General features: G+C 31.0%; 5 protein-coding genes across 5 annotated transcripts in view; 1 reads left to right on the top strand and 4 right to left on the bottom strand.

Annotated features, from left to right (window-relative positions):
- Positions 1 to 8988: 8988 nt before the first annotated feature.
- On the bottom strand, positions 8989 to 11184 carry LOC131650613 (uncharacterized). The gene is made up of 9 exons (XM_058920315.1): positions 11044 to 11184; positions 10687 to 10954; positions 10387 to 10605; positions 10181 to 10310; positions 9992 to 10079; positions 9704 to 9861; positions 9487 to 9607; positions 9278 to 9412; positions 8989 to 9012 (listed from the first exon to the last, which is right to left on the bottom strand). The coding sequence occupies exons 1-9, from the start codon at positions 11182 to 11184 to the stop codon at positions 8989 to 8991; spliced, it is 1284 nt and encodes a 427-aa protein (XP_058776298.1).
- A 1363-nt stretch (positions 11185 to 12547) lies between these two features.
- Positions 12548 to 16099, top strand: LOC131652923 (RHOMBOID-like protein 9, chloroplastic). The gene is made up of 7 exons (XM_058922922.1): positions 12548 to 12702; positions 12904 to 13186; positions 14131 to 14341; positions 14631 to 14796; positions 15107 to 15277; positions 15446 to 15600; positions 15704 to 16099. Exons 2-7 carry the CDS (start codon positions 12910 to 12912, stop codon positions 15972 to 15974), a joined length of 1251 nt encoding a protein of 416 aa, XP_058778905.1. The 5' UTR covers positions 12548 to 12702; positions 12904 to 12909; the 3' UTR covers positions 15975 to 16099.
- Positions 16100 to 38880: 22781 nt separating this feature from the next.
- LOC131650612 (uncharacterized) lies at positions 38881 to 53247 on the bottom strand. Its single transcript, XM_058920314.1, has 16 exons — positions 53045 to 53247; positions 51968 to 52065; positions 51795 to 51881; positions 51542 to 51707; positions 51162 to 51374; positions 46170 to 46396; positions 45851 to 46048; positions 45595 to 45685; positions 45069 to 45234; positions 44875 to 44985; positions 44684 to 44783; positions 40237 to 40267; positions 39601 to 39698; positions 39380 to 39466; positions 39118 to 39283; positions 38881 to 38961 (listed from the first exon to the last, which is right to left on the bottom strand). Exons 1-16 carry the CDS (start codon positions 53222 to 53224, stop codon positions 38881 to 38883), a joined length of 2100 nt encoding a protein of 699 aa, XP_058776297.1. The 5' UTR covers positions 53225 to 53247.
- A 2809-nt stretch (positions 53248 to 56056) lies between these two features.
- LOC131647392 (uncharacterized) lies at positions 56057 to 57004 on the bottom strand. Its single transcript, XM_058917290.1, has 3 exons — positions 56884 to 57004; positions 56622 to 56787; positions 56057 to 56457 (listed from the first exon to the last, which is right to left on the bottom strand). The coding sequence occupies exons 1-3, from the start codon at positions 56925 to 56927 to the stop codon at positions 56425 to 56427; spliced, it is 243 nt and encodes an 80-aa protein (XP_058773273.1). The 5' UTR covers positions 56928 to 57004; the 3' UTR covers positions 56057 to 56424.
- Positions 57005 to 71965: 14961 nt separating this feature from the next.
- The window catches only part of LOC131650611 (uncharacterized), a 14366-nt gene continuing 14242 nt past the window's right edge, over positions 71966 to 72089 (bottom strand). The window contains exon 16 of the mRNA XM_058920313.1: positions 71966 to 72046. Coding sequence (XP_058776296.1) covers positions 71966 to 72046 — 81 coding nt within the window. The remainder of the gene's footprint in view (positions 72047 to 72089) is intronic.

Here is a 72089-nt window from a genome sequence, read left to right as displayed (position 1 = left end):
TGCATTGTAAAATGTATAAAATAAGATATCAATAATGTAAAACTTTGAGCCATATAATTATTGTGTGTTTCATCTACTGATACAAAGATAGAAAAGAAGAATAAGCTTACCATCTAACAAAGTGATTGGAAAATCTCCTTGTATACAACATTTATAGTAATGGAGCACGAAACATTCTCTTTGTCGTGTATTAAGATTTTAAGACCACTTTTAGTAGTAACTCTTGAAATTGCAACATAAAGTTGTCCATGACTAAAAACAGGAGAAGGCAAATACAACCCAACACTATCAAGAGACTGACCTTGAGACTTATTAATTGTCATTGCGTAAGAGACAATGATCGGAAATTGTCTCCTAATCAACTTAAATGGCCACGGTGACTCAGAAGGTGACATAAACATTCGAGGAATGTAAAAAAGGTTACCTATGTTCTTGCCAGAAATAATTTTTGCCTGAATGACATGATTGGCCAATCTTGTAACAATCAATCTTGTTCCATTGCACAATCCATCTGATTGGTCCAAATTTCTCATAAGCATAATGGGAGTACCAACTTTCAATTTGATTCTATGATTTGGTAAACCTGATGTTCTTAGTTTGCTAAGAAATTCTGAAGTTAGCACTTCATAAGCTTCAGTATAACTCGTATCAGTTCTATCAATTGAATCGTAACTAAGATACTCTTTCTCTTCTCCTAAAATAATCAACAGAAACATACGAACATTAGTAAATTCAACATGATATTTGAGTTATTCTTTTTCCCATGCATCGAAAAAAGAATAAATAATCTTTACCTGGTATTAGGTCCAATACATAATGATTGATCTTATCCACAACTTCAATGGTTGAGGCAAGAATTGCTTTTCCTTGTAGATATGCAACATCTGGGAATACATTAACCAAATCGGGATATGTATTTTCAACAATAGCTTTGATAGGATCTTCATAATTGGTAATTAATAATTCTTGAGGAATCTCTATGTCAACCAATGCATCATTTGGTTCAGATATCTTACCATCACTAACATTTAAGACCCATTTTGAGAACTCCGCTAATTCCTTAGAACTTGTATTATCGCTTCCCTGCTGTAGTCTCATGTTTTTTGTTAATGTTAGAACCTGACAATAGTCCCAGATATAAGAGGAGCATATTGATGCATGAACAATATCAGAATGCCCTGCTCTCGGAACAACTGGAAGAATCTGTCTGAAGTCTCCTCCGAAAACAACAACTTTGGCGCCGAAGATTTTATTCCCAAGACCCTTCTTGGTCATGACATCTTTAAGTGTTCTATCAAATGCCTCAAAGCAATTTTTATGAGCCATAGGTGCTTCATCCCATATTATCACATTCGTTGCCTCGAATAACTGAGAATGTTCTGTGTTTTTGTCAATATAGCAAGTAGAGTTGTCGAGTGTTGGCACAGGAATTTTGAACTTTGAATGAGCAGTTCGTCCACCTGGAAATAATAATGAAGCTATACCGCTTGAAGCAACAACAAGTACAATTTTTTTCTTCGAACGAAGTGCACTTGATAGTGTCCTCCACATGAAAGTTTTATCGGTCCCTCCATAACCATGTAAAAAAAGACCCCTCCTCTTTGTTTCCCGACAGCTTCCATGATTTTTTCAAAGATTGAGCGTTGTTCATCTATCAATCATAATGTAAATTGTTATATTTCAAAAAATGTATACCCGTGTGACTGTCAAGTTATGCCACCAAATAGTACAAATATAAAATATCACCTGTAAGGGCACAAAAGAGATTGTTGAAGTGTTCTCGCTCAGTTTCAGCATTGTAATCATGTTCTTCGTAAATCAATCTGTTGCCAACGTGCCGTGTGACATAATCATCCGGGTAAGGCATGTCTTTGAATTCGTGCAAACTTCTTCGATTGGATTGCAACATATTCTCAATCTCAATGAGTATCAAGTTTTTCAACTCAGCTTCTGTTAACTGCATGTCTATAAAAATACACCAATTAAAACTTGATATGTGGTAGCATGGAAGTAAATTGATAAATGTATCAATTAACAATATATGCATGACAGCAGCATAGTAACTTATTCCATGTTACATTCATATTTATGATTCTACAGGAGATGTATAGGTCAGAATGAACATATATTTGAAGATTTCTTGTTGGTATAAATAGCAATTTGAGATATGCATTAATGCATGTTATACATACAACAAATTCCTTAACTATATATAACACTACAATGTACCTCTTATATTAGTTAACTATCTTTGTCTGTGCAGAATACCGTCGGACAACGTCTTCCAAGTTTTTTGCCAAACATGACGCGGTCTATTAATTGTATCGGATAGTAGCATAGTGACAAATAACTTTCTCAAAAAATGTCCCGAACCCCAATCTTTCGCCTCGTTAATGGCTGCAACATATTCCTTGTCATCATTAAGAAATGCCATTTAAAAACATGCATCCCTAAAACTGTCCCCAACAATTCCACCGACCTTTTTTATATCCTCGTAGCATGTTGGCCCTTTTGCAACAGTCAACATCATTCTTAGGTAATACAACTCACCGGTACTTGGAGGAACCCAAATAAGTCTTCCAATGGTATGCCCTCTCTTACGCGGTCTCCATCGTCGGTATCTTTTATCATAAACAAACTTAGTAAGGAAATTTGAGTATGCCAGATTTCTAGCCTCTGGATATGTTTTGTTTGCTTCCATCCAAGCGGTAAACATTGATTCCTTCACACTTGGTTTTTTAAGGACTCATCTATCAGTTCGTAATCGGTATAATAGACCGAATTTTCGCCCTAGAGATGAAAATACAATCTTTCTACTTCAGGAGACCTTCCATGAATGGGAAAAGAAAATATTCTCCAACATGCTTCGCTTGGTGAGACATATCTACAATCAAGATACTGCTTGATTTCATCGCCATTTTTAGTGGTCGAAGGACCGTCATTGTCTCCTTCTACGACAGCCGCGGTAATTCTGTCATACCCCTTGTTTATATATTTAAATAAGTACTTAACGGAAGTACCTTGATTACACCATTCCATATTGATGTGAGCTTGAAATTTCTTCAACAAATGTGGATTGTAAGGAACAACAAATCTGTTATCAAGAACAACGTTCTTTTTCATAACTATATTTGTAGTATCCCTCCTCCTGTACACAGGATATCCATCCTGATCAACTATAGTCTGAGACTGCCATTTTTTTGGAAAGAATTTAGAGTATTTTGCGTTTTTCAAGCAAGGTGACAACATGTTTGCCAAACCATACGACCGTGTATCATATGTGTCTTCACCGTGTATCTCTGCTGAAATGTTGTTGTTTATGTCATCGGGAGTGGGATACTTGCTTTGCGGATGCATGAATAGCAAAATATGAGCATGTGGTAAACCTCTCTTTTGGAACTCAATCGTGTATATATCTGCAAAAATTATAGTAATGAAAGCTTATGATTATATGAGATTTTAAATAGAAGTCATAAACAGAAAACATAGCTTGAGTTCATGAAGTTAATAATATGACTTACATGCAACCACTCTCCCTAAAACATGCTTCTTAGTCAAATCAAACAACAACTCATCCAACTTAATTTTAAAAACTCTTGATATAATGTCGGGACGATCATGGGGCTGCAACCTCATCTTGTGAAGTAGTCTTTTGACTTCGGGCCACATTGGATTGCATGTAAATGTGATAAAAAGGTCAGGAAAACCAATATGGCTACAAATAGCCATTCCATCAAAATACAATTGTTCCATGTATCTTTGAATTCCAACATAAGTTGATGGTAAAACAACTCTCTTACCCTTGTTTGCTCCTTGAGTGTTTTCTTCCTGTTCTGGACTGTTCAAATTGCAGTACTTTGAAACTCTTAGTTTTTTCTGGTGCTTGCGTACATAATTCAACCTTTGAGACTCCATCATAGTGAAACCATCAAACAAAAATTGCTGAAAAAGCCTCCTTGACATCAAAAGTGTGTGTGCTTCGATTGGTCTGGTTTGAATCCGAAACGTAGGCCATTCTCTGATGGTAAGCTTATTCTTCTTTTTATTTGCTTTTGTTTCCCTGTGTTGAATACCAATTCTAAAACCATCTTCGCCATATGGAAACAAAAGTGGATATTGTAAAGCAAGATAACTTGGATGAAACTCACTTATCCTTTTCAGCTTCCCACTCTGTCTCTCAAGTATAATATGTCTTTTAGAACCTGTATCAACATCACCAACGATAAGTGCCACAACTTCTGAAATTGACGGTTGATTATAAACTCTTTCGTACTTGGATCGATCAGCGATTAATTTCAATTTTAGACCAGGTACATGAGAATCCTTTTGTCGATCTGCTGCCATCCTAAAAGATTTAGCATGTGTGATGAAGTCATCCAGCATAAGTTTCAAATTTCTAACCATTTCTGGATGAACATTAGGATTATTACTGTAATATAATATAGAAAACAGTTAGTGTCCATGTGTTAGGATAAACTATAGAAGAAGGAAAAAACTGACTAATGTCATAAAGCAAAGTAAGAATTCAACCATGACCCTATCCCTTGCACTCTATGTTGAATCTCATTCTCAATGTCATAAATATAAAGCTGTGCAAATTTTGGTGATTGTCCATCCAAAGGGATCATGCTCCCAATTCTATGGAAAGTCTGGCCATGTATCCTAATGTTAGGTGGTCCTCCCGCCGATTGGAATCTATTGTCAAACTTCATTCCGGGTGACGTAAAGGCAAACATAATGTTGTACAATCTACAATACTGCTGATAATTTATACAGTCTGTATCATTGTTATCAAACAATAGATGCTTTAGTAACGGTGACGGTTCATTCAAAAAAAAGTTTGAAGTATAATATGTTACAGGTATCAAATCATATTAGTTATTTTGAAGTATAAAAAAAGTTTTATATATAATATATATATATATACTAGAATCTGGAAGATTTTGCGGCGTATAGTTTGATTCTATACTTTCTTCATCATCAAGAGTTGATGCCGTGTCATAGTCAGGATTTGCATTTATGAATTCACAATCACTATCAGATATTGATTCATCGGTTGTACCATCTTCAACGGTTTCATCTGTTTCGTTGTTAACATTTGTGTTGCGGTGAAAATTGCTTGTGGATGAAGACTTACCGCCATGATCAATATTTGAGAATTTATTGAATAGATTGGCTGCCATAGATTGAACAACACCAAAATTCAATTGTTTTCTGGATGAAACAAGTGATCCACTTTGATGTGTATTAACATTTTTGAAGACTTGATCAGGAAAGGAAGAAGTTGTACCACTCGAAGGTGTGTTTGTAATGAGGCTGACAGGAGAATTGAAAGCATTATACGAAGAAGTGTTGTTCCTAATGTTAGCATCGTGTCTGCTCCACCGTGATGTATTTGGTTGAATAATTGACTTTCTTCATTGATATGCTGTTGCAGCTACCAGGTTAGGGGACATAGTATCCATAGTACATGTTAAACTCGAGCTGCATGAACCAACTTTGGGTGTTGTTGTATTTGACTTCAGTTTATAAGCATAATGATGAATATCATGCTGAAACAGATTGACACCGATGATTTTACTTGTTGCTGATGACCTTAGAAGCTCTGTTGGATGTGCATTCAAATAGTGATTCCTTTGATTCATCACTGAAGAAGTGATGTTAGAGAGTGGTGTTCTGATGTTGTCAATGGATGGATGATTGTTCCTACTAAAACAAACTTCAAAATTCAATCATTTATCACCAAATCTACTTATTTTCAATCTTCTTTCATTAAGAATTTGTTTCCTCCTTCTTCGTGCCAATGCTGCAATTTTCTTACTATTACAATCATATGATTCCATAATAGCTATGTTACTGGTTTACTACATATACTTCATGTAAACAAAATAAAAGACAACATCAAAAGTATGAAAATGTGAAGAGATTTTTTTGCAGGCACAGGAAACTTTGGTACATATACTTAATGCATAAAGTCTATTATAAGATCAACCATTAGCTGAGTGATTTAGTATAGGTAAACATGTTTTTTCATATACTTAATTTGTTATTTTAACATTCAGCCAATTAAATTAGAGAGAATAGGGTAAGGAAGTGCATGCCTAGTCAATATACATGCACAATGGTATAGGATCTATTAGTAAAGTGCTTAGCCGTAATTATTATCTATCTAATTATGACAGTAAAGATGTTAAAGAAATGAGAAGGAATATTAAAGTTGATGGTTAACTGTGTGGTCAACATCATAACTCCATTTAATCAATTAATGGTTAAATTTTAAAACTGTTGGAAAACCACAAAGAAATAATAATCAATTATAACATTGAATACACTAAAATAGATTAACGAAAAAACAAAATAAATAAAAACAAATACACATTGGAAACCGTAAATGGAGTAAGTAGATGGGGTGAACAATGAATAGTAACAACTTCTGCTTGTAATGTGAAAGGGTAGACACGTTTTGCAAGGCCATACCTCTCAGATTTGGTTTCAGATTTTCTTCTTGTGTTATACTCAAAATCATATCACGTAACTTTTTTTTACTATTCTTTCCTGCATCCAAATATAAAACCAGTCATATAAACACACTCCTAACACCTTTGATTCAACATATCCCTGTGAACATGTCTTCTTCTTCATGGAGTGGCAGGTAAGGTAATGGAAAGAAATTACATACCTCTGTTTGTCTTTGTTGTAAGTTAATTTTCACGTTTTTTTAATAATCTGGAAACTGCCTAGGTACATGTCTTTGAACACAGGTTTTTGTCTCTTGACACTGAGGAAATCAATTGCATATTAGGCATGAAAGCTAATGACGATGAGGTCTCTGGGGGCAACACCAACACTGTATTGAAGGAAGTGAAAGTTGAGGAGTGGCTAATGCTCAAAGTCCAAACCTACTGATGTGGTGAATGAATCAGGGAAAACCTCTGGAGCAAACCATGATGCGCTGTTGAAGGATGTGAAGGTGGATCATGATGCTGGCCAGCCTTCTGAGGTGAATAACAATGATCAAGGGCTGTAGAAAGAGATATCATGGGAAAAAGAGATCACCAGGTCCTAAATTAGGGGTTATCAAGTTATGGTAAGATTTATGATTTCAATATTATTCTGTTTTGGACGATTAATGATGTCAACATTTGTAACCACAACCAAATTGTTATGCAACAATTCCCTCAGGAGGTTATAAAGAAAGCTCTAAGACCAGACATAACAGGATGCAGGCTTTTTGATCTTGAAGACTTGTCTTTTTATGAGTGTAAGATTTTGAAGTCAAATAGAAAATACGTGGAGATGTATCTTGGATATGGTTGGTATGCATTTGTAAAGGAAAAAAAGCTGAAGGTTGGAGATAACTTGGTATTCAACTATAATTCAGACCAGGAAATCTTGTATGTGAGGGTTGACGGGAAAGTCCAGCAGAACAACAATTAAATGATGTAGATGTATGTTTGTTTTAGTGTTTAATTTTATTTTAACTCTGGGTACCATCAAAACAATCCTTTTTTTGTTAATGTTGTTTTAGACATGTTGCTGATAACTTTTGTTTTATTGGCCATGTGATATTTTGATGTATGATTAAGTAACCTTCATAATGAAGGTAGTACTACATTATCTTTAATGTTTAAATTTGCATCTATGGTCTTGTTGTTTAATTTTCTGGTTAATTTAATCGCAATGTGTACATATTGTCTGTCCATTTTTGGTTGATGGCTTTAGTTATGAGGGCTTACTTATCAATTAAACCATGACAGTATTCAAGATCAGGTAATTTAGTTTCTATATACTGGATCTATTCATGGCAATGCCTTAATGTTCTTCAACTTCTAAATATATTTTTTACACAATGTCTGTCCATTTTTGATCAGTTGTATTAAACTATAAAATCATATGTTCATAATTTGCTTAATGGCTTAAGTTCTATGGGGTTGTCAAGAATAAACTGTCATATTTTTTGATTTAGAAACCTAATATGTCCCACACATTCCCAAGGGTCAGCCAATATCTACGTAATGATCATACTATAGTTTTCCAAAATCACAATGTTTTTAATATGTTTTTAGATGAGACCTAATCTCTTCATATCATTCAAAACCTTTACAATCAATTTGTAAGGTTTAACCTAAATCTGTCCTAAAAATTCAAAACTGTTTTATGATTCTATTGAAAACATTGCTTTACATTATTCTATTTTTATCAACATTTTCAATTAAACAGAATGTACAACAAACAATTTTGCAAGAAACATGTTATATAAAAACTACTATTGGCAACATTGATTTACCTTATACTATTTTTGTACCACCAACCTAAGTTGTCAAACATATTTCAATAATTTCAATTAAACAATGTCAGCATTCTAAATGACAGCTTCTGATTTTTCACAATTGGATGCTCATTTTAGTGTTACATGTCTGTTTTTTAGTTAGCATATAAACCATGAATGCCACAACCTAAATTGTGAAAGATATACAAATGCTTTCAATTCAACCATGACAATATTCAATATCAAACTTTCTGTTTTTCACAATTGGATGTTGATTTTAGTGTTACTTAGAATCTAAAGAATTTATCCAAAACATGTACACCATGAATAAGGGATAATGAAGCTTGTAATTTGCAGATAATATTGTATATTATATAAGCAATTCAATTTTGCAAGAAACATGTTATATAATAGATTAGAGTTGCAACTCAATTTCAGAACCAATTTGTCTATAGAAATAGATGACTTGAACTATCATGAAAATCTTAGTACCAGATAAAGATAACCAAACAGCATGTAACAACTTAAATAACTTAATTGTTTTGAGCATAAGGCAAGGTTACTTTTAAACTTAAATTTTTTGAAGCTAACTATTTCTCCTTTTTAATATCTTTGGCCAACTTGGTTGATGATTGTTGCACACTATCAACATCTTCCACTGCATCACTTAGAAGCCTCTTAGACGGAGTCAGTCCAGAATTTTCATTCTACGGGTCATTTTATGCAGATGCAGATATAGGTTCCTGCAATAAAAAAGGATAGCCAAGAATAAAATGATTAACTATGACACAGTTATTATGTGGATCATAAACAATGAAGTTTACTTTAGTCAATACTCGCAGAAATGCTTATCATATCATCTTGTGACAAAGGATCAGGGGCTTGAAGCTTGGAGGTCTGCTGAAAATAACAAACAGTCTTAGCACACGCTAAGAAAACTCTAAACGAATCAAAAGAAGATTACAAAGTTTACCTCTTCAAATTTGAAACTGTCCTTAATTTTCTTACGGGAATCTTCATCATCTTTGAAGCCAATGACAGAAGTCGTCTATTCTTGGGCTGAAATACAGCTCTAATTGCCAATTCCTTCTTCAATATTGAGTCAAGTTCGTAAGGGATTTCAAGTGGATCGTAATCACCAGACTGTAACAATATAAATAATTAGACACAATTAAAAAAACTTTATTCCAATATTGATTTATGCAACATTTACAAACCTGTATTAAATCCATTTTTATTTGAAGAGTAGACTTTCCAATTAACTTAACGCAGTCGGTGTCCCAAAAGACAAACTTCGTCTTGGATTTACCGTCAACAGCTGTTACATCAAGCTTATACCTAAAACATTAATGCCAATCAGAACAAAATATTAAACTTGTGTGTTACAATTATAAATAGTACCAAATAGAAATAGAAAATAGATATAAACTATACTGTGGCACAAGTTCTGAGCTGATATGTTCCTTATAACACTTCATCTTTCCATCCTTCACAGTCACACTCCTTGTGCATTCCACACAGCCATCATAAAACCAGCCCATCTGCCCAGCTTCAAATTTATCCAGAGTAGCAACGGTCACACAGGTTGTTTCCTACATAGTTGGCCAAATAAAAAAATGTTATATCATGCTCAGTTAATGACAAAAAAAGGTAACACTCAGACTTTCTTACATGTTACATATTTGTTATCTCAGAGAGACTCATTATTTCAGCTTTCCAAACAAATTTGTCATAGTCAGAATAAAATGAGTTTTGTGTTGCTTCAACTTGCACACTTGAAGAAGATAAGAAAGACAAATCAACACCGAGTCTGAAAAAATGTAAACACGATAATTCTTGCAAATCAGTTAAGATGAAAACCAATAAGCAATTCAGATTAAATCATAAAGAAATATAAGGAGGGTTTCATACCTTTCTTTTAGATTCTTAACTTCATCAATACGAATGTCATTAATCAATAACTTCGTTCCATTCCATGTGTTGGAAACACTAACAGGGAATCCTTCTGAATCACAAGACATTGAAGGAAAAGTTACAAGTGCTGTATACAAAAAAACTGCAGTTAGATGTATGTAATATATTATGCCAAACTACCAACAAACAAAATAGATTTATACCTTGAGCCTCTTTAACCCTTGAATTGATTAGGACAATGACAATGTTAGGGTCTTCCTTATTATTCTTATAATACTCATATAGCTGAACTGCAAGTTGTCTCCAAAGAGTACATTGTACAACTGTTTTGCTGGCATCTACAATTGAAAAAACAATCCTGTTCTTGCTGCTGTCACCGGTTACTTGGGTTTGAGAGATATCAGTGACTCCTCCAAGAATATCTAAAAAATACAAAAAGGGTTGGTTAATGTGATTTCTGGAATAAAATAAATCAGAACACATGAATTGCATAATGAACTTACCAACCAAAACATTTGATTGAAACTTTCCTTCAACTATGGAATCCAAACCAATAATGTTAAGGTAGTAAAGAGGGATGTCCGGAAAGTCTGCTTTCTTAACAGAAGTTGATCCACAGAAAACCAATTTGTATGAATGATTTGTCGATTTAAAAGCAAAATCATTCTTCCCAACTTTGAAATTTTGCATGATATAAGAGGTTCCTGATTCAAGTTCAGATTTGAATTTGGAAACCAAATAAGTAGGGACAATGGCTTGAATCAGATCACGCTGCAATCAGTCAACAGTCTATCATTAGTGTTTAATCACAATGAACATATTATATAGATTTAGTGGTGAAGCATATGACGCTGCAGTACCTTCGAATCAACCAAAACCATCTCTATGTGTTCTTTGTTTGAAGAACTTGTCACAGACCATAGATGCTTGCATCTAACTGCTATCTTCCACAAATCTTTGGACTCATTGATGTCTTTCACTTCTTCGATTGGGCGAGCCATGTTTCAGCTTCAAACACTGCAATAAGAGAAGTGAAATCAGATGACTAACAAAGAAAAAAACGAATGGGATGCACAGAATATGTAACAACAGATAGAGATGGAGCTGATGGAGACAAAGACGATGAAGCGGTATTGAGAGAACGACTTTAGATAGAGATGAAGCTAAACAGTAATAATACAACAGTTTTGTCTTGAAGATGGAGGGAGTTGAAAATCGCAGGATCTTCAAAAGCAGCAGATTTGAAATGGTTCTCCATTTTTTCATGTTTTATGCAGACTATGGAAGACAAAAGGTTTTATTGAAGAATGAAATGGCAGTAATTGATTTATGTTTTCAAAATAAGGTTTGTACACTCAAAGCCACCCTATTGTCTATTATTAATCTTTTTTTTTTTTTTTGCTTTATAGCACCGGTTTAGTCCGGTTCGGGGGCGAGTTCTAGCATCAAGTGGTTCCATCCCCCTCCCGATCGCAGTTGCGGGGGATCGAACCGTGGTTCTCCCTACCAAGTCCAGCGCCAATCACCACTGGACCAACTAACGATTGGTGTCTATTATTAATCTTTTATCATATAGGTTTTATATCTATAGTTTAGGGTTTATAATTATTAGATGGTTAGTTATTAATAGTACATGGTTATTTCAATACAAAACCTATAAATGTATGAACTATTTCATTTAAATTGTTAATTACACCCTTACAATTAAGAATATACTGCTATACCTTCTTATTTTAGACAAAAACGTTATTTTATTTTTTTCTCACATTACTAGTTTTTTTTTTTCATACTACAAATCTTTGATTTACAATATCAGTAATTTTAAAAAAAAAAATTAATATACAATTTTTAAAATAAAATTTTTACATTTAATTTTAAACTTATAGTTGTAAGAGCACAACTTAGCATTATCGAAAATAAAACTTTTGCAACATTTTTTATAAGAAACAATTATGCTATTTCCCCCTAATTATGGTAGATTATCAACCAGTTATCTCAATTAAGTTTGAGGTAGATACGCATGCAACGTGTCAACCAAATAAATCAATGGTGGGTCCACCCAAATCCTATTATCCCCATTTATTGGTTCTTCAACTTCGCATATATCTTGTTACAAAACATGAATGGCTAAACAAAGATAGCGCAAATTGACTAGGAATAAACTTTAAAAGATAGTATCTCGATCACTTTCAATGAATAAATTCGAATTCGCATCATGCCACTAATATATCTAATCAAAATTAAATAACTTTATATTTTGTTCAAAATTTTTGATTTTAAAAAATTAAAATCTATCATGATATTTTGACTGTTTGATCTTAATCGGACGATATAGAATAAGTTGATTGCTTAGAGTCACACAATCAAATTCCAAAAAAGGAAAATCCCAAAGGGGCTTATAAGTAGTATGAACCAACGTTATGCAATTAATGCAAATACTAACTAACAAACTATCCTAAGCTTTTCAGAATCTGAAGCTTATTCTGATAGGTGATTATCACCAAACAAAACCTGCAAAGGTATATCATTGTACTTGTACTTTGGTTTTTCAGCTTCTTGGTTAAGTCATTATACTTGTACTTTGGTATTTCTAACACTCTTGCACACCAACTGTTTGATCCAGATTCCAAGCAGTTTCATAGTTTCATAAGCAGTTATTTTTTCTTTGGTTCTACTTCTTATCTTTTTTTTTTTTTTTGTTTCTTTTTCCCTTTTTTCAGGTTTTCATGGCTGCATTTGCAGTATGTTACAGAACACCTTGCAAGAACACATGCATAGTTCTTGGCAAGCATTCTTTGCATAAGAGCGTGATGAAACTGCGTGTTCAGTGTTCATCAGAGTCTAGTTCTGTTAAGAAGAAACTAAGATCATTAGATTCTTATTTCGGAAAACTGAAACATGATACAAAGTTACATGATTCTGATAAATCAAATGAGGCGATGAAGGTGCAACAAGGAAATGGATTGGAGTCTCTTGATGAGTACCTTGGCAAATTAAATAATGGTAAAGTGTAATTAGTTTTTTGGACTGTAGTTCCTTCTCAATTAAGTTTAAATATAATTTTAGTACCTGCAAATATACCATTGGTTGATTTTAGTCTCGGTAGAAATATTTTATTGTTTTTAATTCTTGTAGGTGTACATTTTTTTGGGTCCTAGTTAGTTGTTTAGTTTTAGTGTTTGAAACATTTATTCAAATTAGAAGTGATCCTTATAGTAGTGGAATGTTTGATTTTAATCTATCAAAATAAGGAGTAAAATGAATAAATTGTGGTTAATAGATTACTATGTTTTTAAACTCATCCGACCGTAATAATAGGATTGGATTTGGAAGGATGCCTTTCTGACATGGCTGCTCCGGCTGTGTCAGCCAAATATGATATTACCCTTAGATTTTTAAAGATACAAAGTTATTTGATTGAATTTTATTGACATTTGAAAATATGTTTTGCCTAAGACTTATGATTTTTATTTCTAAATATGAATACTTCTTGAACTTTAATTAATTTATTTTAGTTTTTAACAATTACATGTTCATTAGTATTAGCTCTACTAGTGGCCACGACACTAAAATATCGGCCATTCCGCTGCCTGCTCCCGTTCTGTTCTCTTTTTGGGGGTGGCAGCGCCTTACTGCTATCTGACATTGATAATATAGAATATATATTATGGTCAATGGTGTTTAATTATAACTGGATGATTAATAAGTTGCGACACCTTGTTATATTTATTAACCATTTAAAACGCAATCAACCACACATTTGAACTGTGTTAACCATCTAAACTACTGTCGAGTTTATGTGTCAAAATATCATATCTAAACTACTGTCATACATATACATCTACAACCTTTTGTTATCATGATAGCTTATTACAGATTTCTCTGCATTGTAATATTTTCTCAATGCATGCTGCAAATATGAATATGCGAGAATTTTTTGTTTGCAGGCGTAAATCGAGAATCTCTTGTGGCATCTTATGTTGAAAATCTTAAGGATGAAAGTTTAACTCCAAAACAAGTTCTCAGCCAAGATACTCAAAGAACAAACTTTAGGAAACCAAATACTTATATGAATATAAGAAGAATAAAAGGTGTAAGTGGTTCAGTATCTGCTATAGATTCACAGCAGATAAATGACACCTCAAGCCTTTACCTCATGTAAGTCTTGATCTGTCATAATTCTTTCCAATACACGTGTCCAAAAATTTTAAGCATCGATCAAAATAGTTCTCCATTTTTTATATTGGAAAATGGTGTTAACTTCTATTATCAGAGGCTATTCTGTGACAATTTATGCGGACACTCGACTAATTCACAACTGTATGGATGTATTTGCCAATTCACAAAATTCCGGGACTATTTTGACAATGCTTACAATTTTGAGGACCAATTTGCCCGTCGCCCAACTTTTATATTTAACTTTACTATGTTGTTATCTTTGGTGCAGCGGTATATTAGCATCAGTGAACATTGCAGTGTTTCTATTTGAAATAGCAAGTCCTGTAAGAAGTAATGACTTAGAGCTGTTGTCACTTCCATCACTATATGGAGCAAAGATAAATGATCTGATCATGGTTGGAGAATGGTGGAGGCTTATAACACCAATGTTTCTGGTACAAGATTGAATATTGGGTCTGTGTTTCCATTCCACATAAAGATACAGAGTGCACTATATACATGACCCTAGTCATCATCATCTAGGAGAATCACATCATTTAATTCTGATGTTTTATTTTAATTTTTTTACTCTATTCAATAATAACTTAGATAAGGTTAGTATTTATATTTTAAACTAGAGGGGCCGGATTTATATCCGGTCTGATTTTTAAAACATTGATGGTTCATACTCCTGACGGGATGAGCTCTGAAAATAAAGTGAGAAAATGTCCTAATGTGCGTACTTAGCAAAATTTTCATTTGCAGCATGCAGGAATACTTCACTTGGGTCTAAGTTGTTGGGCTCTTGTATCATTTGGGCCTCAAGTTTGCAAAAGCTATGGTTCACTTACATTTTTCTTGATCTACATATTGGGTGGAGTTTCTGGCAACATTGCAAGTTTTCTACATACACCAGATCCAACTGTTGGTGGGACTGTAAGTATCATTCTACAATTCCTAGTATTCTAGGCTAGTATTAATGGGATTTCCTCCAATTCACTTGCAGTAGCAAAATAATGCAGTTACACTCATTAATTAATTTCGATTGTCGATATATTTTATTTTGTCTTCAACTTTCAGTGTCTAACATGAACTTGCATTCAGGGACCTGTATTTGCAATAGTTGGTGCTTGGCTCATATACCAAATTCAAAATAGAGATGTCATTGCAAATAGCGATTCTGAGAATCTATTCAAGAAGGCAATGATTGTTACAGCTCTTGGTTTCATATTATGCAACCTTGGTCCAGTTGATGAGTGGTATGTATAACTTAGGTCACAATCATATATTATATATAGATTCGAAAAATGTTTATCAAAGTGAAAAACCGAAATCTTTATATGGTGTCCGACTCATTTGTAGGTCACACACGGGCGCAACTTTCACAGGCATGGTATATGGGTTTCTAACTAGTTCAACTCTTCAGCTTGATGATACATCACCACAAACCAGTGGAAAAGGACTCGAACTTGTTAAAAAATACGGTGGTTCTTTCAAATCAGTAATTATATTCGCTATATCCATCGTTGTTTTAAGCTCATTACTTTTGTTTACGGATCCCCCTCTTGATGCATTGGCATCTGTTGATGAAGCAGCTGTTGTAGCCTTGGAATACATGTCAATTTTTTGTTGATGGTCATGAGAGAATCTGTTACTTATCACTAAGATTAGGGTTACAATTTACATATATCTGATTGTATAAGCTCAGTCCTTGGCCTTTAAGAACTATATATGTAATACAAACACTGCTGTTTTTAATGATCTTTCTCAAGTTAGAGTATATAATATATGTACATTATTAATTAGTAGTAGTACCATTTCATCATGGATTAGAAGATTCCAAAACATAATTACATATGATTTAAATATGATTCCAAAACATAATTCAACATGGATTAGAAGGTTTATCTTATTTCATCATGTACTGATACACATTTTTTTTTTGATAACTACGAAGTATTTCTAAAAGTTTGCTACACATTTTCTAAGTTTCCTGAACATTAAGCAAGTACCAACTACTTTAAACAAATTTAATATATTATTGGAAAGAAGAAAAAACATAAGAAATTGATTAAGGTTAAGAAAACAATGATTTAAGAATAAAGCTCTCAAAACAATAACCTGTTTGAACTTGAAATACTTACATTGTACCCAAAGTTTCATCACAAATAATATTAAGAATGCTAAGATTTTAAGGTGAATCGAAATTGTAATAGCCACTTATGCCTCCATTAATGTAAGCTAATGGAAATTCTTTAAGAGATTTGATTCAGGAATTAAATCCTCCATACTTTTTAACCATGGTTTATTCCCATTGCTAGCAATTAGGGATAAAGACCTACATCAAAGTGATCCAAAAATAATGAAGTTTACTCCAAGCATACTATAAGAGTTAAATCCCTTTCACCCTTTAAAAATTATACAACAAATAAATAAAAATGAAAATGAGATAAACTTATGCAGTTGGAGTCTTGGAGAGCCAGATACTATAAAAGTAAAAAATTTAATTTGAAACTCAACCACTAAGGTGTTTTGTCCCCCATGCAAATTTTGATTATGAATCCAAAAAGAAGTTTTTAAATCAAAACTAATCAAATAAACAAAGATCTAAGGTTTGGGAGTTGGTTATGCAAGGGGAAGGTAGTAATACCCATCCCATTTGTAGTACTCTACAGGAACCTCTTTGAAAATATATATTATTGTTTTATTGTTATTGTTTTTGTTTTGTGAAATAAAATGGGATGGTGAGAAAAGAGTTTTATTATATCCGGGAAGACATCACATCTTGTGCCTACATACCCCTTTTGTGCAATAGGGAAGTTAGAGCATTTGTAGTTCCTCTCAAAAGAAAAATAAAGAGCCAAAGTGGCAAAATGTTTTGGGTGTTAAGTTTTAGAATTACAAAGCAAGGGTAAATATAAGAAAGAAGTGAGTACCTTGACAATTTTGGTCAATACTACCCCATTCCTTTGGATTGATGACACAAGCAGTAATGAGGAATCAAACAAGCATGGGTAAGCATCAAGACATCATAACAATCATCTCAACATGGAAAAAGATGCATCAAGTCCCCCATTCACAAAGGTATCAAGGTTTTGGTGAAATCAAACATATATTCACAATTTTATTTATATTTTAACAATTAAAAAAAGAGAGATAAAATTCTAGTAATAATGGTATAGATACAAGGGTCAAAACATCATCATGTTAATATAAACATATCATCAAGATGTTCATAAATAAATGACCAACAATATTTAAGAAAATATTAGGTTAAAAAAACTAACATTTTTATGAGTTTTTGGATTAAATTTAAATATATTTAAAATAAATAAATATCAAATAAATAAATTAGATAATAGATTTTTGTATTTTTATGGTTTTTAAGAGGAAAAAGATACAAATAATGCTAGAAATCACAAGATAAATAAATAAATAAAGTGGAGTTAATAACATATGAAGAAACTAGGGAAAAAAGAAATAAAATGACAAAATGAAGGACATGGATGTTGAACCCACACCCTCCAACCCAACAAAATTATGTTTGAGCTCTCACGCACTAGGACAAACACGCCTACTTGTTTAAAACATTCAGTCATTCAATATTATACGAAACAAAGATCAAAGACCAATTTAAAAAAAAACCGCGCTCTGTTCCTCATCATCTTCTTTGTGAATGTTGTTATAAATTTTCCACCATGCCAAATGGCAAAAACTCCATTTCTCAACCAAATTAAAAAGTGTAAAAACCAAACTTGTTTATTTTTTCAAGAGGAATTCAAATATATTATTACTTTTAATTAATGTTTGCTTTCCACATATACAATAACACATATTTGATTATGGATAAATTTAGAGGTTTAAGTGGCTGAAAAGAAATATCACAAGGCATATCTTGGAGATTTCATCATAAGGTTGTCAAATGAATGACCTATAATTCAAGTATGGATGCTCAACTTCATCTCTTTAATTCTCTTAGCCCACACATGCTATGGATGAGTTCCTATACTTTTTAGAAAGCCCAAAACATCCTCTACAACTTTTGTGTTTGGTGTTTTTCTGAATTCACAAGAGATCATTGTTGAAAATGACCTAAAAGTCAATTTCTTTTTAGGATCAAATCTGCCTTGAAAAATTCTCGAAGTGTTTACAATTGAGACATCAACTTCATGACTTCATAGCTCCAAATTCTTGCACCTTTTGGTAATTCATCCTCATGGACAAAGTTGTTATATGAAGTTTTCTTGTTAATTTGATCTTTGGAGGATGGAAAATGGTAACTTGATGAAGAAGTTACAAGCTTTCAAAGTTGAGTACTTGAACATGCAAAATTTTCATATAAAAATCTTCAAAACCCTAATCTTGACTTTTGAAACTTTTGATTGATTTTCTTGATTAAACTTGATCAAATGACTTAAATAATCATATTTTCATGATCCCTGACCTTAGAAGTCCATAGTTGACCAAAATTCCCCAAAGTCAAGGTTGAATCTTGGACAGTTGACTTTTGCCAATTGAATTGCAATATTTCCAATACCAATTGAATCAAGTTATTCTAGCCAAATGAATAATATGAGTGGGCTAAAATGAAGAACTTGTGATCGTTAAATCATGTTTTAAGCCATAAGACCATGCTTTGACCAAAAGTCAACTTCCTTAGAGAATTAGGTCAAAATCCTAATTGGGTGTACCAGATGAATTATGAAGTTGTTGATTTTGATGTGAAGCATTCTTGAGCTTGAGTATTGATGAGGGAAATCACATGATCATATGAGAATCTTGAGTCCCGTTGAGAGTCACAAAACCCTGATTACTTGAGCTCTTTGATCCAATACACCTATCTTGTGAAAAAAGAAAACAAACAAACGCATGTCTCTTGTATTTTTGGGGTTAGTGATGATGAATGATTTCTAAATGAGATGAATGATGATGATAAATGAAGTGGGATTTTTGGGTCAATAATTGGGGTATGACACACCACAATCGACAATGTTGTTGTCTTTGCTAGCTCCATTAACATTTAACTTGACCCAATCTCTCTTTGGAGGAGCCCAAGCGATCAAGTAAATCTATTTCTCTCTTACCGTCAATGTATTATTCATACTAACAACCTCAACATACTCATGTACCTTCTGACACACGTAGGCTCCCGGATCGATCGACTGCTTAAACTCATCTACATGCTCCTCCTTGTTTCTCCATGACCAAAGAAAATAGCACCATATAGCCCATATGCACTTACACTTAATACCATTTATAATTCTCTTATTGAAATTGATAAATATACATGCATTGAACTTCAAATGGTAAAAAGGATTAACCATATTCACCGACACAATCTTCGACCACATCTGTATGGCTCTAGGGAAATCACAAAACACATGCAAAGAATCATCACGCACATTAACACATAATCTACAGGCTACAAAACCCAACCCTTTCATTCTTTTATTGAAGTTTATTAACAACCTATTATGTTTCATAAGGCACACAAAGCTTCTAACTCGCTCCGAAGCATCAATCTTCCATATCTTTGCCCAATCTTGATCAATCGCTGCTTCATTACAGTAAGCTAGAGAATGTACATATCTTTCAATGAGAAAGTACCTGAACCAGTTCCTGCAACAATTAACTTATCTTCAATATGCCCTTCATGTGGAGGCATAATCGCGTGAGGTTTATTAAGCAAATCAGCTGGCATCCACTTCTTAAGCTCAATCCAGTTTCAGTTACCATTATCATCCAATAATTCCTTCACCTTAGCATGTCGCATGTTATTGGGGACATGAATCTCATAGTCAGTTATGCACACACTAGGTTCTATCCAACTATCTTCCAAAGCATTTACAGTTCTTCCATCTCCCAAACTCCAAAAACCAGTTTCAAGCATCTGTGGCATAATCTTACAAATAGCCTTCCACACCCTAGAGTATGAACTTCCATTATAAATCGGATTATGGACATCAATATCTTTATATAACCCCTTTAGAACTGAATACCACAACTCATTGGAATTTTTTAGCAGCTTCCATCCTAACTACATAATACACGCCTTGTTCATGAGTTCAAGATTTTGCAAGGAAACACCCCCAAATGCTTCGGGTTAAGAATCATCTCCCATCTAACAGCATTAAGCTTCTCCTTTTAAATTTTATCTCCCCAAATAAAAAAGCTTGCAAGATGACTTTAGCTTCTATATTTTTGACATAAAAAACCTAATTATACATGAAAATTAATGTGAGAAAACTTAATAAAATATTTAGGGCATTACTTTTTCCACCCTGAGTGGTGCTCCCATGGCCTTGTGAAAAAAAATCCAAAATGCCATTCGAATACGAAAATACAATTTCGAACATACCAAAACCTTAGGAAAAATTTGGAACTATATTTCCGGAAACTGTTGTATTTGCCAAACTAGAAATAGATGCAGAAAATTAACATAAATCAACAACAATCATTGTTATAACATGAATTAAAATGTAACATTACATATATAATCGTTAACGTAAATCCAACAATACTTATAATCATCAAGAGATAGTTAATGACGTTTCAACATCTTTAGAATACTTTTGGTTGATCTCACAATCTTCGCACCCACATCGATTGGACAATTTATTTTGTAACAGTGAAATGTACTCCACATAACAATTAAATCTTCATCCGCCTTCAGCTCAAACTTGCTAAACTCTATCTTCCTTTGGTTGTTAATTGAGGGTGAATGATAATTGAGCTTCACAACTCTCTGATTGCATGGGTACCGATTCTCTAGTATGGATTTTAGATCGAAAAAATAGGTGATCCATGTGAACCTAAATTAAAGAGGGGGCTTCTCGCTGTTGAAGTAAACAAAAGCGATATATGAATATTGAGACATTATGAGTGTGTTTATGCTAACAAGATGAGAGAGAATCCATAGTTATACAAGTTTTATATTAATATAGACCATAAAAATTCAATCATGTCTTAGAGATTACTTTAGAAATGTTCTTCCGAATACTCCCTAATTCGTTTAGTAAAATTAGGGTGTATACGGAAATGTAGTTCCAAATAAACCTCTCTTAGAATTTTTTAGAAAATGGGATGCATCCGAATATATATTTCTGGATTCACCCTAAACTGCTCTCACATAACCTATCATAGAAATAAAACCTGTTATGAAACACTAAAAGATAGAAAAGTTTAGAAAATTGAAATACACATTAAAATATATAAAAATGTATACAATTTACATTACCAATATCAATCCAACATTACATATAAGACACATGTCACCACCTAATTACATTGTTAGATAAAAACTAAAATGAGTCAAAACAAGTGTCACCATCTCAATCTATATCTATGTGTGGTTTCACCTCTGACAGCATAGTTGATTTTGTTTCAATCTTGCTCAAATTGGTGAATTCTTTCATCATATCCAAAAGTTATCCATCCAAGTTTCAACTCATTGGTGGTGAAGGAGATGGTTTTCTAATTCGGAAAAAGTGTGTTATCATTTTCAAAATATGACGGAGACCGCATTGTTGAATTGTCACTCTATGTTAGTTTTACCTCTTAGGAGCACTGTTTGTTTTTACCGGTTAAGGGTGATTTCAAATACGTGGTTTCTGGATAGGCAATATTCCCCAGTTCCTATTTGATGTGGAGTTTCGTGTGGTCATCGATTTTCAAAAATCTCTATTGAATCACTTCCCATTCGATCAAGATATATTCGATTTACTGTAATTCAGCATATAATCAACAACAAACCGAATCCATTTCCAATGGGTGTAAACCTCATCCATTCATATTGGGCTATCAAGTTTCACCTTTTTTGAAATTAAACTAGCTCATGGAAGATCGTACGTCTTCCTAAGTGTACAACCTTAGTCTGGGCTATCTAAACCTACTTTCTCAACTAATTTAGCTTTGTGATAAATAAAATTCAATCCTACTCGAGATGTATTATCTACCAAATATGAATAAAGATGGTTGTCTCTGAATTTGTGTTTTAACACTGTAATGCTGCGACCACATGATGTTTGTATCTCATTATGTTGTTTCAGATCATTTGGTTCATAGAGTCTCAATCTCTACATAAATCACCTTTACTATTTCCCCACCAATTCTTCAATGGAGCATGTGTAGATTTAACTCTGTTAATTGTTGTATTTACAAAGTGTCTAACCTAATCAGTCTAAGCACACAAAATTTTATCCATCACCTAGTCTAGAATTGTACTTTCAATATATTTCAAGAAATCCCGATATTTTTGATACACCCTCTTGAAATGTATTATACTTTCAACATATAACTCTTTCATAGAAGAATTTATTATAACATTCAGGCATCCATTATGGTTTCCAATATCACACCAGCATTGCTCATTTTCCAATCTTTACCATTGATTTGTTGGACCCTACCACATACTTAAGTCTACTTCTACATATTTTTGTTATGTGATACATACAAAGTAATGCATATGATGTAAGAAACACCTTTACAACCAAATTAATCAATGAGGTATCATGATTTGTGATAATGTCTTTTGACATGTTTTCTTGGTCCTTAAACAAAGTCTAACACACTTTTAAAGTCCAAGTAACATTTCCTCTTTTTCATTTTTCGAAAATGCAAATCCAATTGAAAATTATTTATTAACATCTTGACATCGACCAGTTTGACATCCGTAGACACTATAGATTTGGGGACAACATTAAGGTGCACCATATCCAAGATCAATCATCATAAAAAATAATTAAAAACTGACCAAAGTCAACTCTAAACTAATCCAAAAATACAGTTCTGTATGACATTCAACAAAAAAAATCCAAAAATGTGTTTCTGGATGAAACATTCATTTTTCAGAATGAAAACAAGATTATAGGAAGTAATAAGGAAGGAAATACATACACATTACCTTAAATTCCAGCTTCTTTTGCTCTTTTTGATGTGATAATGCAGAGAGATGTTGTTTTAATTCAGAAAAGTTGATTGAGTGTGGATAAGGTTTTGGTAGGGTTTGAAGAAGAAATGATGATATGATCACGAGTGAAGAAAACATGAAAGGTGGTGTTTTATTAAATACCCCTCTTGAAAACTTTGAAAATGTACTTTCGTATTTGTCAATGAGTTATTAAATTAACTAAATCATTGTAGAAGTTTGTCCAGAGATACACTTTTGGACTAGTTTTTGAGAAAATAGGTGTGTCTCACTTAGAACATGTTTTGGTGTCTCACTGAGTTGTGAAATAAACAAAATTATTATAGGGGTGAGTCCGGATATACTCTTCCGGACTAGTTTTTAGAAAACCGGGGGTGTGTCTCACTTACGCATAGATTTGATGTAAATGGGTGCGTTCGTATATACGTTCATATTAATGAAGGACAACTTTGAATTTACATAAGTTTCCTCACCACTAAATGAGATACATGATAAACTTTGAATTCAATACTTAATTCAACTTAATGTAACCCAAATAAAGAACAAACGAACCAATTAAACATAATATGCACAATAAACTGCAAAATAAATATATGTGCTAGTTTTAAGGATTGGAATTTCATTCCTAATAATGTGATATAGGAAACACAATAATTTCACGTTTATTTCAAGTTTTTAAAATTATTCTCAAGTAGTTTTTATATTATTCCAAGGAATATTGTTACGTATGATTTTTGTCATAATTATTTTGATTCTTAAAGGGTGATAATTTTTGCCATAGTTACCACCACAAGTGTGCAAGAGTGGCAAGCTTGTGAATTTCTGTGCACCCATGTTAAACTTATTTGTACCTCCTTTCTAAAAGCACTTGAAGAACTCATCTTATGGCTTAGAAAAAAATATTTATTGAGATGAGCAAACTATAAATTCACTATTTTAAGGATTTAATCTGGGTTTTTTCAATTATTCCAGCCTTAAAATAATGTATACCTCTTTTATCAAAGGGAAACACTAGTCATATTATGTTATATCCTTCTCTACACATTGTTGGATGCAAGAGTTGGCATAATTAACAAAATGAATAAGTTGATTGCAGACATATCCATTCAACTGATCACTAAGAATCATAAATATTGAGATATTCTCAAAAACACTTGATTTGATAAATGTGATTGATATTTGCAATTATTTTTCATCCTTGGATAAGAAACTTTCTAAAATATGTATACTTGGGAGTATACTCTTGCTTTGTACAACTCTATTGATAATCCTTTTAAAGATTCGAGTTGCAAAGCATACTTGCAAAACACCAAAGTTTCACCTTCGATACCCACATCTTCTTGGCCCAGGTGCATTAGTTCTAGAAGATCTAAGGTTGTTGCCTTTAAATCTTTTCAATTTATCGAAAGAAAAAAGGTTCTTAATGACCGCCTTTCTTATAGTGTGTAGATACTGGACTATTCTTTTTCTTGTATTTTATACTTTTACTATATTTTCTATCCTTTTTATATCATATTACATTTTTGGGCAAGCTTTTCTTTTCCTTTGATAAATTTTCCTATGATTTCATATAAGTCAACTACTTTCTTTTTAAGGGAGACACAACGCTTACACTCTTCTCTTGAACTTCTGATCTTAGTTATTTCAATCTTGAATGATGTACTTATTTCTTTAAGATATCTTAATGACTCTTTAATACATAAATAACGTTTTGTCAGTTTCTCGTTTTCTTTAACTAACTGACCACTCATTCTAAACAACTTTTCATAAGGTGGTTCAATTACCTGAACATTATCTAACTTGTAGGTTGCTTTTAAGCAAACTTCATCTTCTTCGCTGGAAGATGATTCTTTTATGTTTTTTTCCCTGAGGTTGATATTTCTCCTCCTTTTTTCCTTTCGAAGATTTCACTTGAAGATACTTCTTCTTCTTCTTCACATTTCCTTAAATATGAGGTTCCTTCATTTGATGTTGAATCTTACAAAGATCATTAAACTATTGAATATGTTCTTTTGAAGGACTCCACCAGAGTTGTATGGTAGGAGTATGATGAAGTTGATGATTCTTCACTTTCAATGCTCATATATTCATCTTTGAGTAATTGCATTAGTGCCTTTAATTTATCTATGATTTCCTTCTTTTTGGATTTTTCTTGAAGTTCATGAATGTTCCCATCTTTTGATTTAAGAATTGGATTAAGCTTCCAATTCTAAATTCTTAGACATTGGATAATTACAAATGTTCCAATACAACTTCTAAGTATTGAAAAACATTTAAGAGTGACACCTTCATCTTCTTTGCCTCGTGTGATCATCTTCTCTTACTTGAAACTTGGAGAAACTCCATATATCATTCAAGAGTATCCCATATTTCCTTGGCGGTTTTGCAATGATGAACATAAAGAATTTGACCATAATCTAAAGACATATTATAAAACTCTTAGTTTTGAAATCTATTTCATATCTTCTCTTTTCTTCTTCGGTCCAAAGAGAATCGGGTTTATCTACTACTTTTCCACCTGCTTGGTAAGTAGGGGGAGTGAATTGTGTGTTTCAGAAAAACTAAGTTTTGAAAAACTTTTAGGATTGAAATCATAATTTTGAAAATTTTTAGAAATTTTTTGATTTTATGCTGAGGAAAATAAAAATGCGGAGAATAAAAGGGGGAATTAAAAAGTTAAGGGAAAAGAGAAAACACCAAAAATTATAGAGGTTCGGTAAAAAGAGAAAAATACATAATCCTCTTCCCAAAAATTATTCTTGAGAGTATCCAATAAACTTGAGCGCTTTTAGTAGGTATAACTCACAAACCCCCTTATACAAGGAAAATGAATTTCATGGCTAAGTTCCAACCAAAAATTAAAAACTAAGGAGTGAAGCGGCGAGTCTTCCTTCCAAACAATGGATCAAAGCGGTTTGTACCCTTTCCACAAGAATCTTGGAGCTGTTAGTATTCAAGCTTCTTAAACAAACATTAAGAGGTTTTAACACCAAGCTTTTAACACCGAGCTAAGCTTTAACCTAAACTTGGTTTTATCACAGGCTAACAGGAACCTATGAGATTCTACCATGGTATGATCTTGAAAAAATACAAGAGACTTGATCACTCAAATCCCTAACCTAAGCTTTTTATGGGTATAGCTTCAAACTCAAGCAAACAATCCCTAAGTGGATAAAATGTTCAATAAGGTATAAACAAAACATCCTTGTGAACTTACAAAACTTCCCGTCCATAATTACACTTTCCTCACTCACAAAAGAACTTTCTCAAAAATCACCTCGACTAAACTTTTAGTGTGAGAAAGTAGTTTTTTAGAGAGAGAATTGAAAACCAAGTTTCTTGATATGAAAAAGAGTGGAAATGAAAGGATAGAGGTTAGCACAAAAAATGAAATGATTTTAAGGCATTTAAGACTTACCAATCAACTGTACATATTGCCAGTCGATTTGTTACCCAAAGTTAATCGGTTATCAAGCCAAAAATGGAAAGGGAAGATATTTACCCGTTGCATGTCAATAAGAATTTGTCATAATCGCTTAGGGAACATTTTTGAATTGTTCCAATTGATTAGAAGAGTGCCAATTGATTAGTAGATACAAAAATTATCCTAGAGCTTTTCTAACAGCTCCTAACTCATTTGGCACGACTTCAAGACATTTTGAAAAAGGTTTACTTTGATAAAAATAAGTTTGAAAACAATTTTATGTGTGTGTGTATGATTTAGCCAAATACTTTTACGAGGATGCCCTTATATATGGTTTATAATATGTTCACTCGTACGTGTTGAGGAAGACTTTCACATACTTCCATATACTTTAAGACTTGTCAGATGTTCCTTGTAGACCTTGCTTGAATTTACTTGAGATGAGGCTTAAGTTAGAATCCATTTGGTAGCCATCTTCAGAGAGTCAAGTCCATGAAACCCTAATACTTTTTTTTTGCTTCTTTTACCGCTTATTCTTGATTTCTCATTATTGAATATTCAATTGTGATCATTAGTTATCATCATCGAAATCTGTTGTCTTAGGCATGTCAGCTGCTAAAAAAGGTTCCACATTTTTTGGTACCTTTATTTTTAAAGCACATCCATGTTGTAGACTTTAGAACTCTCACCGTGTTACTGCATGCCTTCATAAACTTTGATAATAAGTTTTTTATCTATAAATTATAATCACATTACACTTTAATCCAAATCGATATTGGCCACAGTAGCCAGTAGGAATTGCCTCCCCATAATTATAGGTATCTTCCCTTTTCTTCTATATCTAGAATTAGAAAATTGACAAGGAATACAAAGTCTCAAAGCTTTACTAACACATTTTCCATTATCCCACAAGGGTAAGCGATTGATCCATCACATCTCTCTGATGAAGTTTAGAACCAAGACATGGAATATATGAAAGATAAATTTCTTCATGAACAACTTTTCCTGATATCTTCTAACGCAACACCATGATATCCAATTATTGTGAACTAATTGGTCATCAAACTTGTTCCACAAGAATTTAACTTCTAGGAAATAAAGATATTCTTCCATAATTCAAAGAATCATTTCTGGGATCAACTAGTGCTATACCGGAAGAGTGCTAATCAATTTCTAAGAAGGTGTGTAGATGACCCAGAGGCAAGCTAAATCTTGACATCCTACCACCTACAAAGTTGTGGCCAAGCTGAATTGTCCAATAGAGAAATTAAGAGGATCTAGTAGTTAATCTTTCTAGGAAGGACTGGTCCAAGCATCTTTATGATGCTCTGTGGGCCTATAAAATTGCTTTTAAAACACCTTTAGAGATGTATGCTTATAGATTATGCAATGGAAAAGCTTCCCATCTACCTATTGAGTTGCAACATAAGGCCTTTTGGACCATTAAGAAACTGAATTTTAATTTATATGCTGTTGGGTAGACAAGAATGTTGCAACTTAATGAGTTGGAAGAGCATAGGCTATTTTTTTTATGAGAATGCTAAAATTTATAAAGCCAAAACCAAAAAGTGGCAATATAGAAAGTGTCTGAGAAGAGATTTAGTGGAAGGCTAAAAATTTCTTTATATAAACTAAAGACTTAGATTGTTTTCAGATAAATTAAAGTCAAAATGGGCAAACTTTCAAATTTGTTAAAAGTTATCCTCATGGAAATGTAGACCTTTTTAATGAAAAAACTAGAAATGAATTTAAAGATTAACGGAAAAATAGTGAAGACTTACCTTGATGATCTTTTGCACTACTAGAAAAAGTTGAAATAGCCACGGAAATTTAAAATAATGTCATTATCTGAAGAAATTGATGTGATGTATAAAGATTTAAATAACACAATGAATGAAATAAATAAAAATATTATATTATTAATAGAAAATACCAATAGAATTGCAGATTATACCTTTAATAAAATAAAAAATGGTCTTAATGAAATAAATAATATACATGAAACCCTTGATGAAATTAATAGAGATAAAGAAATTGATGAAGATATAAATATTCAAAAAATTAGGAAAATTCTTTATCAATTAGAAACCTTGTTAAAACATGAGGAAAGTAATAGAAGTATAACAATAAAAGATTTAGAAGAAATATTAGTTATAACAAAAGAAGTAAACCAAATAAAAGTAGTTAAACAAGAACCTATAACTACATTTATGTTAATAAACCATCATCTTCATGGAGAGGATAAAAACTGAATACATAGAAGCATTAAGAAGATCTAATGATATTGAAGAAATTAGACAATTGATGGAACAACTACAAATAATAGAAGAAAAAAATAAACAAGTAGAAAAAATAGAAACTAAGGAAGAGAATGAAGAAGTAATATTAAATTATAATTCTTCAGAAATAGGATCTAAATTAGGATCTGAATCAGATATAGACGAAATATTTTGGAAAAAGGAGAATTTAAACCTTAGTATGAAGAAACTAAATCTAAAAAATTATTAAACTTAGACTGTGTAAGAAATCCAGAGGATATACTACAAAGGTGGTCTAATGATATGATTATGCTTATAGCAACCGATGAAAAATTTTCTAAGATAAACCTAATGGATGTCAAAAATTTAATAGCTTATAGAACAATAGGAAATGTGCTGAAATTCTTAACAAGTATTAATGATGAAACATGGAATCAATATATAGGAATGGTAGAAAATAATCAACAATTTGCTAAACTAATAATGGAATTAATATATAAAGAATTCATAGGCTACAATACTCTTGAACATAAAACAGAAGTAAATAAACTTTTGTGAGAAAAGGCAGAAATTCATCTAATTAATATGCAGATATGTAATATGTGTGAAATAGATAGTTTCATTTGCGAGTATGAAAAATACTATTATGAATTAGATAATGAAACTAGAGAAATATATAGAGGAGTCTTCATATCCAAGTTACCATATCCACTTAGTGCAAAAATAAGAGATATATGGAAATCCCAACGAATTGAATTAGGAGATAGCTTAGGAGGAATTATTCAAATCTTATATAATAAATTAAGACGACAATGATAAAAAGTACAAGAGCTAAACAATTAAATAGAGGTAGAACCTCACTTTGTTGTGATATACCAGATATAGAGCAACCAGGAAATTATGGTTGTAATCAACGAAGTAGAAAAAGTTATAAAAGAAAACATAAATTAAGAAAAACTTATCCAAGAAAAAAGGCATATAAAAATACTAGAAGAAAGTATTTTAGAAAGAGAAAACAAACACCTAAAAAATATTGTCCAAAAGAAAAAAAGAAATGCGTATGTTGGATATGCAATGTAGAAGGTCATTATGCCAGTGAATGTCCAACAAAGAAAGAAAAAGATCTTAAAGAAAAATCAAAACTAATAAAGAAAGTATATGAAATATATAATTTAGAACCATTAGAAGATGAACTAAGTGATTTTGACTGTAGTGTATATGAATATATAGAGGATGAATTATCTTCAGAAGAAACAAAATCTGAATAGTACATATATAAAAATTAGAATTGAAAAAGAAAACAAAGAAACTGAAGCCTATATAGATACAGGAGCAAGTATTTGTATAGCAGCTAAAACATTATTTAGTAAATGGAAAAGATTAGAGAAACCATTAAAGATTCAAATAGCAGATGGCTCAATACACCCACTAAATTGGGTAGCTACAAGAATTACTTTAAATATTGAAAAGAAATTATTCATAGTACCTACAATATATCAACAAGAAACAGGGTTAGATATAATAATAGGAAATAATATCTTACGATTATATGCACCTTTTTGCCAATACTTAGAATATATATCGATTAAGGCTCCATATATTAAAGGAAAACAACTGAAAGAAATTATAGATATCCCTATTATTCATTCCTCACAAACAATTTATTCAAGAAAACAATCAGAGCTCTCCAGACTAAAACATGGTGAAATTATAGATTTAGTTTGTAGAAAAATGCGTTATGCATTAATTAATTTAGAACCAGGAAGAAAAATCCCAATACATATTGAATAACTATTAGATAAAGTGTGTAGTGAAAACCCACTAGATCCTAAAATTAATAATAAAAACATGATCTAGTTGAATTGAAACTAAAAGACCCAACAAAAGAAATTAAATGTAAACCCATGATATACACAAAACAAGATAGAGATGAATTTGCTGAAGATATTAAGCAAATGTGTGAAAAAGGATTAATAAGACCATCAAAAAGTAAACATTCAGCACCAACATTTTATGTTGAAAATCATAATGAGATTAAAAGAGGAAAAAGAAGGGTGGTAATTAATTATAAACAAATTAATGATGCTATGGAAGGTGATGCGTATTTTCTTCCAAGAAAGGATTTAATTATTGAAAGAGTTAGAAATATGAATTGGTTTAGTACTTTTGATTGTAAATCTAGATTTTATCAAATAAGATTTTCAAAAAAATCTAAAGCTTTAACAACATTTAGTTGTCCTCAAGGTCAATATGAATGAAATGTTCTTCCAATGGGAATGAAACAATCACCAGGTATTTTCCAACGCAGGATAGACTCTATCCTTAAAGAATTCAAAGATTTTTGTCTTATATATATTGATGATATATTAGTTTTTTCAAATAAGCATCTAGATGATCACTTTAAAAAAGTAGAATTAGTACTTAATAGGTGTTTAGAACATGGAGTAGTATTAAGTAAGAAAAGAGCTATAGTAGCTCAAAATAAAATCAATTATTTAGGATTAGAAATTGAAAAAGGGAAAATACTAATGCAAAAATATGTATTAGAAAAACTTCAAAATTTTTCAACTAAACTAAAAGACAAAAAGGAATTACAAAGATTTCTTGGATTACTAACATATATTTCAAATGAAGGTTTTATTAAAAATCTTGCAGCTGAAAGAAAATTACTTCAACAAAAACTTAAGAAGGATGCTATTTGGTCATGGACCGAAGAAGACGAAATACTTATTACTAAATTGAAATATTTATGTCGAGATCTTCCTGAATTATATCATCCATCAGATGATGATCTAATTATTATTGAAACTGACGCATCAAATGAATGTTGGGGAGGTGTTATGAAGGCTAAGCCCCCTGGCCAAAAGAAAGAATTACTATGTAGATATATGTCTGGAACCTTTTCAGACAAAGAACTTAATTATCCTACTCATGAAAAAGAAACATTAGCATTAATTCGGATGTTAGAAAAACATCGAATTTATGTTCTTGATAAAGAATTTATTGTTAGAACCGATTCTACTTATGTTGCAGGTTTCAAAAATATTAATCATAAAGGAACTTACAAGCAAGGCAAACTTATAAGATGGCAGATGAAACTAGCTGAATATAATTACTCAATTACTCATATTAAAGGCGAAAAGAACGTACTTGCAGATATACTTTCTAGATAATGGAACGAATCTCAGAAGAAATTTTGAAACAACAATTGGAGTTAAAAGAAGCACTAAGAATTCACAAAATAAAAAAGCAAGAACTGATTGAAAAGGAAGTGGAATTAATCGATAAGGAAATAGAAATTATAAAATCTCAACTTAGAATAAAGAATCCACTTGAAGAGATAAATTAAAAGAACCTAAGAAATGGTATGCAGTAATTAACGGACCATTTCCAGGAATTTATGATGAATGGTATAAAGCAGCCCCTCATTGTACAAAAATCTCGGGAGTTACTTATAAAGGGTATGCCACCAAAGAAGAAGCTGAAAAAGTAATGAATGATCATAGAGAATCAGAAAAATCAAGAAAAGAGATTTTTCAGAAAAGAACTTTTTCAGAAACAACAGAGAATAATGCACCAGAAAGAACATCCATGAAATTCTTAGGAAGAATTCCTTCTTCCCTGGATAATTTGCCAATTATGTCTCGAAAAGAGCATGAAAATCAGGTTGAATTCTCCGAAGAAAAATTTAAGGAGAATTTAAAAAGACTTACTTATTGGACTGAGAAAGAAAATACTAATTGTTTCTATATAGTGGATAGAAAGCTTTTTGGAATAAAAGCTATAATTACCCCAGGAGCATCCCAGTTACTAACATTTAATATGTTCCAATTTGGACTTATTGAATGTCTTTATCTAAGTAAAAATCTGGAAGAAATTAATCTTTTCCCATATAATTTTAAAGAATCAGTTCAGAATTTTAAAAAGAATATTGCTGGAGAAAGAAATATTTATTTAAAATTTTATTCAGCCTATCCGAATTTTACAACGAATCAACCTGCCAAGCACTTTGTCTTCATTAGAGTAAGTAATAATCAATTTTCTTTAAGAGATGACTCCAAAGAAGAAATGTATGATGATGATCACTTAAATATAATTTTATCTAATCAACTTTAAAGCATATTCTTTCAATGTCAAGAATTCATGTGTGAAAGTATTGTACAAAGCACCTAATCTCCTACTACTAAACAAGACAAGTGATAAAGTACTAAAGGATAGAGATATCCATCTATTGACATCTTTCGAGCTACCATTCTACGCATTTAATAAGGAGGCAATGAATTATAAGCCATGTGTACTAAAGGAGTTATGTTCGAGTATAAAAAAGAGTGAAAATCATGCATGTGAAAGATGTTTTCAAGAAAAAGATGCCGTGGAAGTGACCAAGTGTCTAGAAAAGTCCATGTGTCTTAAGAATGAGGACAAGGAGGAAGCAATAATAGAGTCATGAAGATGAGGATAAAGGAAAGCAATAATAGAGTCATGAAGATGAGGATAAGGGGAAGCAATAATAGAGTCATGAAGTAGATAAAAAGTAAAGTCATTTGTCATGTAGTGTTTAAGTGTCTTAAATAAGTAGTACTATAGATGAATAGTACTATGCATTATTGTGAATAGAAAATAATATTATAATGTGTGTTTAGGACTATAAATAAGTGCTTCTACAATGGGAAGATGCAAGTTGTAGAAAACAACCTTTGTGTAAGTTTCTCTTTAGAAACATATGCTAATCCTTTAGGATTTAGCTTGACACCTTTTGTGTGCATTGTTGTAACATAAACTTATATCAATAAAACCATGTTTCTACTTATTCAAGAATCATTCAATTAAATTACAAAACACACACACACACACACACACACACACACACACACACACACACACACACACACACACACACACACACACACACACACACACACACACACACACACACACACACACACACACACACACACACACACACACACACACACACACACACACACACACACACACACACACACACACACACACACACACACACACACACACACACACACACACACACACACACACACACACACACACACACACACACACACACACACACACACACACACACACACACACACACACACACACACACACACACACACACACACACACACACACACACACACACACACACACACACACACACACACACACACACACACACACACACACACACACACACACACACACACACACACACACACACACACACACACACACACACACACACACACACACACACACACACACACACACACACACACACACACACACACACACACACACACACACACACACACACACACACACACACACACACACACACACACACACACACACACACACACACACACACACACACACACACACACACACACACACACACACACACACACACACACACACACACACACACACACACACACACACACACACACACACACACACACACACACACACACACACACACACACACACACACACACACACACACACACACACACACACACACACACACACACACACACACACACACACACATATATATATATTAATCAACTATCTCTCACATAAACTTACGGAAACAGCGGTGGACCAAAATTTCAGAAGAAATCATGATCAGGTATAACTTCTTTATTTACTTACTTTTATTATGTGTTATAATTTTCTTACATGTCTAGCATAAAAAAATGGAAAAAGAAATAGTAAATGATATAGAACATTTACATATTACTGAAGAAGATGGAAATTACGAAGGAAGTATTTTAATAGATCCAACCTTATTTCAAAAAATACAAAAGGAAGACTTAGATTTAACTAAGGATGCAAATATGAAGGGAAAAGATAGAATTGGAGGAATAATGAAAAGATTTAACCAAAAGGATAATATTATATATTATGGTAAAATAATTAGCGAAACACCAACTGATATAGCAAATGCCCAAGGACATACCTATATACAATTATTAAATAAAAAGAAACTTATGGAACTCAAGAAAAATATAAAGAAAGATGAACATAGAAATAAAATAGGATATATTCATATAGGAGTAGTGCAAGTATTAATTAAAGTAACTTTTCAAGAAGGAATAAATTCTCCAGTAGAACTAATATTAAAAGATGATAGAATTACAGACCCAGTAGATAAAATACTTGGAGTAGTAGAAGGAAATTTAGCTTATGGTAAACTAAAATTTGAAATACATCCAAATATTGGAATACCTTTAAATACTCAAAGATTAGAGCAAACTTTAACTCTTGAACACAAATTCCTTAGAGGAAATTTAATGAGATCAGGAGATAAAATATTTTCAATCACTTATTGTGTTAATTATGCATTAACTAATTCTCACCATAGTATTACCTTTAGAAATAATAATAGAATTGATATTCCAAGTCTTTTTGAAGATATAGGAAAAATTTATTATCCAAAGAAAAATGAAATAACTTAGCTAGGAACTTTTATGAATAAATCAAAGTTTTTAGAGTTAAGAAAAAAATCAAATACCAAAACCACTTAGATTTTATGAACCTGAAAAAATTGAAGAAAGTGATATTGATAAACTTTCAAACCAAGTAAAGGACTTAACAACATATTTAAAAAATAGATTATAAATTTAAACAAAATGAGTATTGCTGAATTTAGTATAAAAGAAAAAGAAAAATAAATAGTTATAAAAATAAAAGAAATAGATATAACTTATTTTGATAGTATTGAAAATAAAGAGAAAGATTTTTATGAAAAACTAAGATGTACATGTATTTGGAAATTTACTTTACCAAATGACTTAAAAACAAAAATATGTAAAGAATATGGGAAATTATGTGCACAAGCTATACTTTTTGAAAATGAAATAGATTATGCACTAGAAAGTGATATAAATTATATCTTATTAGTTGAAAGTTTTTATGATGATGAATTTATAATAGACTTAGCTTTAATAGAAAATGATGAAATTTGGGACAATTTTGATGATGATTAAGCTAATAAAAATAAATTATAAAATTATTTTAATAAATAACGAGGTATCATTTTTGGTATCAGAGCACTAAGATTCAAATTAATTAAATTTTTAAAAAAAAGAAGATATTTTAAAACTAGAAAATGAGTATAGTTAATGAAAGATTACAAATTATAGAACTTAATAGTTTAATTAAAAGAACAAGAGGTCACATAAAAATATTATATGATAGACTAGATTATTAATTAATAATAGAAATTGATTTTGAAATTAAAAGAATTACAAAACACCTTTTAGAATATGAAAATAAATTAGATTTTTACAAAGCAAGGTTTAAAGAATTAAATGAATATAAAAATATCCGTCACTGAGATTTGCGACTAAAGAATTAGAGACCAAAGTTAAAATTCGATCAGAAAAAACCGTCACTATCATGACTTATTTTAGCTGTGTTGAATGATGTTATTTTAGCTATGTTGAATGATGTTAGGTGTAGGATCAAGCGCTTACCACTGCGCTAAAAACAATTGCTGTTAGTGAGGGCACAACTTTATTTCCTTATAGTATGAGCCCACAGGGGCTGCACCTAAAGCGAGGTTTGTAAGTTCTCTCTAGGCGCCATGGGTTGGGATGTTAAGCCCAATCGAATCCCTAAGGGTGTCGATGTTGGATTTATTTATCCAACAATCTCCCCCCATTGTCACCCGGGAGGATTCGAACCCATAACCATGCTTTGATACCACTTGTAGGATCAAGCGCTTACCACTGCGCTAAAAGCAATTGTTGTTAGTGAGGGCGCATATTCGTTTCCTTATAGTATGAGCCATTCGGGACTGCACCTAAAGCGAGGTTTGTAAGCTCTCTCTAGGCGCCATGAGTTGGGATGTTCAGCCAATCGAATCCCTAAGGGTGATGCTGAATTTATTTATCCAACATTAAAATCACCATGGATCTATATAATTAAGGGTTTTGTTTAAATTCAAGCTATAAGAATTAAAAATAGAGCTAGTGAAAGGAAACCCAGATTAATTAAATTTTTTTAGTAGTTTTCATGGTGATGGGTTGGGAAAGATGTGCTACGAAGAAGCTACGTGATTACTTTGTACTTCTAACAAATGGGATAGCCCATATGGGTCGGTCCAACAAGCTCGAAAAATAACAGGGCTTGGGCCTTAAAATTAGAGTCCATATTTTTCAGGGTCTTTTTAGCCTAGTCCTGAAAAGCCCGCTACCCATTAGGGCTAGCCCATATGGGCCATGGGAAGCCCATTAGGCCCGCATAATTATAAATTTTTTAAAAAATATTAATATTTATATTGTCTTACTCCAAAATAGCATATTGATTTTTCTCACTTAACTAAATTTAATTTCTATTCTATTCAATCTTTCTCTTTTAAATATTATACATTAATATAATCAACATTTTTTCATCGTATTATATTAGTTTTTCTCTTATAATAAATATTCAAGTATTATTTTATACAATTTAGACATATATTTTACTTAGAAACACATTATATTATTTATAAGAGATAATATAGTACTTAAAAATGAATTATGTTTAAAATAACATGATTTTTAATTTTATTTAGGGTTAATGAACTTTTTGGTCCCTCTAAATATCTCAAACTTCGTTTTTAATCCCTCTAAAATTTTCCTTCATAGAATGGTCCTCCTAAAATTTAAAATTTTAACTTTTGGTCCCTCCTGCAATTTAGCAACGGTTTTTACAATTTAGAGACGGTTTTAGCGGTTTTTTTTATTTTAGCGAAAAAATTAGAGACCATTTTAGCTACGATTTTGTCATGAGGGACCAAAAGTTAAAATTAAAATTTTAGGAGGACTCTGCTTTAAAAGAAAATTTTAGAGGGACTAAAAATGAAGTTTGAGATATTTAGAATGACCAAAAAGTTTATTAACCCTTTTATTTATAATAAATATTATGGAGTTTTTATTTTAATTTTTTTAAATAAAAAAGTTCATTTAGGGCCGGATAGCCCGAAACCCATCTGGGGTCGGATTCGGGTAGTAAATCTCGAGCCCATATTACACAAGGCCTTTTTGGTCCAGCTCTAAAAAGCCCAAGAAACGCCAGGGCCGGGCTGTTTATGGCAGGATAACCCATTTTGAGAGCTCTACTTCTAACCATAACCATGTAGAAATTAAATTAACCTTTGCTCAAAAGCAATCAACCTATATTCAAAAGAAATCAATTGGTTATGTAAAGCAACTTGATATTCCAGTAGCAACAATTTCATTACTCTCTTTTTAGTATTCATAACCTTTTTAAAAGGAATGCATCGATTTTTCAACAAATCATTTGCACCAATAGAAGTAATCTAAGGATTGACTTTTAGATTGCAAGATATTAATATAGCAATAAGTAATCCTAATTTTATATCATGATTAGTCTTTGATATATTTTCCATTAACAAGAAGTTATGTTAGACCTCAATTGGTGTCTAAGAAAAATGTTAGACCTCAATTAAACCATAAAGAAAACAAAAATTACTTGTTGTCAAAACAACACTTTGTTTTGCATCATTGATTGCATTAAAAGAATTGTCAGTTTGGTCAATTACTAGATGTAGCAGTAAATTGCAATTAATCAAACAAGATTTAAGATAAAATTTAATATAAGAACAACAAACAACCATACATCCATTAATTATTAATGATGTCATAAGAAAGAAATACATATTTTTCAAACACTCAAGAATCTTGAAACTAAAATACATTTCCAATATCTTTGTCATCTCGGTGTCTGGGGAAACAATTTTCTCCTTCAATTATTTGTATAAAAATTTCCCCCATCATCATCTTCAATAGCAAAACTACTATGCCAATTTATTTCATGCATTGCTTCAAAATCCGATGTAGTAGGATTGATAAAAAACCATTTGAGGTCAAAGTAAGAAAAAATCATTTCCAGCTCAAGCTTCCGGACCATCCATCTGACCATGAGCCATGCCTCCTAGGGTGTTTTCCATCTCTGATGGATCTAGTACATGATCCTGTAGCATATTAAAATCAAGCATTAAAACTATTATGATAATAAACACTCTTTTTTTCTCTTTTAATCATTAGTTTGAATTGAATTCTTGAAAGTTTATTAACCATCTAACAAAATGAATTTATTAATAACATAAATATGGGGAAAAGGATCCCACCTCTTCCAAAGTAGTTTTGTTTGAAGGCACAACATTAGAGTTATTAATTTTGTTCGACTCCAAATCTTTATAAGCCTTCTTGATAAGCATTTCCGAGACAGACTTAAAACCAGCTGCTTTGGCTCTGTGTGATAAAGCACCCGTAGGTTGTTGCCCTCCTTTCTTCCTACAAGGTCACTCTAATTAAATAACAATCATACAAATTGATGCAAAATTAAAACCAAAATACGAAATTCAAACATATAAGCAAAACACAACTTACATGCAATAACTACAGTTACAAATGTCTCTGCACTTAGGGCACATCCAATCAGTTAACAATTTTACCTCTTTTTCCGTTTCGCCATATCTAAATTCAACACATTATAAACTCTCAAAACATTAAAAAGCAAGCATATAAGAAATTATTGTGCGATTGTACTATTAATAAAATATAATAGTTTTTAAAATAAAACTAAATAAAAAATAAAAAGTGAAACAAACCTATTCAAAAGACATTTGCGGCATAACCGAATGCCACAAGGATTTCTATTTCTCAAATTCTTACATATTGCAGCAATGTCGCTTCTTTTTCGCCGGCACTTCAATGTAAAAAAAAAAAAAAAAGAATACATTAACATCAAAATAGGCCCCAAAATAAAAAAATTCAAGACACACACAACTTGTAACTAGTCAAATTAAACTCCAAATATCCTCGTCCTCCAAATATTCCTCTAATAAGTCATATACTCATACATAAAAAAAAATCATCAATTCTCATACAATAAATGAAAAAACACCAAAAGACTAATTCTTTCAAACATCATCACTCTACAATCTATCAATAATTTTATATTTTTGGTTTTTTGAAATTAATTGGACCTTTAAGAATAGGTAAGCACTACAATATGAATCTCGAGTTAACAATACACTCAATGCACCAATTATGATATTCATTTATACTCACAATCCCTTTTTTAATTAATCAAATTCACCCTAAAACAGCTAATTTAGCAGAAACATTTTTGTTGACAATTTGTGTTTCTTTTCTGTACTCACAAGTCACACTCATCTTAATTTTACTCCCTCATTTCAATACATTATATACTACATGCCAAAAAGTTATGAAAACCTACGAACATATACACGAACACGAATACCACACACATCACTAACACAAAATATCAAAAAATTGAATATAACATATAATAGATGAATCAATGAAAAACCAACCTGGTGACAAGTTTTTTTTTTGTTTTCAACCTTTGAAACTTCGCTAGCATCACGCTCAGAATCATTAATTTGTGATGAAGAGGAGTTGAAATCCATATCAGTGGTGGGGGGACACCATCGAAGTGGAGGAACATACATTATTTTGAACACTCAACTACTCTACTAGAAGAAAATTGAAAAAAAATGAGATAGAGAGAGACTGAAAATGTAGAGAGATTAATAAGTGAGGCAATGCTTCATACATTTTTATTTCCTCTTTATATAATACCATGAGGTGGTGGAAATAATGAAAATTTTCTATAAAAAAATGAAACATTGTATCTGCTACATTGGGAATAAATGGAATTTTGGTTAAATAATATCCATTTAAGATTTTTTTTTGAATATATATTAATAATATAAATTTTATATTATTGCTAAATAAGTATGTTAATAAATTTCAAATGAATGGAATGTACCGTTTTGAAAAAATGGAATTTTCTTAAAGGAATGTCCATTTTTTTTTTTTTTTATTTTTATTACGTATTAATAGCTATAGTGTACTTTTTTTTTATTTGGGAAAAAGTGGAAATTTTATAAAAGAATATCCATTTTTAATGTTTCTATTATTTTTCAAAAATACACACTATTATTTATTTTTAGAGTTTATTATCTTTTTTCTCATAACTAAATATAATATAAAATAAAATAAATAAAAATAAACGGAGGTCCATAGAGTATCTCGGTTTGGTTGAGCTGGGGTTGAACCAATCCTTGGTTCAACCGATTAAACAAATTTTATCATGTTCTGAAATTCGCATGGTTCTATATTCGGTCGCATACGCTTGTTGGGAAAACTATATACTTTTTGTGAAAATAAAGTGAGAAAACGTCCTCACCTGCATACTTGTTAGCAAAATTTTCATATGCAGCATGCAACAATTGACTTTAAGCTGTTGGGCCCTTGTATCATTTGGTCCTCAAGTTTGCAAAGGCTATGGTTCACTTACATTTTTCTTGATCTACATTTTTCATTTTACAATTTTAAGTTTTGCTTTGTAAAATATGTGGAAGTTAAAAATGTTAAAAAGCTTCAAGAGAATCTTAATGGATTTTGGTTTGGAAGTTACAAACAGAGATGTCATTTGGCATGTTTCACCAACCGGTTTGTGAATCCTGCAAGCCCTAATATTGTTGTGTCTCAAGTTGTGGGAGGAGGTAAGTTTCTGAAATCAAAAGCATTATTTAGAGAAGTTATGAGCAAAGGTGTTTCAAAGGAAGTTGTTCCTCTTTTGAAGTTGTGGGAGGAGGTAAGTTTCTCAAGTTGTGGGAGGAGGTAAGTTTCTGAAATTAGGGATTCACTTATAATTAGTTAACAATGGTAGAAACTAAATTATCTTCAAATTCAAATCCCTAATTTTACAATTTACAACAGAAAGCAATAATCTGATAAAAGAAAGATTATCAGATACCAATGAACAGAAAGATGACGGTGGTGAGCTGACGAAGGCTGAGTTCAACGAAGATTGAGTTTTCTTCGTTCTTTCTATTCGAGTGGAAATCGGAGGTGAATCTGAACTGACCGTTCAAAAAGTACATAAATTGGAGGAAGAAGAGGACTGAGGTAAAAGAACACTGATTGAATCGATGAATCAGAGGACGAAGAGGACTATGCTAGGTCGAAGGAAGTGGATACGTGTTTTGTTTTTTGCAAAAACTTTGTGCGCGAAAACAAAAGGTTATCTGCCAAAAGACTTTTTCTTTTTATAATTAATTTTCTTATTTATTACATATTTTATAATTAAATAGTGCTTTCCTGCAAACGCTAACATAGGATAGTCAAAAAATTGAGTTTTTTTAAAAGCGCTATTTAAGTGAAGAAAACTAACTGCGTTTCTAAAAAAGTGCTAACATAGTGAAGAATATTAATAGCGTTTTAAAGAAAGCGCTATCTTAGTGAAGTTTAATAGTAGCATTTTTTTATGAAGTGCTATCAAAATCATATTCACTATATCCTATAATAGCGTCCGATCATAAAGTACTATTATAGATGTGTTTGTTTCCTTTTTAATAGCACTTTCTTTAAAAGCGCTATTAAATTAGGCGATACAAAATATCAAATTTGGTGTAGTGATTAGACACGTGACTTCACACAGAAGAGGGGGATGAATTGTGTATATTTTTAAAAAATTGATTTTGAAATACTTTTAGAATTAATTTCAATGTTCAAAAGCATTTTATAAAAATTTTAAGAGTAAGTAGCAGAAAATAAGACTAAAAAATAAAATGTTGAAAGTAAAAGTAAAGAGAAGAAAGAAGACACCAGAGATTATATAGGTTCAGTGAAAACGACTGTATCTTATCCCCAAAAATTGACCTTGAGAGTACCAAGTAAAAGTTAAGAGATTTTAGTAGGTTAAACTCTCAAACCCGTTTATATAAGGAAAATGAAGTTTGTGGCTAACTTCCATCTAAACAAAGAATAAATACTGAAGCGGGTCTTCCTTCCAAACAGTGGATTGAAGTGCTTAGTCTTCTTTCCACAAGAAACTTGGAGAGTTTAGTCTGTAAGATTCAAACCAAGATTTTGCACGGGCTAATCTTGAACCTGGGAGAGTTTTTAACACCAGGATGAGCTCACGAACCGAACTATGGTCTAACCAAAAACCTAGAAGATTTTAATACCAGACTAATCTTGAACCTTAACAATATTTTAATATCGGGCTCAACTTAAACCGAATAAAGTCAAACCAAGCTTCTAACAAGTTTAATTTTGAAACAAAAAAAAATCCCTAAATAGATGTACTGTTAGACCAAGGTAAAAAAAACTTCCTTGACAAACTTACAAATCCATCCTTCTAGAAATACAGCTGCCTCACTTGCAAAACGATTTTTTCGAAAGCGCTATGACTAATCTTTAGTTAGAGAAAGTAGAAAGAAATATTTTGAGAGAGATAGTGATAAGTGAGGAATGAAGGTTCACTTTTCTGGATGTAAAAAGATGTGGGAAGAGACATCTGTCTATAGGCTAGAGGTTGACACAAAAAAGAAAAAAAATTTAGGACCATAATTGATGGGTCAATTGATTGACATAATGCTCTAATCGATTGGTTGGCCTAAAAATAACCAATTAATAAGTTTTAAAATGCAAAAAAAATTGCCCTTGCCTATCATTAAGATGTTATTCTAATTGCTTAGGGCATATTTTTGCACTAACTCAATTGGTCAGGTATAGATGCTAATCGATTGGCAAGGAAAAAGTTTTTCCTAGAACTTTTCTTACAACTCTCAAGTCATCTAACATGACTTCAAGGCATTTTTAGAAGTGTTTTCTTGATAAAACTTGTTTATGATTGTGTGTGATGATAAATTGATGTTACTAGCGTTGGAGTTGAGACCGAGTCCAAAATTGAAGCTAAAACACCTTTTTTGTATTTTCTCTCAGCCCAAAAGTTGCAATGTGTTTCTATTTTCTCCCAGCCCTACCATTTTGTTGGGAGGTATATGGACAATACATCTTGAACTGTACTCTTGCTTCAATGGCATGTTTTTTACTGCCTTATATTCACCACCACCATCGCATTAAATTATTTTTATTCTTTTGTTAAACTGATTTTCTATCAAGTTTTTGAATTGGAGAAAGGCATATGTTGTATCTGAATTTTTTTTAAAAGGATATATCCATGTGAACCTAGCGAAATCATTTAATGAACATTTGATTTCCATTAAAAAGGGTTTTTTTTTTATTAAATATGTAGCCAATAAGCTCTAAGAAAAGAAAATAACACAAGCAATCAACTAGGACTGTCAAATATTTCAGCTGACAAATTTTCCAAACATTATTGAAAATAAATTTCTTTCATGAGTGGAGAGGGTTTAACTTTTCTCTCACTTAAGTTACTCCTTTAGACTTCTAAGCAAACTTTTAGTGATGTGTCTTCATTCATTTCTTTTAGTTCTGCAAACATGACAGAAAAGAAATATACATTATTAGTAACTTTTATTAAGAATCAATCATGAGATAGTGTGTGAATCAAAGTGTCATTAACAAAATAGTTCCACTTATTCCCCCTACTTAGGTGCCAAGCACCTCTAATCGTAAAAACATGTATTTGTTATCACAAAAATCAATGTGAAAAACAAGGTTAGGGGAGAGTTCAAATTGAACTACAAAGCATAAAAAAATATTCAATACTTAAATTGCACATTGAGATTTGTGACCATAAATATTATAAGTTGATACTTGAATGACCATTGCAGAGTTTGAATAATCTCCTAATATATGTGACAAATATGGTTTTAATTAGTCAGAAAATTTTGATTTACATTCTAAACTACTTTGTTAACTAGTTATAACTTAAATAAAAGTGCGTACCTTGAATAAATGTACATATCAATCTCACCCTTCTGTTCAGGACCATAAAAAAGCCATTTCTCTTCGGCAAAAGTCGCATCCTCTTGCTTGAACCTGATATCTGTAAATTTTTATCCTTTAGAAAACTAGAAAGAGCCTAAATTTTAATGCCATTATTCAAAAAAATTGGGCTACTTTTTTGTGAGAATTACCTTGCATTAAGAGATCACATTCACTATTATAACTTTTTAACTTCCAAAATGATTGACCACTACTATTGGAGAACTCAGGCTCGATTCTCATAGCATCTGAACTTTGTTTCCCTACAATAGTAAAAGAAAAAAAAATGTAAATCATTGAATTACCATTAAAATTATTACAATATATATAGGTCATATATTCATACATTTAGAAATTGCGTCTTTTGCCTCAAGAAACTCGGTGTGAGCTTTAGATGCTTCACTTTTTAGTGTTACAATAACTTCATTAGGTTCTGATATCGAAAGTCTATCCACATTTGACATAGCATCTTTTTCCATTTCATCCCGCAAATTTTTCTTAAGACTCTTTTCCTGTAGATAACATATACACAATAATAAAATAACCATGTTATACATTATGGTAGCACTACTCTAAAAACAAATAACAAATATTAAACCAACTTGTGTTAACTTAAAAATATATAAATATTTTAAATATGAAAAACTAATATACAAAATTTTGTTTAATATAAGAAAGATGATGCTAAAATAAAGGAAAGCAACTCATATGCTTGATATAATTTAAATAAAACAATATTTTTCTAATATGTTGCAACAAAAATTTATTCGATTTATATACATCAACGAAATGATGATTAGTTTAAATATTAAGTCGTAGATATGTGAGGTGTTTAATCATTGTTGTTTTGACATGAACTATTTGTTACATACCTTCTCCTTAGCTGCAGCAACTTTGCATTTAGCTTCTTTCTTTTTTTCAGCATATTTTACATTTTGATCATCAATATAACTCCTTAGTTTCCTGAACATATATATTCAAAAAGTTTATCTCCTTTTACATAAATAAGACTATTATTTAGAATACAAAGGAAGAAGAAAAAATTAATCAAATGATGAAAGTGAAGCAAACAATGAAGTAATAGAAAAATTCTAAGTATAATTTCTTGTTTGATCATGAATTACTTACGTAGTGCCCAGTGCTTCATCACAAATAAAATTCAAAAGGGTAAGCTTTTTAGATATATCCAAATCATAATATCCACCAATGCCTTCATTAAGCCAATCTATGGGAAATTCTTTTAGAACAAGATCAGATTTAATTATTAAATCTTGCAGAATTTTCAACCATGAATTATTTCCATCACTAGTAGTTAAGGATGGGGACCTGCACCAAAGTAATAAATAATTAACAAAGTTCATTGAAACATTTTATACAAAATAAATTTCTCTCTCCCTTCATAAATGAAATAGATGCGTTAGCAAAATGAATTGTGAGATAAACTCACTTAGTTCTTGAATCAGATACTATCAGAGTCAACAGTTTGCTTTGGAGTTCAACAACTAAGGTGCTTTCACCTTGACACACATTTTGTTTACGTATCAATGATTGTAAAATTGCTTCACCTTCTCCTTTCTCGATATCGAGCGCCTGATTATAAATAGGGAGAAGTGTGAGTAAATTTGGAAAGCAATTATAATCATGTCTCGATATCGAAAGCAATTTGGAAAGCATCTATAAAATAAAATTATGTCAAATATTAAAAAAAAAAAACTTTATGTCTAGAGAACTTAGTTCAATTTAATGGAATTCAAGTAAAGAATAACCAATTAAACACCATTTAAATTATCAATTACAAAGTAAATCCAGGGAATGGTTTTTAGATTGCATGATATTTATAAAATAGTAAATAGTGCTAATTTTATTTCATGATTCACTATGCCAAAAAAGTCTTTTAATAGCGCTTTTTTTTGGTTTTAATAGCGTTTTTAAGCGCTATTAAAGCTCCCGCTATTATAGGTTGACTACCTACAATAACGCTTTAAAAACGCTATCAAAAGTGTAGTCTGTAATAGCATTTTCATATAAACGCTCATATCCTACATTGGAGCTGATAAGCATGTTTTTAACCAAGATTTAATAGCGTTTTCTGATAAAGCGCTATCGTAACCATGATTTAATAGCGTCTTTTCATAAAGCGCTATTGAAGACCCTTTTTTTAATAGCATTTTTATAAAAAGTGCTATTAAAGACCCCCTTTTTGAAAAAAAACTAATGCTTACGTTCACCCACTGAAAAGTAAAAGTTGCTTTAATCATTCACGTCACGTCCCCCTATATAGTATTTGATATATTAAAAAATTAATCTAGTTCCAATTTTAACATGATACTAGCATTTCTCTATAGCCTTAAAACTTTCAAACATTGTATTCAAACTCCAATCGTACAATCGTTTTCTTTTCTACTAATCCTTCCTAAAATACAAACCAAATAACCTTATTCTTAGTAGCTATACCATAAGTCAAATTACTGAATATTAAATAATGTGATTCTTTAATTTTTTTCAAGGTCTTCCAAGACAACTAATTTTCACATTTCAACTAACAAAACTATATAAAGTTTTCTACATCTATAAAGAGACATAACATAAATGATCCAAAATGAAATGTATTCCTACATAACTCTAAGATTGTAACTCATAGAGCAAGCACATACCAAATTTTGTAAATCATTCATTTTTTTAATTCCATTGCTAAAAATATATGCACTTCAAGAATGTTTGGCAGTCCTCGGTGCTCCTCGAAGTTCTCTTGACTTTCTCATAGACACTGAATGCTTGACTATACATGCATGGCACAAATATAAAAGTTAAATAAATAAACAATAAAACTCAGAAAATTATTTAGGTCAATATATCATCTCAAATAAAAAGTAAAAAGCTAACAATTAAGAAAGATACTTGAAGAACTCAAAAGGACTACATTTAATCATGCATACGTTTTTATCTCCAAATATATGACAACAACATTCAAATAAATTAAGATACACCTACTATAAATACTTACCTTGTAATAATAAATCAATTTTGAGTTCCAAAATATAGAGTTTAGATTCAATATCTCTGTATCTACAATTTAGGTGTTTGACAAAAAAGAAAAGTAATTATAGTTTCATTTCCTCTTCTAATTATTTTAGTTAGTGGTATTAGTGCCAATAATCATACTGCTATATAGCATAGACATAGATTAAAAAAAAAACTACTACATATTGAAAAAAACATGATAGCTTCAAGAAAAATTAGGAATTACACAACATACTTTCCATTGACTAATTCGTATGCATATGAATGTATTAGGAATCAAACAACATACTTTCCATTGGCTAATTAAAGTATTTTAATTACTAGTACCTCAACTTTGCCATCAAAAATGCCAGTGCCGATACCGATAAGAATAAATTATGGTTAATTCATACTGCGACAATCGCAATCAATGTCGCGACAACTGTACCAACCAAAATTGTGAAATCCTTTACACAACTGCCACCGTTTTTAAAAATGATCATTTTTTAAAATGATCGACAAAGAATGTTAAGTTCAGCTTATTAACAATTGATGGCCTCTCAATTCCTAATAGAAAATAATAATAACTATCAAAACAAACTTCAAGTTTAAGCATTAAGCGGCATAAAGAACATCCATAAATTTATACCATCAGCACCAATTACTAGTTCCACAATTTTGTAGCCTCTCGGGTGACTGTTTCTATATTTAATAAAATGGGCATTCTAAAATGAAACATGCATTCTTGTTGTGTAACTACTTATTCATTGTAACAATCTCTTTTCTATGAATAAACTTATTTGTTTAATGGCTCTTAACTGCCAACATTCACCCCTAATACAATGTAAAAAGTTAACCAATTTAACATCTAGGTATTCCAGCAAATTAGATGTTATAAGAAAGAAAACACAAGGTTTACCTAGTAACACTCAATCCTAATTAATTGTTTCAATCATAAATAGCAGTGACAAACATGGTAGCAAAAGAGGTAACAGATCCTGATGAAGATGACACTATAAACAGAATCAATGTTTCACAAAAAGTTTCAGCCTATACTATCACTATTTACAAAACGGAAAATCAAGAACCACAACAATTGAAGCATAGAAAGAGATAAAATGAGAGAATTCCTTTCTTGAACTCAGACTATAATTTCTTAATACAAACACATGTTACCCATTAAATCATTCGTACAACTATAATGATTTTGGAATGGAACCTTTTCCTATAACTTAATGTTTCAAATTAAGTTACTCAAGGGTAAAAATCAAAATCGATAAAGGAACTTTTCCTATAGATTCATGTCTCAAACCAGTCACCACTAGAAACACTAAAAGGGACAGAAAACTAAAACACAAAACTACAATAGCACACCTTAGAAAATACAAAAAAAAAAGAAGCAAAAAACAGAGACTTCTAAATTAATACCTTACAAAAATGACGTGATTGAGACAACGACCACTGAACTGCAAGGGACAATTTCACCAAGGTTCGAAGACTGCAGTCTTGCACTCGATTGGTGATTGCCACAACCGCTTCTCTGCAAGCACCGCATACATACATATATAAGAGAAACTATATCAATGTTATTGACCTCACCCTATTCCTACATGCTTGGAACATGCTAATCAACATAAAACTGTTGGATATAATTCAAAATCACATGTCATATTTTTGAAGGATCTTCCATATTCCAGAATTTTTAGTCATTAAAGCTGCTGAAGATGTGATTGTCTTAAAAAAAACTGATTTTCCTTATCTAAACCGGTCATGCACATATCAATATCTTTAACAGCTTCGGAAGAAGCTTTAAGCTTAGCAGTGGCAGAGTAATTGTGTCAAATTTTAGACTTGTTAGCATCACCTATCATATAAGCTTGGCTACCACAACCAAGTTTTTCAAAATAGTTGTCAAGGAAACAAACTTCCTTAGAAAAGCTTCAATGAAGGAATTATTGAGCTACATGAAAAATGAAGCTTTCACGAGTGTATCTTAGTGATTTCAAACAATATTAACACTATCAACAATCTTAAGAATGGCATGAATAGAAAAAAGAAACTATATAGTCCAACATGATTTGATGACATCTTTGTAAACATAGACAAACTTGCTTGACTCAGGAAAAATATATGAGTCAACATAGTTATTAGATAGTGATTCAATAAGAGTGCACCATATGGGGTTAGGAATTTATTCCAAATGTTTTTTAGAAAATGCTCATAGACCTAATCCAACCGTATTACACCACTCTAGAAAAAAGAATTTTCAAGTGTATTTTTGTAGCTGTCATATAAATCCCAGTTTCCATTAACAACCCAATTCCCTTCCAAAAACAACAAATCACAATTAGAAATACCTAATCATAAAAAAAAACCCAACTCCTTAAACCAAATAAGAAGAATTTTGACATATTCATAGACGAGGATTTACTTACAGATTCACTGCGCGAGAGTTGCAGTGTTCAGAGTTTTGCAATAAAAGAGCTGGACAAAGAGGGATATTAGAGTATTTATGGGATTTCTTGTAAGAACATAATGGCAAAGGTTAACCAAGCTCAACCAACAAGATTTCAAATCGAAGAAGAACAATTACTATAGAGAGAAGTGTGTTGGAATACGGCTACGGAGAACGCCGAGATGGAATACAGTGAAGGCGAGCAAGAGAGATACAAAAAAGATAACCTCTATGAAGATTTCTGGAAACAAATAAAAGATTTTTCAATCGATTTAGGATATTTGAGTTATGAGTATAATTTATTTTGGTTTTAGGGTTTCTGACTTCCTAAATGGGGCCGAATTTGACGGAGAGAAGAGGGTTCTATGTGTGGAACGATGGAGAAGGTTGTTAAATGGTGAGTTTTTTATGGAGAAGGTTGTTCGATGGTGAGTTTTTGATGAAGGTTTTGGGTTAGAAGATGGAGGAGAAAAGTACCTGAACGCTGTAGGTTAGAAAATTGATGCGTGAGTTTTTTTTTTTTTAATTTTTTTTTAGACATATGTATAATAGCACTTTTAGAAAGCGCTAACAAAGCATCATTCCAATAATAGCGTTTTACCAAAAAGTGCTAATAAAGCCATTTCTTAATTTTTATTTTTTGTCAGCACATACTCTATAATAGCGCCCGATTAAAAAGCGCTATTATAAGTCTTTGTGTCAAATTTTTAATAGCACTTTACTAATAAGCGCTATTAAATTGGTGATATTATAAGATAAAATTGTAGTAGTGATTATTGATTAATTTAAACTTTATTAGATAAAAGTCTCTTAATGTTGGAACAATCAACTTACGTTTTGCGACTATTATTTGCATTAAAATAATTTTTATAATTAATAATATATTCATTAGGTCAATTTAGCTGCAAACCTAAATTGCAAATCAAACATGATTTAAGAGAAAATTCAACATAAGAACAATAATTAACCATAACAAAGGCATACCTCTCCAAACACTCGGCAAAATTCTAGAAACTGCAATGCATTTCCAACATCTTCTGGTCGAAGCTCAATGTCTAATATTGCTGTAATCACTGTGGCTGTAGGTAAAGGAATTTCTTTCTCAACTATTTTAGTATCTACAACACCTTTCCCGACATTTGGATGTGAAATACCACCTTCAGTATCATTAATAGCAGATGGATCTAGTATAAGATCCTGTAGTATATAATAATCAAATATTAAAACTACAATGATAATCAAAACATTTATTTCACTTTTCTAGTATAAGATCGTGTAGTATATGTGATGAGAAGCCCTAGTAACCATAAAACAAAGTGAATTTATTATGTCAACTACACAATAATGGGGGAAAAGGAACATACATTTCCCAAAGTTGCTTCATGTGAAGGCACAACATGCACATTATTAACCTTGTTCAATTCGAAATCCATTGACTCCTCATTGATAAGCATTTCAGACACTGATTTGAAACCGGATGCCTTTGCTGTATTAGATAGAGCACCAGTAGGTTGTAGACCATTGTTTCTCCTACAATGTCAATATTCTATAAGAACAATCACACAAAATTAAAAACACAACTCAAAATTCAGACTAGATAATCATTGAACAACTTACCTGCAACAACTACAATTACAAATTCCCCTGCACTTTGGACAATTCCAATCAGTCAAAGAATTTACCTCATTTACCACTTCCCCATATCTATATTCAACACACAAAAATCGTCAATGTACAAAATAACAAACACACAATGAGACCAAATTAAAAATGAAAAAGGTGAAACAAACCTATTTTTGAGGCATTTTTGGCAAAACTTGTTTACACATGGCTTCCCATTCCTTGGATTTTTACAGATTGCAGGAACACCTTTGATTATTTGACGACACTTCAATGTGGAAAACCATGCAGACAAACATGTTAGTATCAAACCTCAAAATACCATCACCCTACAAACGGGATGTGTTGATGTGCATAAGGTATATTCTTATGCACGGTGCATAAATACTCAAATATTGTTTATATTACTCAAAGTATTATATTTATTACTCAAAATAATATACATATTATTCAAAATAGTATAAATACTACTCAGAACAATGAATATATTACTCAAAATAGTTAAAATTCGATATTACTCAGAATGGTATAAATATTACTCATAATAGTGTACTCATTACTCACAATTAATAATTACTCATAATTAATAGATGTGTACAAATAATACATATATTATTCATGGATTTTGATATTATTACTTGTTTCTAACTAAAATGTTACTCGGAACAATTTAAATATTATTCGTACGAGACTTATGCACCGTGCATAAGAATATACCGTATGCACATCAATCTGACCCAGGAAAATACATATGAACATAAAATTATAAATCGAGATAAACACACAAAGAATAGGCCTTCAAAGATCCATCACTCATATTCCATCAAGGAATATTTTGATTTTTCACATTAACTTGGAAATTTATAAAAGATTTGCACTCACAACATGGATCGTGATACTTGAGTTAATAATACAGGTAATGTGAACCAGATATATCATTTATTCTTACAATTTATCAAACATCAATTGTAACCCATTAATTAAACTCTATTTAACACATTTACCTAAAAGTAAAAAATTTATTTAATAAAATGGAATAATTAAATATAACCATGAACCTTCAACACAAACACATCCACATAATGGGACACTAATATGTTGGCATCATCGATAATTGTTTAATTAAATGAAATAATTGAATGTAACCATGTTCTGTTTTTGTGTTGGCTCTACATATATATGAACTTGAAGAATTTAGTTTATATAATTGTTAAATAAATAAAATATATAAAGGCTTAAGAATCAACCTGGTGGCATGTTTTTCCACCAACATTGTTTTGTGTTGAAGAGGAATCAAACTCCATGTTGTTGGTGAGGGAAACTGATTGAATTGGAACATCATACATTTCTCGAGTTCCACTTATAACATCAACCTCAGTGCCATGGTTAGTGGTACTGGGAGATGATCGAATTGGAACATCATTCATTCTTTACAATTAGCACAACACAAACAAATTTTTTTTTGGAAGAGAGAGAGAGAGAGATATATATTTCAAATTGAAAGTGACCATAAATTTATAGAGGTGTTGAGATAAATGGAGGTTTTCCTGAAAGGATATGTATTTTAATATTTTTACTTTTAATATATAATAATAAATATATAACTTTATATTTTATTATTAAACCAATAATATTAATAATATATATATATATATATATATATATATATATATATATATATATATATATAATATTATTCAAGTGCTTCCATTTATTACTAGTCAAATGTTTATTAAAATCTTGTTTGAATGAATCTTCAAATTATTATATGAAGTCCAAAAAAATAATATTTATAATCTAATAAGTGTATTTTATTTAAAATCTTGTTTGACTGAATCTTCAAATAATTATGTGAGGTCCAAAAGAAATTATTTTTTAATATTTTAATTTTAAGGATATAATAATAAACATATAAAAAAAGTTATTTTTTTAAATTTTAAATGAATAACAATAAATATTTTTTTGTCAAGTTATAATTCTTTTTTGGCAAAATTACACCGGAATCCTTTAAATTATTTTCTTATAATAGAATGATCCTTGAATTTTTTTATTTTTGCAACAACATATCCTATATATTATTTGAGATTAATAGACATGCATTGGCAATGTAAAATAATTCTACACTATTGTTCAATAATAAACCAATAATTTAACATATCATTTAAATAATTTTTAAGTTTAAAGGTGAATTGGCAAAATACTTGATATTTTTTCATTAGTTGAAAGTGTAAAATTGTTTTATAAGTACATCTCCTATTTTCTCATATTATTTTCTCCATATCTTTATATGTATTTTTTAAAAATATCAAGACACTCAATAAATTTTTTTAATTATAATTTTTTAATAATATTATTGATTATTTATTGTTTCAACTCATATTATTTTTCCAGCTAAAAGAAAGTCAATGAAGAATGTCGCAATAGATAGTTTAAGGGTTATGAGATATTAATGAAATGTTAAGGAACACTAAACTAAGTATTAATGTCTAAGTGTCTTGAAGTTTTAATTTTTCAGCGTCGATGGAGTGTCGACCAGGAGGCCAACTGACGTGGCAGTTGTAGTTTGGAAAAATCATAAGAACATTTCTACAAGATTAGGATCACCTTGAAACATGTCCAAATTATTGAGAAGGGAAGTCGACAGGAATTATGTATCGACCAAGACGGTAGCCGAGAACCACAAAGAGTTTTAAGACTTAGGAAATTCTCCAGAATCTAAGTGTCAAACAGGGACGATATCGACAGTACATTTGGCATTTACTATCAAGAGTTTGTGGGAAAGTGTGAAGCAGATATTACAATGTGGGATGTAAAATAAATAGGAGATCGTGATTGACACATGTATTCCCTAGTGGAATCCTGAAGGCTGAACTTAGACGAAACGCATATCTCTTAGTGGTTAGAACCTTCATGAATGATTACTTGTGAGGGTGGAGAAAAACACAAGAAAGGGGGATTGAATTGTGTTCTTTATCAACTAAAATTCCCTTTCTTTTTCTTTAACGTCTTTTCATATGTAGAATGGTTCTTCAAGTAGTTCTCCGTCTTTTATTCTTCTGTCAAGCAAATTTAGACTATTAATTTTCTATTAGAGGCTGCTTCTTGTTTTGATTTTCGTTTCTTCAAGCGGAGTAAGAACAATAGTTCTTATTGAGAGTTGCTTCTTTGATATCTTCCTTCAATCTTCTTCTTAAGCAGATTAAGAACATCAATTCTTATTGAGAGTTGCTTCTTTGGTTCTTCTTCCAATCTTCTTCTTAAGTAGATTAAGAACATCAGTTCTTATTGAGAGTTGCTTCTTTGGTTCTTCTTTCAATCTTCTTCTTAAGAAGATTAAGAACACCAGTTGTTATTGAGAGTTGCTTCTTTGGTTCTTCTTCCAATCTTCTTCTTCATCTTTTCTTCCGAAGAAAACATACCTTTAATAAGAGATCTTACCTCTTTTTATAGTTGTCAAATATGTTTGTTGTCTTGATCTTTGGAAAGCGTAATAAATGTAGACGTGTTTCTACCATGCTTTTGTTTTCTTCAATGTGCTGCATGTAGGTTGCTTCTTCAATCATTCTTGGGAGTTGTTCCTTTTAGTTGTTGTAGCCGTTTTATCTAATGATGATGTTTGTAACGGATTTCTTCTTAATTCTGATCCTTTGTATTTTATTTGATTTTGCTTGCTGAGCTGAAGGTTATCTTCTGATTCACATGTGACTCTGTTGCTGTTTATCTTTTGTAAGTCACTACGTTATAAACACTTGTAACTTCAGAACTTCTGATCTTATATATGCGTGATCTTCTGAGTTTGCAAGGCTAGACAAAGCGCTTCTAAAGGTCTACTTTAGAAAGCGCTTTCTCAAGAAAATGCGCTGCTAAAGGCCTACATAAGAAAGCGATTTTCAAAGAAAAGCGCTTTCTAAAGTAGGCCTTTAGCAGCTTTTGCGTAAAAAAAAGCGCTGTCTACACCTACAGCAGCGCCACCATAAGCAGCGCTTTTAAGCCCTGTTAAAGGCAAAAAAAAGCGCTTTCTTTGGTCTTTTTTGGCAAAGTGCCATTTATTTCATGCATTGCTTTGAAATTTGACGTAGTAAGGTTGATAAAAATATTTGTTGTTAAAACGAAGACAAAAACAAAGTATAAAACGGATTTTCGAATACGAAAAAACTTTGAAGATGTAAAGAAGACAATACAATTAGTTATAAACTGTTATTTTTTACTTTCTCTTTCAAACAAGATTTCAAGTCTTATAAAATAACAAATTACCCCTCTCACCGTAATTAGGATTTGCATTGTGCAATGATGAGAGACTAGTATGATATTTAGAAGAAAACTAACACCCTATACTAATAGACTTTTACACACAGACCCATTACATAAGTTAAATTAAGGAACAAACTAACTTAAACTATTGAGCATAACAAACGGACCCAATTCGATATGCTTACAATCCTAGCATACTTCGACTGTAGCATGAGAACAAACTTCAATGACATGCTAAGATCCTGTCGAATTGTCGAACCAAGAAACTACCCCTCGACCATACTAGAGTTCAATCCAATATCTCACAACATTTAAAATCAAAGTAAGAAAAAATCATTTGCACTCCAAGCTTTGTGACCATCCATCTGACTATGAGTCATACCCTCAAGGGTGGAGCAAGTACTTGATCCTATAGTATATAAAAATCAAACATTAAAACTATTATGATAATCAACGCTCTTTTTTCCTCTTTTAAATATTAGTTTGAATTGTTTTCATGCTGAGAAGTTTATTAACCATCAAATATAATGAAGTTATTGTGTCAACGGCATAAATATGGGAAAAGGAGCACACCTTTTTCAAAATAGCTTTGTTTGAAGGCACAATATTGAAATTATTAACTTTGTCCAACTCTACATCTTTAGAAGCCTTTTTCATAAGCATTTCTGCCACAGACTTAATACCAGATGCTTTCGCTGAATGTGATAAAGCACCAATAGGTTGTTGCCCTATCTTTTTCCTACAAGGTAACTCTAATTTCAGAACAACCATACAAATTGTTCTAAAATTAAAACCAAAATATGAAATTCAAACTTATAATCAAAACACAACTTACATGCAATAACTACAGTTACAAATACCTCTACACTTAGGGCACATCCAATCAATCAACAATTTTACGTCTTTTTCCGTTTCGCCATATCTAAATTCAACATAATAAAAACTTTCAACACATAAAAAACATAAAAAACAAAGCATATAAGAAATTATTCTACTATTTTATTATTAATAAAAAATAATAGTACTTAAAATAATACGTAATAATAAATAAATGAAACAAACCTATTCAAGAGACATCTGTCGCATAACCGAATGCCGCATGGCTTCCTATTTTTCAGTTTTTTACATGTAGCAACAATGTTGTTTGTTTTTCGCCGACACTTCAATTTGTTAGTAAAACAAAAAACAAACACATTAGCATCAAAATAAACTCCAAAATTAAAAATTCTAACTAGTCAAATATTCCCACAATAAGTCACATATCGATACCCAAAAAATCACCAAATCTCATACAACAAATGAAAAAACACAAACCACTAATTATTCCAACATCATCACTCTATGCAAACCAACTACTCCCTCCGTTCCTTTTTAAGTGTCATTTTAGCAAAAAGCTCTTCCACCAAGATAGTTGATTATTAGAGTTACTTTTTCTATTATACCCTTATTTATTTTTCTCATTCTAAATAAATTCAATCATATACTCTCTTTTTCCAATAACTAATTGAAAAATTTGAGGGGGAGTTATTGAAAAAATAAGGGTATAAATGATAAATTATAACATTAAATTATAAAACGACACTTAAATAGGAACAAATTTTTTTTTCTAAAACGACACTTAAAAAGGAACGGAGGGAGTATAATATTCATTTATACTCACAATTCCTTAAACACCCACTTTAACCCCATTAATTATATTTCGTTGCTCCTTCAGCAGAAACATTTTTAATGACAAGTTGTGTTTCTTTCTAATACTGATAAGTCACACCTATCTTTGTTTGCTCTTAATTTTACTCCCTCATTTTAATACATTATATACTATCATTATAAAAAGGTAGAGCTCATTAAAAAATATTTCATAATCAAAAATATGAGTATAACATATATATCAATTTCAAAATGATAGAATACATTAGATAATTCAAGAAAAATCAACCTGGTGACAATATTTTTTGTTTCCAGCATCTCCAATTTCGGTAGAATCAGCCTCCGAACCATTGATTTGTGACGAAGAGGAGCTGGAATTCTTGTCAGTGGTGGGTGGACACCATCGAAGTGGAACAGCATACATTATTTTGAATACTCCACTAGACAAAAACTGAAATGAAAGGGATAGTGAAAAATCTGAAAACGTAGATTGATTAATAAGTGAGACTTTGACTTCTTATATTCCCTCTTTATATAATATATCATTGGCGGGAACAATAATTTTTTTCTAAATATAATGAAACTGTATCTTTCCCATTTGAATAAATGAAATATATAAATAAATATTGTTTTTTATATTATTACTAAATGAGTATATTAATAAATATAAATTTTCTAAATATAATGAAACAGTGTATGTTTTTCATTTGAATAAATGGAATATATCAATAAATATTAATTTTTATATTATTACTAAATGGGTAAATTAATAAATATAAATTTTCTAAATATGATGAAATAGTGTATGTTTTCCATTTGAATAAATGAAATATATCAATAAATATTAGTTTTTACATTATTACTAAATGAATATATTAATCAATATTAATTTTCTAAATATAATGAAACAGTGTATGTACTTCATTTGAATAAATGGAATATATCACTAAATATTAGTTTTTATATTATTACTAAATGAGTAAATTAATAAACATAAATTTTTAAATATAACAAAACAATGTATCTTTATATTTGAAAAAAAAATGGAATTTTTGTAAAAGAATGTCCATTTTTAATGTTTTTATTTTTAATACGCATTAATAAACATAGTCTCTTATTTGTTTATGAAAAAAATGGAAATTTGTTAAAAGAATATTGTTTTTTAATCTTTTTATTATTTTTAAAAAAAATACACTATTATTGAATTTAAGAGTATATTATCTTGTTAGAACTAAAGGTAATACAAAATTTTTAAAAATTAAAATAAACGGAGAATATTAGTTTTATTTTTCTCTTTTTATTTAAAATTTTCTTGTGAGATCCAATACAAGTGGAGTGATTTAACAAGAGCAGCAAAAACAATTTCACAAATTTGAAAGTAATCAGCAAAATGAGGCCTATGGTAATTCTGTTATGTTAATGTTGGAGTCTTGGAGAGCCAGATACTATAAAAGTAAAAAATTTAATTTGAAACTCAACCACTAAGGTGTTTTGTCCCCCATGCAAATTTTGATTATGAATCCAAAAAGAAGTTTTTAAATCAAAACTAATCAAATAAACAAAGATCTAAGGTTTGGGAGTTGGTTATGCAAGGGGAAGGTAGTAACACCCATCCCATTTGTAGTACTCTACAGGAACCTCTTTGAAAATATATATTATTGTTTTATTGTTATTGTTTTTGTTTTGTGAAATAAAATGGGATGGTGAGAAAAGAGTTTTATTATATCCGGGAAGACATCACATCTTGTGCCTACATACCCCTTTTGTGCAATAGGGAAGTTAGAGCATTTGTAGTTCCTCTCAAAAGAAAAATAAAGAGCCAAAGTGGCAAAATGTTTTGGGTGTTAAGTTTTAGAATTACAAAGCAAGGGTAAATATAAGAAAGAAGTGAGTACCTTGACAATTTTGGTCAATACTACCCCATTCCTTTGGATTGATGACACAAGCAGTAATGAGGAATCAAACAAGCATGAGTAAGCATCAAGACATCATAACAATCATCTCAACATGGAAAAAGATGCATCAAGTCCCCCATTCACAAAGGTATCAAGGTTTTGGTGAAATCAAACATATATTCACAATTTTATTTATATTTTAACAATTAAAAAAAGAGAGATAAAATTCTAGTAATAATGGTATAGATACAAGGGTCAAAACATCATCATGTTAATATAAACATATCATCAAGATGTTCATAAATAAATGACCAACAATATTTAAGAAAATATTAGGTTAAAAAAACTAACATTTTTATGAGTTTTTGGATTAAATTTAAATATATTTAAAATAAATAAATATCAAATAAATAAATTAGATAATAGATTTTTGTATTTTTATGGTTTTTAAGAGGAAAAAGATACAAATAATGCTAGAAATCACAAGATAAATAAATAAATAAAGTGGAGTTAATAACATATGAAGAAACTAGGGAAAAAAGAAATAAAATGACAAAATGAAGGACATGGATGTTGAACCCACACCCTCCAACCCAACAAAATTATGTTTGAGCTCTCACGCACTAGGACAAACACGCCTACTTGTTTAAAACATTCAGTCATTCAATATTATACGAAACAAAGATCAAAGACCAATTTAAAAAAAAACCGCGCTCTGTTCCTCATCATCTTCTTTGTGAATGTTGTTATAAATTTTCCACCATGCCAAATGGCAAAAACTCCATTTCTCAACCAAATTAAAAAGTGTAAAAACCAAACTTGTTTATTTTTTCAAGAGGAATTCAAATATATTATTACTTTTAATTAATGTTTGCATGTCAGCTGCTAAAAAAGGTTCCACATTTTTTGGTACCTTTATTTTTAAAGCACATCCATGTTGTAGACTTTAGAACTCTCACCGTGTTACTGCATGCCTTCATAAACTTTGATAATAAGTTTTTTATCTATAAATTATAATCACATTACACTTTAATCCAAATCGATATTGGCCACAGTAGCCAGTAAGAATTGCCTCCCCATAATTATAGGTATCTTCCCTTTTCTTCTATATCTAGAATTAGAAAATTGACAAGGAATACAAAGTCTCAAAGCTTTACTAACACATTTTCCATTATCCCACAAGGGTAAGCGATTGATCCATCACATCTCTCTGATGAAGTTTAGAACCAAGACATGGAATATATGAAAGATAAATTTCTTCATGAACAACTTTTCCTGATATCTTCTAACGCAACACCATGATATCCAATTATTGTGAACTAATTGGTCATCAAACTTGTTCCACAAGAATTTAACTTCTAGGAAATAAAGATATTCTTCCATAATTCAAAGAATCATTTCTGGGATCAACTAGTGCTATACCGGAAGAGTGCTAATCAATTTCTAAGAAGGTGTGTAGATGACCCAGAGGCAAGCTAAATCTTGACATCCTACCACCTACAAAGTTGTGGCCAAGCTGAATTATCCAATAGAGAAATTAAGAGGATCTAGTAGTTAATCTTTCTAGGAAGGACTGGTCCAAGCATCTTTATGATGCTCTGTGGGCCTATAAAATTGCTTTTAAAACACCTTTAGAGATGTATGCTTATAGATTATGCAATGGAAAAGCTTCCCATCTACCTATTGAGTTGCAACATAAGGCCTTTTGGACCATTAAGAAACTGAATTTTAATTTATATGCTGTTGGGTAGACAAGAATGTTGCAACTTAATGAGTTGGAAGAGCATAGGCTATTTTTTTTATGAGAATGCTAAAATTTATAAAGCCAAAACCAAAAAGTGGCAATATAGAAAGTGTCTGAGAAGAGATTTAGTGGAAGGCTAAAAATTTCTTTATATAAACTAAAGACTTAGATTGTTTTCAGATAAATTAAAGTCAAAATGGGCAAACTTTCAAATTTGTTAAAAGTTATCCTCATGGAAATGTAGACCTTTTTAATGAAAAAACTAGAAATGAATTTAAAGATTAACGGAAAAATAGTGAAGACTTACCTTGATGATCTTTTGCACTACTAGAAAAAGTTGAAATAGCCACGGAAATTTAAAATAATGTCATTATCTGAAGAAATTGATGTGATGTATAAAGATTTAAATAACACAATGAATGAAATAAATAAAAATATTATATTATTAATAGAAAATACCAATAGAATTGCAGATTATACCTTTAATAAAATAAAAAATGGTCTTAATGAAATAAATAATATACATGAAACCCTTGATGAAATTAATAGAGATAAAGAAATTGATGAAGATATAAATATTCAAAAAATTAGGAAAATTCTTTATCAATTAGAAACCTTGTTAAAACATGAGGAAAGTAATAGAAGTATAACAATAAAAGATTTAGAAGAAATATTAGTTATAACAAAAGAAGTAAACCAAATAAAAGTAGTTAAACAAGAACCTATAACTACATTTATGTTAATAAACCATCATCTTCATGGAGAGGATAAAAACTGAATACATAGAAGCATTAAGAAGATCTAATGATATTGAAGAAATTAGACAATTGATGGAACAACTACAAATAATAGAAGAAAAAAATAAACAAGTAGAAAAAATAGAAACTAAGGAAGAGAATGAAGAAGTAATATTAAATTATAATTCTTCAGAAATAGGATCTAAATTAGGATCTGAATCAGATATAGACGAAATATTTTGGAAAAAGGAGAATTTAAACCTTAGTATGAAGAAACTAAATCTAAAAAATTATTAAACTTAGACTGTGTAAGAAATCCAGAGGATATACTACAAAGGTGGTCTAATGATATGATTATGCTTATAGCAACCGATGAAAATTTTTCTAAGATAAACCTAATGGATGTCAAAAATTTAATAGCTTATAGAACAATAGGAAATGTGCTGAAATTCTTAACAAGTATTAATGATGAAACATGGAATCAATATATAGGAATGGTAGAAAATAATCAACAATTTGCTAAACTAATAATGGAATTAATATATAAAGAATTCATAGGCTACAATACTCTTGAACATAAAACAGAAGTAAATAAACTTTTGTGAGAAAAGGCAGAAATTCATCTAATTAATATGCAGATATGTAATATGTGTGAAATAGATAGTTTCATTTGCGAGTATGAAAAATACTATTATGAATTAGATAATGAAACTAGAGAAATATATAGAGGAGTCTTCATATCCAAGTTACCATATCCACTTAGTGCAAAAATAAGAGATATATGGAAATCCCAACGAATTGAATTAGGAGATAGCTTAGGAGGAATTATTCAAATCTTATATAATAAATTAAGACGACAATGATAAAAAGTACAAGAGCTAAACAATTAAATAGAGGTAGAACCTCACTTTGTTGTGATATACCAGATATAGAGCAACCAGGAAATTATGGTTGTAATCAACGAAGTAGAAAAAGTTATAAAAGAAAACATAAATTAAGAAAAACTTATCCAAGAAAAAAGGCATATAAAAATACTAGAAGAAAGTATTTTAGAAAGAGAAAACAAACACCTAAAAAATATTGTCCAAAAGAAAAAAAGAAATGCGTATGTTGGATATGCAATGTAGAAGGTCATTATGCCAGTGAATGTCCAACAAAGAAAGAAAAAGATCTTAAAGAAAAATCAAAACTAATAAAGAAAGTATATGAAATATATAATTTAGAACCATTAGAAGATGAACTAAGTGATTTTGACTGTAGTGTATATGAATATATAGAGGATGAATTATCTTCAGAAGAAACAAAATCTGAATAGTACATATATAAAAATTAGAATTGAAAAAGAAAACAAAGAAACTGAAGCCTATATAGATACAGGAGCAAGTATTTGTATAGCAGCTAAAACATTATTTAGTAAATGGAAAAGATTAGAGAAACCATTAAAGATTCAAATAGCAGATGGCTCAATACACCCACTAAATTGGGTAGCTACAAGAATTACTTTAAATATTGAAAAGAAATTATTCATAGTACCTACAATATATCAACAAGAAACAGGGTTAGATATAATAATAGGAAATAATATCTTACGATTATATGCACCTTTTTGCCAATACTTAGAATATATATCGATTAAGGCTCCATATATTAAAGGAAAACAACTGAAAGAAATTATAGATATCCCTATTATTCATTCCTCACAAACAATTTATTCAAGAAAACAATCAGAGCTCTCCAGACTAAAACATGGTGAAATTATAGATTTAGTTTGTAGAAAAATGCGTTATGCATTAATTAATTTAGAACCAGGAAGAAAAATCCCAATACATATTGAATAACTATTAGATAAAGTGTGTAGTGAAAACCCACTAGATCCTAAAATTAATAATAAAAACATGATCTAGTTGAATTGAAACTAAAAGACCCAACAAAAGAAATTAAATGTAAACCCATGATATACACAAAACAAGATAGAGATGAATTTGCTGAAGATATTAAGCAAATGTGTGAAAAAGGATTAATAAGACCATCAAAAAGTAAACATTCAGCACCAACATTTTATGTTGAAAATCATAATGAGATTAAAAGAGGAAAAAGAAGGGTGGTAATTAATTATAAACAAATTAATGATGCTATGGAAGGTGATGCGTATTTTCTTCCAAGAAAGGATTTAATTATTGAAAGAGTTAGAAATATGAATTGGTTTAGTACTTTTGATTGTAAATCTAGATTTTATCAAATAAGATTTTCAAAAAAATCTAAAGCTTTAACAACATTTAGTTGTCCTCAAGGTCAATATGAATGAAATGTTCTTCCAATGGGAATGAAACAATCACCAGGTATTTTCCAACGCAGGATAGACTCTATCCTTAAAGAATTCAAAGATTTTTGTCTTATATATATTGATGATATATTAGTTTTTTCAAATAAGCATCTAGATGATCACTTTAAAAAAGTAGAATTAGTACTTAATAGGTGTTTAGAACATGGAGTAGTATTAAGTAAGAAAAGAGCTATAGTAGCTCAAAATAAAATCAATTATTTAGGATTAGAAATTGAAAAAGGGAAAATACTAATGCAAAAATATGTATTAGAAAAACTTCAAAATTTTTCAACTAAACTAAAAGACAAAAAGGAATTACAAAGATTTCTTGGATTACTAACATATATTTCAAATGAAGGTTTTATTAAAAATCTTGCAGCTGAAAGAAAATTACTTCAACAAAAACTTAAGAAGGATGCTATTTGGTCATGGACCGAAGAAGACGAAATACTTATTACTAAATTGAAATATTTATGTCGAGATCTTCCTGAATTATATCATCCATCAGATGATGATCTAATTATTATTGAAACTGACGCATCAAATGAATGTTGGGGAGGTGTTATGAAGGCTAAGCCCCCTGGCCAAAAGAAAGAATTACTATGTAGATATATGTCTGGAACCTTTTCAGACAAAGAACTTAATTATCCTACTCATGAAAAAGAAACATTAGCATTAATTCGGATGTTAGAAAAACATCGAATTTATGTTCTTGATAAAGAATTTATTGTTAGAACCGATTCTACTTATGTTGCAGGTTTCAAAAATATTAATCATAAAGGAACTTACAAGCAAGGCAAACTTATAAGATGGCAGATGAAACTAGCTGAATATAATTACTCAATTACTCATATTAAAGGCGAAAAGAACGTACTTGCAGATATACTTTCTAGATAATGGAACGAATCTCAGAAGAAATTTTGAAACAACAATTGGAGTTAAAAGAAGCACTAAGAATTCACAAAATAAAAAAGCAAGAACTGATTGAAAAGGAAGTGGAATTAATCGATAAGGAAATAGAAATTATAAAATCTCAACTTAGAATAAAGAATCCACTTGAAGAGATAAATTAAAAGAACCTAAGAAATGGTATGCAGTAATTAACGGACCATTTCCAGGAATTTATGATGAATGGTATAAAGCAGCCCCTCATTGTACAAAAATCTCGGGAGTTACTTATAAAGGGTATGCCACCAAAGAAGAAGCTGAAAAAGTAATGAATGATCATAGAGAATCAGAAAAATCAAGAAAAGAGATTTTTCAGAAAAGAACTTTTTCAGAAACAACAGAGAATAATGCACCAGAAAGAACATCCATGAAATTCTTAGGAAGAATTCCTTCTTCCCTGGATAATTTGCCAATTATGTCTCGAAAAGAGCATGAAAATCAGGTTGAATTCTCCGAAGAAAAATTTAAGGAGAATTTAAAAAGACTTACTTATTGGACTGAGAAAGAAAATACTAATTGTTTCTATATAGTGGATAGAAAGCTTTTTGGAATAAAAGCTATAATTACCCCAGGAGCATCCCAGTTACTAACATTTAATATGTTCCAATTTGGACTTATTGAATGTCTTTATCTAAGTAAAAATCTGGAAGAAATTAATCTTTTCCCATATAATTTTAAAGAATCAGTTCAGAATTTTAAAAAGAATATTGCTGGAGAAAGAAATATTTATTTAAAATTTTATTCAGCCTATCCGAATTTTACAACGAATCAACCTGCCAAGCACTTTGTCTTCATTAGAGTAAGTAATAATCAATTTTCTTTAAGAGATGACTCCAAAGAAGAAATGTATGATGATGATCACTTAAATATAATTTTATCTAATCAACTTTAAAGCATATTCTTTCAATGTCAAGAATTCATGTGTGAAAGTATTGTACAAAGCACCTAATCTCCTACTACTAAACAAGACAAGTGATAAAGTACTAAAGGATAGAGATATCCATCTATTGACATCTTTCGAGCTACCATTCTACGCATTTAATAAGGAGGCAATGAATTATAAGCCATGTGTACTAAAGGAGTTATGTTCGAGTATAAAAAAGAGTGAAAATCATGCATGTGAAAGATGTTTTCAAGAAAAAGATGCCGTGGAAGTGACCAAGTGTCTAGAAAAGTCCATGTGTCTTAAGAATGAGGACAAGGAGGAAGCAATAATAGAGTCATGAAGATGAGGATAAAGGAAAGCAATAATAGAGTCATGAAGATGAGGATAAGGGGAAGCAATAATAGAGTCATGAAGTAGATAAAAAGTAAAGTCATTTGTCATGTAGTGTTTAAGTGTCTTAAATAAGTAGTACTATAGATGAATAGTACTATGCATTATTGTGAATAGAAAATAATATTATAATGTGTGTTTAGGACTATAAATAAGTGCTTCTACAATGGGAAGATGCAAGTTGTAGAAAACAACCTTTGTGTAAGTTTCTCTTTAGAAACATATGCTAATCCTTTAGGATTTAGCTTGGCACCTTTTGTGTGCATTGTTGTAACATAAACTTATATCAATAAAACCATGTTTCTACTTATTCAAGAATCATTCAATTAAATTACAAAACACACACACACACACACACACACACACACACACACACACACACACACACACACACACACACACACACACACACACACACACACACACACACACACACACACACACACACACACACACACACACACACACACACACACACACACACACACACACACACACACACACACACACACACACACACACACACACACACACACACACACACACACACACACACACACACACACACACACACACACACACACACACACACACACACACACACACACACACACACACACACACACACACACACACACACACACACACACACACACACACACACACACACACACACACACACACACACACACACACACACACACACACACACACACACACACACACACACACACACACACACACACACACACACACACACACACACACACACACACACACACACACACACACACACACACACACACACACACACACACACACACACACACACACACACACACACACACACACACACACACACACACACACACACACACACACACACACACACACACACACACACACACACACACACACACACACACACACACACACACACACACACACACACACACACACACACACACACACACACACACACACACACACACACACACACACACACACACACACACACACACACACACACACACACACACACACATATATATATATTAATCAACTATCTCTCACACACACACACATTTATTTACTTACTTTTATTATGTGTTATAATTTTCTTACATGTCTAGCATAAAAAAATGGAAAAAGAAATAGTAAATGATATAAAACATTTACATATTACTGAAGAAGATGGAAATTACGAAGGAAGTATTTTAATAGATCCAACCTTATTTCAAAAAATACAAAAGGAAGACTTAGATTTAACTAAGGATGCAAATATGAAGGGAAAAGATAGAATTGGAGGAATAATGAAAAGATTTAACCAAAAGGATAATATTATATATTATGGTAAAATAATTAGTGAAACACCAACTGATATAGCAAATGCCCAAGGACATACCTATATACAATTATTAAATAAAAAGAAACTTATGGAACTCAAGAAAAATATAAAGAAAGATGAACATAGAAATAAAATAGGATATATTCATATAGGAGTAGTGCAAGTATTAATTAAAGTAACTTTTCAAGAAGGAATAAATTCTCCAGTAGAACTAATATTAAAAGATGATAGAATTACAGACCCAGTAGATAAAATACTTGGAGTAGTAGAAGGAAATTTAGCTTATGGTAAACTAAAATTTGAAATACATCCAAATATTGGAATACCTTTAAATACTCAAAGATTAGAGCAAACTTTAACTCTTGAACACAAATTCCTTAGAGGAAATTTAATGAGATCAGGAGATAAAATATTTTCAATCACTTATTGTGTTAATTATGCATTAACTAATTCTCACCATAGTATTACCTTTAGAAATAATAATAGAATTGATATTCCAAGTCTTTTTGAAGATATAGGAAAAATTTATTATCCAAAGAAAAATGAAATAACTTAGCTAGGAACTTTTATGAATAAATCAAAGTTTTTAGAGTTAAGAAAAAAATCAAATACCAAAACCACTTAGATTTTATGAACCTGAAAAAATTGAAGAAAGTGATATTGATAAACTTTCAAACCAAGTAAAGGACTTAACAACATATTTAAAAAATAGATTATAAATTTAAACAAAATGAGTATTGCTGAATTTAGTATAAAAGAAAAAGAAAAATAAATAGTTATAAAAATAAAAGAAATAGATATAACTTATTTTGATAATATTGAAAATAAAGAGAAAGATTTTTATGAAAAACTAAGATGTACATGTATTTGGAAATTTACTTTACCAAATGACTTAAAAACAAAAATATGTAAAGAATATGGGAAATTATGTGCACAAGCTATACTTTTTGAAAATGAAATAGATTATGCACTAGAAAGTGATATAAATTATATCTTATTAGTTGAAAGTTTTTATGATGATGAATTTATAATAGACTTAGCTTTAATAGAAAATGATGAAATTTGGGACAATTTTGATGATGATTAAGCTAATAAAAATAAATTATAAAATTATTTTAATAAATAACGAGGTATCATTTTTGGTATCAGAGCACTAAGATTCAAATTAATTAAATTTTTAAAAAAAAGAAGATATTTTAAAACTAGAAAATGAGTATAGTTAATGAAAGATTACAAATTATAGAACTTAATAGTTTAATTAAAAGAACAAGAGGTCACATAAAAATATTATATGATAGACTAGATTATTAATTAATAATAGAAATTGATTTTGAAATTAAAAGAATTACAAAACACCTTTTAGAATATGAAAATAAATTAGATTTTTACAAAGCAAGGTTTAAAGAATTAAATGAATATAAAAATATCCGTCACTGAGATTTGCGACTAAAGAATTAGAGACCAAAGTTAAAATTCGATCAGAAAAAACCGTCACTATCATGACTTATTTTAGCTGTGTTGAATGATGTTATTTTAGCTATGTTGAATGATGTTAGGTGTAGGATCAAGCGCTTACCACTGCGCTAAAAACAATTGCTGTTAGTGAGGGCACAACTTTATTTCCTTATAGTATGAGCCCACAGGGGCTGCACCTAAAGCGAGGTTTGTAAGTTCTCTCTAGGCGCCATGGGTTGGGATGTTAAGCCCAATCGAATCCCTAAGGGTGTCGATGTTGGATTTATTTATCCAACAATCTCCCCCCATTGTCACCCGGGAGGATTCGAACCCATAACCATGCTTTGATACCACTTGTAGGATCAAGCGCTTACCACTGCGCTAAAAGCAATTGTTGTTAGTGAGGGCGCATATTCGTTTCCTTATAGTATGAGCCATTCGGGACTGCACCTAAAGCGAGGTTTGTAAGCTCTCTCTAGGCGCCATGAGTTGGGATGTTCAGCCAATCGAATCCCTAAGGGTGATGCTGAATTTATTTATCCAACATTAAAATCACCATGGATCTATATAATTAAGGGTTTTGTTTAAATTCAAGCTATAAGAATTAAAAATAGAGCTAGTGAAAGGAAACCCAGATTAATTAAATTTTTTTAGTAGTTTTCATGGTGATGGGTTGGGAAAGATGTGCTACGAAGAAGCTACGTGATTACTTTGTACTTCTAACAAATGGGATAGCCCATATGGGTCGGTCCAACAAGCTCGAAAAATAACAGGGCTTGGGCCTTAAAATTAGAGTCCATATTTTTCAGGGTCTTTTTAGCCTAGTCCTGAAAAGCCCGCTACCCATTAGGGCTAGCCCATATGGGCCATGGGAAGCCCATTAGGCCCGCATAATTATAAATTTTTTAAAAAATATTAATATTTATATTGTCTTACTCCAAAATAGCATATTGATTTTTCTCACTTAACTAAATTTAATTTCTATTCTATTCAATCTTTCTCTTTTAAATATTATACATTAATATAATCAACATTTTTTCATCGTATTATATTAGTTTTTCTCTTATAATAAATATTCAAGTATTATTTTATACAATTTAGACATATATTTTACTTAGAAACACATTATATTATTTATAAGAGATAATATAGTACTTAAAAATGAATTATGTTTAAAATAACATGATTTTTAATTTTATTTAGGGTTAATGAACTTTTTGGTCCCTCTAAATATCTCAAACTTCGTTTTTAATCCCTCTAAAATTTTCCTTCATAGAATGGTCCTCCTAAAATTTAAAATTTTAACTTTTGGTCCCTCCTGCAATTTAGCAACGGTTTTTACAATTTAGAGACGGTTTTAGCGGTTTTTTTTATTTTAGCGAAAAAATTAGAGACCATTTTAGCTACGATTTTGTCATGAGGGACCAAAAGTTAAAATTAAAATTTTAGGAGGACTCTGCTTTAAAAGAAAATTTTAAAGGGACTAAAAATGAAGTTTGAGATATTTAGAATGACCAAAAAGTTTATTAACCCTTTTATTTATAATAAATATTATGGAGTTTTTATTTTAATTTTTTTAAATAAAAAAGTTCATTTAGGGCCGGATAGCCCGAAACCCATCTGGGGTCGGATTCGGGTAGTAAATCTCGAGCCCATATTACACAAGGCCTTTTTGGTCCAGCTCTAAAAAGCCCAAGAAACGCCAGGGCCGGGCTGTTTATGGCAGGATAACCCATTTTGAGAGCTCTACTTCTAACCATAACCATGTAGAAATTAAATTAACCTTTGCTCAAAAGCAATCAACCTATATTCAAAAGAAATCAATTGGTTATGTAAAGCAACTTGATATTCCAGTAGCAACAATTTCATTACTCTCTTTTTAGTATTCATAACCTTTTTAAAAGGAATGCATCGATTTTTCAACAAATCATTTGCACCAATAGAAGTAATCTAAGGATTGACTTTTAGATTGCAAGATATTAATATAGCAATAAGTAATCCTAATTTTATATCATGATTAGTCTTTGATATATTTTCCATTAACAAGAAGTTATGTTAGACCTCAATTGGTGTCTAAGAAAAATGTTAGACCTCAATTAAACCATAAAGAAAACAAAAATTACTTGTTGTCAAAACAACACTTTGTTTTGCATCATTGATTGCATTAAAAGAATTGTCAGTTTGGTCAATTACTAGATGTAGCAGTAAATTGCAATTAATCAAACAAGATTTAAGATAAAATTTAATATAAGAACAACAAACAACCATACATCCATTAATTATTAATGATGTCATAAGAAAGAAATACATATTTTTCAAACACTCAAGAATCTTGAAACTAAAATACATTTCCAATATCTTTGTCATCTCGGTGTCTGGGGAAACAATTTTCTCCTTCAATTATTTGTATAAAAATTTCCCCCATCATCATCTTCAATAGCAAAACTACTATGCCAATTTATTTCATGCATTGCTTCAAAATCCGATGTAGTAGGATTGATAAAAAACCATTTGAGGTCAAAGTAAGAAAAAATCATTTCCAGCTCAAGCTTCCGGACCATCCATCTGACCATGAGCCATGCCTCCTAGGGTGTTTTCCATCTCTGATGGATCTAGTACATGATCCTGTAGCATATTAAAATCAAGCATTAAAACTATTATGATAATA

This window comes from Vicia villosa, linkage group LG2 (genome assembly GCF_029867415.1).
Source record: "Vicia villosa cultivar HV-30 ecotype Madison, WI linkage group LG2, Vvil1.0, whole genome shotgun sequence".
Lineage (NCBI taxonomy): Eukaryota > Viridiplantae > Streptophyta > Magnoliopsida > Fabales > Fabaceae > Vicia > Vicia villosa.
This window is presented reverse-complemented; position numbering and strand designations above follow the sequence as displayed.

Excerpts from the sequence above, each read along its gene's own strand:
- LOC131650613 (XM_058920315.1), bottom strand. The coding sequence starts at position 11,184 with ATGGCTCGCCCAATCGAAGAAGTGAAAGACATCAATGAGTCCAAAGAT. Across the intron at positions 10,606-10,686 it reads TCAATCAAATGTTTTGGTTG|ATATTCTTGGAGGAGTCACT; the intron begins GTAAGTTCATTA and ends TGTATTTTTTAG. Across the intron at positions 9,862-9,991 it reads ATTCTGACTATGACAAATTT|GAAACAACCTGTGTGACCGT; the intron begins GTTTGGAAAGCT and ends CCAACTATGTAG.
- LOC131652923 (XM_058922922.1), top strand. The coding sequence starts at position 12,910 with ATGGCTGCATTTGCAGTATGTTACAGAACACCTTGCAAGAACACATGC. Across the intron at positions 13,187-14,130 it reads CCTTGGCAAATTAAATAATG|GCGTAAATCGAGAATCTCTT; the intron begins GTAAAGTGTAAT and ends TTTTGTTTGCAG. Across the intron at positions 14,797-15,106 it reads TTATAACACCAATGTTTCTG|CATGCAGGAATACTTCACTT; the intron begins GTACAAGATTGA and ends TTTCATTTGCAG.
- LOC131650612 (XM_058920314.1), bottom strand. The coding sequence starts at position 53,224 with ATGAATGATGTTCCAATTCGATCATCTCCCAGTACCACTAACCATGGC. Across the intron at positions 39,699-40,236 it reads GTATTCGTGTTCGTGTATAT|TGCCGGCGAAAAAGAAGCGA; the intron begins GTTCGTAGGTTT and ends TTTACATTGAAG. Across the intron at positions 38,962-39,117 it reads ACAAAACTACTTTGGAAGAG|GATCATGTACTAGATCCATC; the intron begins GTGGGATCCTTT and ends AATATGCTACAG.
- LOC131647392 (XM_058917290.1), bottom strand. The coding sequence starts at position 56,927 with ATGTGCCCTAAGTGTAGAGGTATTTGTAACTGTAGTTATTGCAT. Across the intron at positions 56,788-56,883 it reads TGTAACTGTAGTTATTGCAT|GAAAAAGATAGGGCAACAAC; the intron begins GTAAGTTGTGTT and ends GTTACCTTGTAG. Across the intron at positions 56,458-56,621 it reads ACAAAGCTATTTTGAAAAAG|GATCAAGTACTTGCTCCACC; the intron begins GTGTGCTCCTTT and ends TATATACTATAG.